This window comes from Phoca vitulina, unplaced genomic scaffold, assembly GCF_004348235.1.
Source record: "Phoca vitulina isolate PV1807 unplaced genomic scaffold, GSC_HSeal_1.0 scaffold2, whole genome shotgun sequence".
Taxonomy (NCBI): domain Eukaryota; kingdom Metazoa; phylum Chordata; class Mammalia; order Carnivora; family Phocidae; genus Phoca; species Phoca vitulina.
The window spans coordinates 88,867,902-88,938,743 of NW_022589705.1; the positions used below are offsets into that span (position 1 = coordinate 88,867,902).

The window sequence follows — 70,842 nt, forward strand, 5'->3', positions numbered from 1 at the left end:
GGTGGTTATGTTCCCTCTCTCCGAGCCTTGGTTTTCTCATCTGTAGAAAATGTGGCTAATCACCAGCCCAGCAGAGATAATGGCAGGGACACACCCTACCCAGCCAGCCCCTAAAGGTGCTGAATAGAAGCTTCCTCCCTTCTCTCTGGGGATGCTGCCTGTCTGAGGCAGGTGGGGGACTAGGACCTGTTCCCCAGAGTCCCCAGTGTGTGTACTCCCAGCAGTTCAAGGATCTCAGCAGGACTCTGAGACTGGTGCTCTTCTATCCCAGGGTCTGGGAAGGATGTTCTCAAGGAGAGCTGCTGGGCTGCTGGATTCAATGACGGTCTTTACTTTTTTGGCTAGAAAATGGCTTGATGGCCAGCTCAGCTCTGGGTAAGAGTCGGGACTCAGAAGGAAGCCCCAAATAGTCTCCCTACCTGCTTATGAGCACAGCTGGGGAATCGGTACAGAAAGTGGGGGCTTCCCCCTGGGCACTGGCCTCCTGTGCTGGGGGCAGGACCAGCTTCCAGCTTAGAGCCCTGCATCTCCCTTTGGAATTAGACCCAGGTCTTCACCTCTCCCTGGTTAATACCAGAAACACATCTGTGGTTCATTCAGACTAAAGTGTCAATGACTGATAGGCAGCAACTTTTTGCCTTTTAGTCCACAACAAAAGGTAAAATAAAGTGAATAAGTGAGTGAGTGTCAAAGGGCACAATCCAAGGCAGAACCAGTGTGTAGGATGAGAGGGGTGTTATTTTCAGGCTCCTGAAATCAGAACACTGAGGCTGGGTAACCTGGTAGCTTTAGAGGTAGGAATGAAAGGGAATCATCTGCTGGCCCTGGGCATGAGTCCCACTGGAGCATCTCCTACCTCTGCCAATGGGGCCCAGCCCACCTGCATCTGAGAGATGGAAGAGATAGATAGCCCAGGGAAGGAAGAGGTAGGACCTACCTATCCCCTGATATCCATCTCAGCGGGGCAGAGCTATGGGCCTATGCCAGCCATCCTGCTGAATCAGCCTGCCTGCCTGCCTGGCACTGGCCCTGGGGGCTCTCCCAGCCAGGTAGGAGCTGCCCATGGCCAGCAGAAGTTGAGCCAAGGAGCTGGGGCATGGTGGGTGGAACTGGAAGGAGGGCCCCCCTCACTCCTCCCCTCCTCCCTACAGCCCAACAAACAGAAGCTAAGGAGGCAGCCACTTGAAGAAATGCATGTTGACGTTTTTATTAATCAGCTAGGAGGTGATCAGTCATCCGGACATCCTCAGAGGGGACATCAGGGCCCTCTGACAACTCTAGCAACAATTCCAGAGCTTCCCACACTCAGGGCAGCTCCGGATGGCCTGCTCCCCACCCTCCTTATCCCTCTGCAACGCCCATTGCCCTCCCCGCATAGCCTTTCCCTGGGGAATCTCAACACTGGCTGCAGGCCCTTGGCCCCCGAAGAGCTTCCCTTCTCGCCTTGGCTCGGTCTAGGCTGGGTCGTGGTTATGAGCAGAAAGTGCAAAGTTTAGACCAGGGGCTTGCAAATGGGGTCCCCAGAGTCTTCTGGAAGGGGAGAACCCAGATACACAACCCCCGCCGTCTTAAACCAGAGCAGTTCTGTTTCGTCTGCTTCAGATGTCCAGTTTCCATGGAAGTTTCTGACTGCCAAGTGTTCCGTGGTTCACAGAGTTTAACAGTGGCTGGCTGGCCCAGTCGCAGTCTTACCAGGGGCCACTGAAAACCCCGCTGGTGGAGGCCCGGGGCTGAGAGCCACCGGGATGGCCCCAGAGGCAGTGGCGGGGAGGGGGCAGGCTGGCTCCCTCGTGCCCGTGCCGGCCTGAGGCAGAGACCACCTCTCACCGGGCACTGGCCAAGCCTGCCTGCCCGTGCCCGTCCCAGTGGCCTCACCCGGGGCCGGCCTTAACCAGCCCCCAGCCCCCCTGGCAGCTCTCTTCTCCCCTCTGGGGGGTGGGGGGCAGGAGGGGGACAGGCCTGCCATGGGGTTGACTCTACAGGGGAAAGCCAGGCTACGTGCAGGGTCTCCGGGCTGCCGAGAGGGACTGGGCGAGCCTTCCCTTCCACTGCCTGCAGGGCCAAGGGGAATAATTAAAGACAATTAAAGGAAATTAAACCCCACCTTCAGAGATAACCTAATGCCCCCCCCACCCTCTCCTAACATCTGGGCCCCTGCCCCCTGTGACATCTGGAATGGCCAGCCCCCCCCTTCGCATCCAGAGTCCAAAATCCGAAGTGGGGACACCTAGGACACGGAGGCCAGGCCCCACGGCTCGTCCTCAGGCCTCGGCTTCCTCCGCCACCCTGGCCTCCTGCCAGGCTGCCTCTGTGTGCCCCCCTGAGGCCTCTCTCTGGCCTCACAGCGTTTGGGGGCCGGAAGCAGCCAGCACTCATAATTAAAGGCTTTCTAACCAGGTAACAAGCACCCTTCTCAGGATGGAGTCAGGTATTACAGGGGTTTTGTTGCCTTTTCTTTTTAAAACAGGCCCTTGGATGCTGGGTTTTCCTGTCCTTATCTGCCTCTATAAATGTGGCTGAGGGGCACCAGGAAGTCACACTTGAGGGTCACCTGCAGGAGAGGACAGCTGGTAGAGAAAAGAGGCTGCCTCACCTCCCTGCTCCCGCTCTTCTGAGAACCACAGGTGCCCTAGGCCCAGGCCCCCACCCCAGAGCCCAGGCCCTTTGGGCCCCATTCCTGGTGCCAACACGAAAGGAGTATCAGAACAGAGGGGAAGCTACTCAAAGTGGGGCGCCTGCCGTGACCACGCATGGCCGGCCGTGAATAGGTTAAGACTGTTGCCCTTTTCCAGAACCTCTGGGAGTGTCGGGTCAGGAAGAGGGAGGGAGGAATGAAGACAGTCCTCCTCGGGCCGGGGAGGCCACTCCAGAGGTGAGGGTGTGTGATGCCCACCGCCGTATCCCCGGGCCTGCGGTGGCCAGCACGTTTGCAGGCCCTCGGGAAGAAGCGCCCGAGGCTCCCCTAAGAGGATGGAGGCCGGGTGGAGGTTCCTCGCCCTCACCCTGGCGGGGCTCCCTGGCAGGTGGGAAGAGGGGATGGCGGGTAGAGGCAGGCTCAGGGCACCATGTGCCACCACTTGAAGGAGAAGGGCTTCCGGCGCACATTGGTGCCGCAGTGGATCTCCCCGAGCAGCTTGTGGTAGGACAAATAGTCGTCGATGAAGATGCAGTGGAGGCCCAGCGGCTGCAGCAGGGACCGCACCTTCTCCTCCAGGCAGCAGTGGCCGTTGATGATGGGTCCGAAGGGCTTGGGGATGCCCAGGTACTTGCCTAAGACCACCATGTTGACCTGTAGAAGAGAGAAGGCAAGAGGGAAGACTTGCTGCCCCGGGGATGCTCTACACATTTCGGGGGCCCTGTCCGCAGGTCTGTCCCATCCTCGTCAGCATCCCTGGGCCGCTAGGACTGGCACTTGCTCAAAAACTAGGGTCTATGGTGAAAAGAAATGGATTCGTGGTTGGAAGAGAAGATTAATACCAAGTAGGGCTGCCAAGAACATACATGGCTCTTTTATATGAATGAAAGTATTCCTCCAATACTTTCTTCCATCTATCAGAATATTGTCATATTCTAACAATTTAGTTAGAGCAAGATTTTGCCATCAGCTGCCAGAAACTTTGTACAACAAATATCTACAAGGTCTATGGTGAGAATGTCCTTATAGGTGTGGTGCCCTTGTGCAGTGCACAGCTTGCTCAACTATCCCTGGAAGCCCTAATAAGTGTTACGGTTTATTGAACATCCCCTGTCTGCCAGATACATCATCACTAAACCTCACAGCCTCCCTCTGAGTCAGTGGCTGGGGAAGGTTAAATAACATAATCCAGGCCACACAATCAGAGAACAGAGAGACGAGGGTGCCTGGGTGGCTCAGTAGGTTAAGCGTCTGCCTTCGGCTCAGGTCGTGATCCTGGGTTCCTGGGATCAAGTCCCACATTGGGCTCCCTGCTCCTCGGGGAGCCTGCTTCTCCCTCTGCTTCTCTCTCTCTGTCTCTCATGAATAAAAAAATAAAAGCTTTAAAAAAAGAGAGCGAGAGAGAGAATGGAGAGACTAAAATCTGACGTGGATCTAACTCATGCCCAAAGTCATGCTCTTTATATTCTACTGGAGTTTGTAGCCCTGCCTCCCCAGTGGGGAGCTGGGGAGTTGGGGGAGGGGGCTAGGAGCCCTTGGGGGCATCTTACTCTCCAGAGGCACTTCTGCTCCCCTGGCTGAGGGCCCTAACCCTGGGGAAGGAAAGTCTCCCCAGGGCAGGGTATGGAAGGGTCTCAGAGAAAACCTCGGCCCCATACTGATGGCCAGAGGAGCTGTCCTTGGTGTTCAAAGGGGACTCTCTGGACGTGCTGTCCTGAGGGTGGTGCTGGGTTATCTCAACGTGCGGTGGACTGCCCCGGACTCCACGCTCTCACATTCTCCATGGTGTGGCCCCTCATCCTCAAGTCTGCCTGCAGGGCCATGCGCTGCTGGGACCAACATGAAGCTGGAGGGTCCTCTGGGGTCAGTCCCATGGCCTTGGCCCTGAGCTACCCCATTGCCCACTAATGGGCCAGAATGTGCTGGGTGGAAGTGGGGCAGGTGGAGGGACAGAGGGCCGAGAGAGGAGACGAGAACTCAGGAGACTGGAGGCTCTGCATTTGCTGGGTGACTTCAGGCAAGTCAACCACTCTGCTCGGAGGTCCTATTTCCCCAACTGACAAATGAGGGGGTTAAGTGAGTGTTCCCTATGGGGCTCTTCCAGTTAGGACATCCTGGGCTCCTTTAGCGGGGTCTGGACCGAAGCTTAGAGATTCTCCCAGAGGGGTGTGTGTTGGGGTGGGGCTTCCAAAGAGGGCTGGCCAAAGTCATGGGACTTCAGCCAGAACCAGAGCCTGGGTGCCCCTTAGTGCTTCCCTGACCAATATGGCAGCCACTGGCCACATGTGGCTGTTGAAAATTAAATTAAATTAGAGTATAAGGTTCATTCCTCAGCCACGCTAGCCACATTTTAAGTGCTCAGTAGCCCATGTGGCTTGGTGGCTCCCATGCTGTGCAGACACAGAACATTTCCACCATCCGAGAAAGTTCTAACAGACAGCACCGCCTCAGAACAGTGGTTCTCAGCCAGGGTGATTTTGCCCCCAGGACACTCTGGTTGGCGAGGTGAGAGGAGTGGTACTTACAGGGGCATCTCGTGGGCAGGAGACAGGGATGCTGCAGCCAGCCCACGAAGCACAGCATGGCCCCCACGACAAAGGATTCAGGCCCAAACATCGGTAGAGCCAAGGTCATGAAGCCCTGCCTTAGAGGTCTCTGCCAGGACCCCTCAGTGAGGCATCAGGTGTGAGTGCAAATCCTGGCAGGGAAGCCCTGCCCCACACACAGGCCCCCAGGCAGGCCCTCGGGATTCACTCCCACCCCTTGGCTTGTCCAGTGACAGGGATGCGAGTGAAAGGCCCCGGGCTGAAAAGGGAAGGTCCCCCATCCTGGGGAGTCCCTCCACAAGCCGCCAACACCCTGTCATCCTTTCCCAAGGTGTTAATGGTTCAGCCAGCGCTGTGCTCATAACATCACCCGGCCCCTCCCAGGGGCCACCCCGGTGAGATCACATCTGGGCATCTGCTTGTCAGCTGCCTGACTTAATGACAGCCGGGGAGGCAGCCACCGCGGGCCCGCCTGCTCGCCCGGGGAGCCACACTGGGGAGCAGCCAGTGGGGGGCCAGGGCGCAGGCCACAGCAGACAGCCGAGGCCCCAAAAAGGAAGCCTGAGACACTGAAACAAAAGACGCTTCCTTTTTCCACTTGGGAGAAAAAAAAAAAAAACGCCCTTAGTTGCAGGGCTGCCCCGTGCACGGAAGGAGGTTCAGCAGCACCCCAGCCCACACCCACGAGATGCCAGCAGGTCCCCCATCCTCGTAGCAGTAAGAAAATGCCCTCGGGGGGCAAAATCGCCCTGGTTGAGAACCACTGATGGGGATGCTCTATACCTGCACAAAAAGCAAACACGCGCTGAAGAGGTCCGCAAGCCCTCCCCGCCCCAGTCTCTGTGCCCGGCTGCCCTCGGACGACAGGAAGTGCTTCTCCTCTGGAACCCCAACTGACACCCCTCCGGACCCTGCCGGGCCCCAGGGACAGGAAATGACCTTCTTCTGCGCTCTCACCATGTCAGGGAAGAAGGCTTCTGCATAGGAGCCCTTCAGGGAGAAGAGCTGGGGGATGTCCACGATGTCCCGCTCGGTCAGGCCCAGCTCCCGCTTCAGCACCTCCCGGTTCCAGTCGATGCATTTCTGGGGGCAGGGGGAGAGGCAGCGGGCGCACCCGGGGAGCCAGGGGGCTCTACCGCTTGCTGAACGCCGACTGCGTGTCAGGCCCTGCGCACAGCCCCCTGCACTCTTGCGCTCCTTCGATCCTCCCAACAGCTGTGGGCCACCGCCACTCCCAGATAGGGAAACTGAGGCTCAAGGGACCTGCCCAAGGGCACAGAGCTAGGAAGCAGCGGAGCTGGGATTTGGACCCAGTTTCTGTTTCCAAAAGTGCCTGCCCCTACAACACACTGCCCCAGCCACGGGGTGACCTGCACCCCTACCCACCTCTGCAGGTCGAGAGAGTGCCAGGCTCCACTCAGGAGAAGGGAAGGGCCTCCTCCATTTACTGAGCACAGCTCTGCACGAGGCCCTGCGCCCTGCACGAGGCGGGCATTAGCCCTGCCCCTTCCAGAGACCTCTTCCCGCCCCTGCCCCCCCTGTCCTCCTTGTCCGATCCCCTTGACTCCCATCTGCCCTACCCCTCTCCGCCACGGGGCCCCATTTCTCCACCACATGTCTCTCCTCTCACTCTGCTTCCCCAGAAACTCGTCCTTTCCTCAGAGCTAGATCTCCCTCATCAGACTGGGAGCTCCCTTAGGGTACTGCTGTGTCTCCTCCATCAGACTGTGGGTTCCCACTGCAGAGGCCCTACCCTACCCACAGGTTTCGGCAGCCCCCAGGACAGTCAGAGGCCCGGGGCTGAGCCCCTGACCCCTGCCCCAGCAATTCCTGGGGCTCTTTCTCCTGGGAGCTGGGGGACCCCCCAAGAGCCCTCACCTGTACATAGAGACTGTCCCTCCTGAGACTACGGTCCGCCAGCATCTCATTAATGCTTCTATTCACCTGGTGACTTAACCCTGCGAGGGAACAAAGGCAGGACGGCGGCTCAGGGCGGACTGCCCAGGGCCATCTTGGGCCTGGAGCAGCAGAATCTGGGCCAGGATTTTTCTCCCACCTCAGTGCCAGGGGCTGAAGCTAGGCCCAGACAGAGAAAGCCAGAGACTGGAGACCCCGTGGGACCCAGGCTCTGGCTGCAAGGACATCCTGGGGATGGAGCACAGGCTCCTCGGGAAGGGACTCTTGGCTCAGTGCTGTATAATTACAGGGCAGCTACCATTACTGAACACCCACCATGCTCTGGCACCCTACTAAATTTATGATTAATCTTTAAAACAATGATGGATGGGTTAATTATCACCCCCAACTCAGAGAAGAGGAAACTGAGGCACTGAGCGGTTTGGAACGCAATCTTGATTGGAACCTAGGTCTTGAAGCTCTGTCACATCCCTTCCAGTGCTCCATTTCTCAGGTGAGAACACTGAGATCCATGGTGGAAAGGGAGAGGTGCTCAAGGCGGCCAGCCAGGCCCTTGGATGGTCTGTCAATTCCCAGAGGCAGGTCCACAGAGGGGCCCTGACCACCCATCTGGCTTCTCACCCACCGCCCCCCCCACTCTTGAGCCCCAAGCCCTGCCGCATCCTGGGGATAGCCCTGGGCCAGGCACTCCTCTCTGAGCTTCTGGGGAAAGGGATAAGGGGGAGGGTACAAGATCAGTAGGGTGCACATTGTTTCCGGTGGCTTTCCTCTCCTGGGATGTGGCCAGGAGCCGCCTACTCTTACTGCGGAGGTCACCCCCTGCGTGTGCCTGGGACAATCCACTGGCCTCTTGGCTTCCCTGCCTGGACCCAATAAAGGGACAGCCTGACAGCTCCCAGGAGAGTGTGTTGGGAGAATTAGTGATGTCCACCTCTGAGTGGAGGGATCTGAGCAAGGCAAAGGGCCTATAAATAGAGCATTAGCCACGAAAGGCATCCCTGGAGCCCAGGGCTGGCAGTGAGAGCGCAGGGTCCCCACAGGGGGACTGGGTCATTGGCACTCACCATCAAACTGGGCGGCCTCCCCATACCCCTCCTCTTTCTTCTCTTGGAATAGTCTGAGGCAAGCGCTGGGGCTCGCCAAGAGCAGCCGGAAGCCCTAGCAGAGGGAGGGAGAATATTTCAGTGGATGGGTTCCCCCTAGATGCAGCAGACCCCAAACTTCAGGAGGGGCCCGAGTTCAGAGGCCAGACCACACGTGGGTCCCACCTACCAGCCACAGAGAACTCTCCGCAATTCCCCTAATCCACCAAGCTGGTTCACACCCCCAGGCCTTTGTCCAAGACATTCTCCGCCTGGATGCCCTTGTCTACCGGGGAACTCAGCCACTGGTCACTGGTCGGCCTCCCTTCCCAGGCTGCTTGCTCTCTGAGCAAGAGGCCCTCTCTGCAAAGCGGTGGAGCTGAGTGGTTAAGATGTTGGTCCCAAGTCCTCTGTCTGGGTTTGAATCTTACCTGTAATTGCCCTTCTGGACCTCAGTTTTCCCATCCGTAAAATGGGGACAATGATAATCGTACCCACCTCATGGAATTGTTGGAAGATTAAATGAATTAAAACACGTGCACATCATAGGTGCTCGCTAAATGTTACCAATTATTATTATCAGTGTCATTCCTGGGTCTAGGCTGAGAGGTTTGGATCAAAGCAAACACCCAGCAAGTGTGAGAATGAGCATATGAGTAGTGGAGCCATTCAGTACCCTCCTGACCTGAGCTCTGACCTCCTCCAGGAAGCCCCCCCGCCGGTTAACACCATCTGGTTCCCAGAGTGCCCTGACTCCGAGCTCCCTACAGACACAGGCAGTGAGCTGGTTCCAGGCGGCTTTGCTCTAACCATTCCCATCAGGTTGGGGAGGGGCAGGGGTGGCTCAGGCAGGAGGAGAGGGGACACACCTTTTGGTCAGAGGTGGGCACAAAGCTCAGGAACTCATCCACGTGGCCCACAGAGAGCCAATCGGAGTAGAGCTCCACGGGCGCCTGCACCTGCTGGGCCTTCAGGAAGTCCCGTACGACCTTGGCCATTCGCCTCCCACCGGACCTGGCCCAGGAGGGAGAGAACAGGGTCACTTCATGCCTACTGTCAGCTGGCATCCCACCCCTGTCCAAGCCTCATGACATTCCTCTGAACAGGTCTCCTTTTGTCCCCACTTCCCGGCCCCAACCCCCAGTTACCTCCAGGAACTCACTGTCCATCCTGACTATCATCCCAAGGAGTCCATCCCCTCCTCACGCAAAGCATCCTCCCCCAGGCCGGGAAGGCCCTGCTTGCTCCTCCTCACTAAAAAGAGTCAAACAAGAGAGCTCCACTTGCCAAAGGGAACTAAAGACCCTCACCTCACATCCCGGGACTCAGAGAGGTTAAATCTCCACCGAAGACGCCCAGCCTCGGGTTCCAAATATGACCAGGAGCTGGCCAGCCCCTCCCTCAGCCCAGTGTTTCCCAAAGTGTGGGGCCTGGACCACCTGGGGTCAGACTCTGGTGGGGGCAGGTGCTTGTTTAAACACAGGGCTCCTGGGCCCTGACTTCCTCCACATCTCAGAGTCTTTGAGAACGTGGCACCTCTGAAGATGTGGGATCTGCATTTCAACAAGCGCCTCGGCTACTTCATGCGCCAGAGAACCACTGCCCCAGTCACCTCGTGCTCAACACGGACTGTCTAATCCTCAGCAGGTCCTGAAATGAGCGCTGGGCATTTTCAAACCACCCCATACTAGCAGAGGGAGGGGCTGAGGTAGCCCAAACTAGGGAGCAGGTCTCGGGAGCTGGAGTCCCAGAGCTGTGGGAGGAGACATTACCATAAGCTGCCTGTGCCTGTGGGGATTTCGACGCTGTCTCAGGCACAGCCATGGCCCCATTTCACAGATGGGGCAGCTGAGGCCTAGCAAGTTCAATGGGGGGGACTTGTCCAAAGTCAGAACGATGTCTTATATACTCTGGGCACTTTCCACCTTTCCCTAGCATGGGTAACCATGTGCAAACACACACACACAGAGAAAGAGACTTCTTTTTTCAATATGTTATACAAAAAAGGGATCACATTTCTTGACCTTGCTTGCCTGGCTTAAGGATGTATCATGGACAAGCTCCCCAGCCTGCATCGAATCTGGTGCTTCTACCTTAAGCAGAACACAATCCAGCCCTTCCCTCCTCCTCTTCTGCCACCATCTGGCCCACACACCTCCCTCATCTAAATAATTCTAGTGGCAGGAGCACCTGGGTGGCTTAGTCAGTTAAACCTCTGCCTTCACCTCAGGTCATGATCCCAGAGTCCTGGGATCAGTGGGCTCCCTGCTCAGCAGGAAGTCTGCTTTTCACTTTGCCCCTCCCCCCGCTCTCTCTCTCAAATAAATAAATAAAATCTTAAAAAAGAAAGAAAGAGAGAGAGAGAAAGAGGGAGGGAGAAAGAAAGAAAGAAAAAGAAGAAAGAAAGAAAGAAAAGAAAGAAAGAAGAAAGAAAGAAAGAAAGAAAGAAAGAAAGAAAGAAAGAAAGAAAGAAAGAAAAAAGAAAGAAAGAGAGAGAAAGAAAGAAAAGGAGGGAGGGAGGGAAGGAAGGAAGGAAGAAAGCAAGAAAGAAAGAAGAAAGAAAGGAAAAGAAAGAAAGAAAGAAAGAAAGAAAGAAAGAAAGAAAGAAAGAGAAAGAAAAGGAGGGAGGGAGGGAAGGAAGGTGGGAAGGAAGGAAGGAAGGAAGGAAGAAAGCAAGAAAGCAAGAAAGCAAAAGAAAGAAAGAAAGAAAGAAAGAAAAAGGAAGGAAGGAAGGAAGGAAGGAAGGAAGGAAGGAAGGAAGGAAGGAAGGAAGGAAGGAAGGAAGGAAGGAAGGAAGGAAGGAAGGAAGGAAGGAAGGAAGAAAGAAAGAAAGAAAGAAAGAAAGAAAGAAAGAAAGAAAGAAAGAAAGAAAGAAAGAAAGAAAGAAAAGGAATTCTAGTGGCTTGCCTCTTTCCCTGGTCTCTCTGCTTTCACCCTTGCTCCCCTGCAGTCTAACCAGATGGAGGTTTTTAAATATGTCAGATCACCTCCCTCCTCCAGACAAAACCCTCCCACCACCCGTCTCCCTCGCTGTACATGCAAAGTCCGCACAATGACCCGCATAGCCCCTACCAATCCTGACAACTCCCTCCTTCCACTCTCCTCTTCATCTGCTCAGTTCTGGCCATGCTGGCGTCCTGCTGCCCCTTGAACATACCAGGTACAGTCCTGCCTCAGGACCTTTGCACATGCTGTTCTCTGTACCAGGAATTATTGCCCACTCCCCATCTCCCCATGGCTCACTTCCATCTTCAGATTTAACTCAAATGTCATCTTCTTTCTCTATGAGGCCTTTGAACAATCCCTCAATCCTCTTCCCAGATTTATGTTTCTTTATAGCATTTGGTACTATTTGGCATACTTGCTATCTTGTGTATTGCCTGGCATCCCACCAGAATGTAAGCTCCAGGAGGGCTGGGATTTTGTCCACGTTCACTTCTGGGCTCCTAGCACCTCTTACATACCAGATGCTCAAAAACCGTTTGTGAGTGATATGCTTTTGAACAGCCGTGTAATAGTCCATGGTCTCTACCACTCAAATATGCCGTAGACTCAACAAGCAATGATAAATGACAACACTGATTTGATCTGGGGGATAGGACTGTGGAAAATATTTTTCTTGTATTTCTGTTATTTTATGATAGTGCTGGCAATTTAAAAAGACTTCCTAAAGTGAGATCCTAAAGTGGAGAGGAGCGAGACCCCAGAACATGTTCATGAGCAGAATCAGGAACACGTGAGGTTGAGGAAGGGGCCCCGCCAGCCCAAGCCAGCCTGGGAAGCATCAGACCTGTGCTGGGAGGCACATCAAAACCACCACCAGGGGGCAGAATTGCTTAAAGATGATTTTTAAATATGGGGCGCGAAGCGGGGAGAACCCAAGCAGAGAATGGACAGGACACTTACTGAGCACCTAGCATGTGCCTGCCTGAGGCTCCTAGTACTAAGTATCTTGCTTAATGTCCACGATTCCCCTATGATGTACGTACAAATAACAGGCGCTGGTCATGATCTGAACTCTGCCCTGCTAAGCTCTCTGACCATCCCCGACCGTGCCCCTCCTTGCTCACTCAGCTCCAGCTCATGGACCTCCTTGCTGCTCCTCTAATGTCTCCAACACACTCCTGCCTCAGGGCCTTTGCACTGACCATTTCCACTCCTTTGCACGTTTTCTTCCCAAATACCCACATCTTCAACTCCCTCATTTCCTTCAGGGCTTTGTTTAACTGTCAGCTTCTCCCCAGGGTTTCCTTTATCTAACACCCTATATTATCTACTTATGTATTAGTTTTGCTTATTGTCTGTTTCTCCCTGCTAGAATGAATATAGGTTGGCTGTTTGTTCACTGCTGAGGTCAGAAAGAAGCCAAGACAGGAACACAGGACCTCAGCCTGAGTGTTAAATTTTAGTTTGGGGTCCAAGGGGGTGATCTGGATTCTGACTCTACTGCTAACTTGCTGTGTGATCCTAGGCAGTAGCTGTACCTCTCTGAGCCTCAGGGACCCCTTCTGTTTACCAAGGACCTTGCTCCTGGTTATCTATACAATGGTCAGTGGACTGGGTCACAGCTGCACTGGAGGTCCCCACCTTCCTATCCCCAGTCCTTGCTCTGAACCTGGGAGCTTCCAGAACATTTCTTTTATCCAGGGCCGCAGACCTGGCATACGGGAAGTCTCAATAAATATTTACAGAATCAGGTAAATGAATGCATAAATGAGTGCACTCCCTTCCCCTTTCTGAGCCTCAGCTTCCTCATCTGTGAAATGGGGATAATAATTATCCCAACCTCATAGGGCTGTTTCTAAGAATTACATGAGGCTAATCCTTAAATTAAATGAGGGTAAATCCTTATGTTCGTGGCACATAGTAGGTGTTTAATAACTTTTGCCCAATGAGTTCCAACCTGCTTCATAGGAGACCCACTGCTGGGGGCCCAGCTAAACAATATTTAAATTCAGAAGACAGTTAACATGAATTCTTTATCCCCACTAGTGCTGATTATATAGCTAGCACAGAGATTTTTAATAGACCCATTTCACAGACAGGAAACTGAGGCATGGAGTATAAAATAATTTGCTCATTTCGTAATGTATCTGTTGCGCACTGATACATCCCTAGCATCTTCAACCGTGCCTGGCACATAATAGGCATAAAATAAATAGCTTCAAATGAGTTAATTGAGCGCCTACTATGTGCCAGGCACTATAGTAAGTGCTGCTTAGGTGGTATACCCCAAAACACATGACTAGTATATGGCAGAGGTAGGACTCGAACCTAAGCCCATCTGTGCTCCAAAGCCTGTGCTCCTTCCTCCTGGGTCCCTCCCTGAAGCCCAGGTGCACTACCCGGAGGCCCCCAGGTCCTTCCGCCTCCAGGGCTGTGGGCGAGATCAGGTCCCCGAGTAGTGTCTGAGCATGAGTCACCAGCAAGGTGAGCGCTCCTTTTGCTCTAGCCAACCTCAGCCCCGGGCATCCAGCTTGGGCACCCAGCTACGTGCCTGGGGTTGGTGCCAGGAAACCTCGCCTTGCCCGATCCACAACCCCGAGGCTGCCAGCGTCACCACTCGAGGCTGGGTGACCTTCCTATGACTGCCTGGCTGCTCTAGATGTCAGTCAGGCCTTGGGGTTTTCACCTGGTTTCCAGGCCACCCCCACACACAAAGGAGAAGGTGGCCTCTGGTGCCCTTGGCGGGCTTAATCTCCAGACAGGAAGCCAAGGACCCTGCCAGGATCCCTGGATGGCGCACCCCATTCTTCGGTTGCCTGCAGGCAGGGTGGGGACCCATTCAGCAGGATTTAGCAGATACTGTCACCTGTCTAAGCACTAACCCCTATATACCTTGTTTCCTGCCTGATGACAGCTGTCCAGGGTGGGACCCACCAAGTCACCTCTGCCACCCTGGTGTCCTGCCCAGCCACTCATTCACCAGTAGCCACCTGGTGACCCCTGGGCCCTTTAAGCTATTGCTAGAACAGCAGCTATTTTGACCTACTGGGAGAGGTCACCAGGTCCATCTCCTGCCTCTGCGCCACATCGTGCATCACCTCCCCGAATATTCTCATGTTTCAAAAGAAGCTGGAAATCTGGCTTTTTATGTCAGGCCTCCCCCTATATATGTAGTTGGTGACTAATGAAGCTCATGAGATACTAGGCAGGCCCAAAGACCGTGGGTTTCTAGTTCATGAGTTTTCTCCAAAGAGAAATGAGACTAAATCTAAGTTTCTAGGGGCGCCTGGGTGGCTCAGTCGTGAAGCGTCTGCCTTCGGCTCAGGTCATGATCCCAGGGTCCTGGGATCGAGCCCCACATCGGGCTCCCTGCTCCGCGGGGAGCCTGCTTCTCCCTCTCCCACTCCCCCGCTTGTGTTCCCTCTCTCGCTATCTCTCTCTCTGTCAAATAAATAAATAAAATCTTTAAAAATAATAATAATAAATCTAAGTTTCTAGGACTCGAAGTCTTTGACTCCAGGACCACGAGCAGGAATGAAGACCGCTTCTCAGACTGGGGACCTGTGTTTGGGGTGAGGGAGGGTGCATGCTGCAGGGATCCCCACGCCCTCCCGCCTCCCGCCAGGCCTCTCACTTGGGGAAGCTGCTGCCGATGAGGATCCGGCCCAGGGGATACTCCTTGCCGCCCACTGTGACGGGCGGGCTGACATCCAGGTTGCCGAAAGAGTCAAGGCTGGAGGCACCAGCAGACAGGATCTCCCGGGTTACATATCCAAAGTCGGGACCCTAGGGGAGGACCAGCAAGCCCCCCCACCCCAGAAGGAGGGGTCAGTTAGGACAGGAAGTGACACCTCTTCGGCGGGGAGGTGGGGGGATGCAATTAAAGTCCAAGTCTGCAACAGGACGATAACAAGAAAATCCCCAAATGGTGGGAAATCAGGCAATACACTTCTGAAGAATCCTTAGGTCAAAGAAGAAATCCAAGTGGAAACTAGACAATATTTTGAAGTGTAAGGTGATAAGCATGCAGCCCACCAGAACTTGTGGGGTGCTCTCGAGGCTCCGGCTAGGAACGGCTGTAGCTCTGAACACACGTGTTAGGAAGAGAGAGGGTTGAAAAATCTTGCTTCCATTCCCAGCTAGGAAAAGAACAGCAAATTAGACGCAGGGCAAGTGGAAGGGAGGACAGAGTAAAGATGAGAGCAGAGATGAACAGGGAACGCCCCGGCCAGGTAAGGCCCAGGCTTGGGGTCAGGCCCTTGGCTGGTGCAGACTCACCCTGCAGGGCTCACTGTCACCTGCGCTGGGACCCGGCCCCGGCCCCTCCAGGCTGAGGTAAATGCCTTGCTCCGCGTTCCCGTGAGCTCCCGGACTTCCCCCTCCCAGCCCCGACCTGGACGCGAGCACTGTCCCTGCGCCAGGGCTGTGGGAGCTGGGAACCAGGCAGAGATGGCGAGCTGTAGGCCTCAGGCCCACCTCCAGAGGCAGTTCAGTGCAGTGGGAGGGCTGTGGGGACAGTCCCTCTGGTTTTACCTCTTGGTGCCCCTAGCTGCTTGGCCTAGGGTAAGTTACTTCACCTCTCTGAGCCTGCTGAACACAGCAGCTATCCACAGGACTGTGGATTCGAGAAGTGACTGTGCAAAGCTAGGGCCGGGTGCCTGGAACACGGCGCATGCGTGCTGGGACTGCTCTTGTCCCCATCCTGTGCGTGAGAGGCAGCATGGGGCCTGGCCCGCAGCAGGTGTTCAGAAAACATCTGTTACTTGAAAACAGGCCCCACCTCATAAAGGCAAGAGTCATGAGGGCTCACTAACGGCGCGTTCCCCCACGATGCAGTTTGGTCTCCCCAGGGCTGACCCCTCTGTTGACTTCCACCCACATGGGGGAGAAGGGCTCCCCAGGAGGACTTTACTGGCCTGCCCTTCCCAGAACAGGGGGGATTTGCGTGTTGTTGGCATGTCATTTGCATGTTCTATCCCAACTCCCCATTTCCCCACCATTTGTGTCCTTTAGCCCCCCTAAAGGATAAGGACCAGGACCAGCGAAATCCTATAGGAGGAGCCCCCCAAGGGACCTCCACTCCACCCTTTGCCACATACCAGGATCCGCTTATAGGGGAAATGCTTCAGACCTCTGTTTCGGGGAGAGTCAAAGACCACTGGGAAAGACTTGTGAGGGGCCTCAGTGTAGCCAAACTCCATCTCATCCTAGGAGGGGAAAAGAAGAGATCACGGTGGTGTCCCCAAGTGTGATTTTCCAAACGGGGTGATCCCCTCATACCTGGACCAGGGTGGGGCCACAGATGCTCCCTAAGACCTGGGTGTGCATGGGTCAGGGTTATAGGTGAGGCCTCTTGGGACCCCAACTGGGAGAGGACTCTGTCTGGGACCCAAGCATGTGGGGGAAACGGGAGAGACTGGGATGATAGGGGCAGTGGGAACGTGTTTCCCTAAGCTGCCTGTGCCTCGCCCCCCCCCACCCCGACCGAGTCCTGGCTTTTCTTGGGAGACCAGGCTGCTTAGGAACCTGTGCAGGCCCCATTTCCCAAAGTCAGGGTAAAGGATGGGGACCCAGGCGTCCCAGGCCACCCTCCTTGCTCCTGCGCCCACCTGGATCCAGCGGTCATTTCGATTTTCAATCTGAGGGCAGATGATCAGCTTGCAGTTGGTTTTCAATGCTAGGTCAGACATGTCTTCCAGAAATTTCTTATTTGGGCCGTGAGAGTCTGCCACACTGCAAAACACAGGGACAGGGGAACATAATAGTGACCTCTGACTACCTTGGTCCCGTCCACCAGCGACCCCACTCCTGCGACCACCAGCTGCCTCACCAGAGCCTAGCCTCGCTGCCCGGACTCGATCCGAGCTGTCCCACAGGCAGGACACGGTAGAGGCAGGGACACCGACGCTGGAGCCCGTGATCTCAGCCGGGGCCTTAGCTGCTCAGCACAGGATGGGGCCGACCAGCCCAAGCCAGCCTGCTGCTCTCCCCTGTCCAGCCTGCACCCATGGGTGACCTCAACGCATCCGTTCAGGGAGTGAGGGCCCAACGGCGGACACAGCGTTCTGCTCCTATCTCTACCAGTCCAGAGATGGTGGGGTTCCTGCAGGAGGGCTGAGGCCTCACCTGCATGCATACAGCTCCAGGGGGGGCTGGGTGTTGGGGGTCATGATCCAGGGGGCCATGCGGAAGGCCACGGTGTCTGTGAAGAGGGGCACCTCAGGCAGGGTCTGGGGGGGAAACGAGGACTAAGTGGGCCCTGCAGGGAGCCCCATCAGGCCTCAAGTTCCCCCAGTTCCCCCACCTGTCCAGCCCCAGAGACTCCAAACTGGTCCCCCAAACCCTCAGCTGCCACCCCAGCCCCCAACACTGTACATACCTCCGTGTCCACCAGGCTGACACTGAAGGAGACCAGCCCCAAGAAATCAGCGTCAGGGAAGGTGAGTCCCTCCACAAAGAAGCTGATCTGCCGCTCCCCCTGCTGCCGCTTAACTTCGTAGGACAGGTGCTGAGGCCCCAGCACCTGCTTGTAGTCTTTCAGGGAATTCCCGCCTAAGGGAAACCAGAGTCAAGGGCCAGCGCTGGGATGAGGGATGGCAGGGAGGAAACCAGAGGCCAGGGATCTGGGGCAGAGCCACCCTCATTTTAGATCTGCTGGGGCTCCCCTCGAGCCCCACTGCGTGCAAGCTGTGTGACCCTGGCTCAGTGACTCAGCCTCTCTGAGCCTCCCTTCCCCAGCTGTAAAATGGGCCAACAGTATCTCATGAGGTCAGCGTAAGCTTTAAATCAGATAAAGAGATAAAAGCAGCCCACACAAAAGTCGGAAAATACCCAAACGTCCATCAACGGATGAATGGATAAACAAACTGTGGTTTGTCCATATAATAGAACATTTTCCACCCGTCAAAAGGAATGAGGTGCTGACGCATGCTACAATGTGGACGAACCTTGAAAATCATTCGCGAACTGACACAGAAGGCTACATGTTGCATGATTCCATTTACAGGGAAGTATCCAACACAGGCAAATCCATAGGGACAGAAAGATTACGGGATACCTAGGATTGGGGGGTGGGGGGAGAGGGTATGGGGAGTGGCCGGTGACGGGTACAAGGTTTTACGTGGGGGTGAGGAAACGGTCTTGCAACTAGACAGAGGTGGTGGTCGCAGAGCATCAAGGAGGAACTAAGTGCCATGGAGCTGTCCACTTTCAAATGGTTAATTTCCTATTATGTGAATTTCACCTCAATTTCCTTTTAAAAGCGCCTGGCCTGTAGCATTTCTGCGCTGCCCCCTTCCGTTCTGCCCTGAGGCTTGTCTGGGAAAGGTCACCCTGGCACGCTCTCATTCCGTGGGAAAGGTTATCCGTTCACTGACTGAGACTTTGCTTACGTTCTGGCGTCCCAGTAAGTGTTTCCAAGCGGGGCTCTGTGCCTAAACTTACACCAGTGGTGCACGAGGAGGAACATTCTGGCTCCTGCCAGGTTTAAGTGGCCAGAACAAGTTCTGGGTCAGTTTGAACAGAAGAAGGTAAGGGGGGAAGAAACAAAGGGGCAGGAAAAGCCCCTTTCTATTTATAAAAACGAGTAAAGGCAGCTCAGGGTTAAGGATGGGTATATTTTCTTTAAGCCACAGATTTTGATATATAAAATCTGAACATACGGGTTCTAAGGGCTGGCCTGGGCCTCAGCTTTGCTAGTTCTCGCTCCCACCTCACCCAGTCTGGACAGAGCCGGGGGTGCATCCAGAGCTCACCCATGCTGCCTGATCGGGGTGGGGGTGGGGCAGGCAGTGGAAAGAGGAGGGGTTTGGTGCTTAAGAGATCTGGGCTCGAATGCCTGTTCCACTCCCCGTTGGTTGTGTGACTTAGAGACAGTGGATTCCTGCATCTGAACTTCAGTGGCCTCCTCTATAAAATGGGACTCGTTTTCGAACCTCCTTCTTAGGTAGTATGCTGTGAGCGGCTGGGGTGGCTGTTCATCAGAGGTAGAGGGATGTATAGAAGATGCTGGAGGGGAGGGGGGGGATATGTATAAGAGAAAAAAGAGTTTGGGAAGCAGAGAATGAGCAGAGCAGGGAGGAAAGCGGCCCCAGCAGGCCACTCACCCCTAGCACAGAAGACCCCCACTCGTTTGGAATCCGAGAAGGGCACGTTCAGGACCAGCTTGTGGCTGTCGAAGAGCCTGTCTGGGCCGTCACAGCTCAGTACCATGGGGGACATGTCCTGTAGGTCTGCAGAGAATGGCACCCTTGAGACAGCCCTCCCTGCACCCCGCCGACAGTCTACCCCCGCCACTTCCCCCAGCCTCTACTGCCCCAGGCCACTGCCCTGGACGTCCCCACATACCCCTCTGTCACATACCATCCAGTGATGCCAGCTGGCTGTTGGTGAGGTCAGGCCCTCTGGATGTGACACTGTCCCGGTCACAGTTCACCAGCAGGACGGCCCCATAGCCCTTGGGGCCCCAGCGCCAGGTTTTCTGTGGCAAAACAAGAGGCTTTGGGGTCAGTGGGACCCAGAGGGCTGGGAAGGGGCTCTGGAGCTGGCTAGGGCTGGCTGCTTTGTTAACATGGAGACTTCTGTTTTCTGGGTTTGCTTCAAGATCTAAAGAGGGATCATAGATTTGGGGACTGGAGTTCCAGGTCTCTAGACCCAGAATCCACCCCGCACTTGTGCAGTGAACAACCTATGCAACCATACATGGTGGCCCCACCCAGGCATGGCACTGGAGGAGGAAGGGTGGTATCACTCCTTCAAGAGGAAGGGTGTTCCAGAAACAACCTTCACCAACCCACTGAGCTTTGGCCCTGCTTGGGGGACAGAGGTTTTGCCTGTCAACCCTGCCAGCCTGGGGTGGCCAGGAGAGTGTCACCTTGTCACCGTGGCTCCTCTTCACCTTGCCCGTGCGATGCGTGTCAACATCGAGGGAGAGGTCTGTAAAGGAGTGGAGAGGGGCACCAGAGGCTCACCCAGTCCCACCTCCACGCCCATGATGTCCAGGCCGAGGCGAGCTTCGCCCACGAGACCCAGGAAGACCCGTCCTGGGGACCACACCCAATGCCCGGGAGGCCGTGCGGCTGTCCCCTGTGGTTCTGGATGTTGGAGGGACCCGGTCTCCGGCTCGTGAATTTATTGCCCATCTATGCGTGCTGAATTGCTAGCTCTTGGTGGCCCTCCCCTTGGCCCTTGGGAACGAGCTGAGGCTCTAGGTGCTGGTTCCACTGTTGTCGGAGCCAGCGGCCAGGGCTCTGGCTGAAGGCGGCTCGCGGATCTCTGAGGTTTAGCGAGGAATCTTGGAGTTCCAGTGGTGTGACAGGTGGGCCTCCGGAGGAAGGAGGCCTAAGGTGGGTCTAGCTGTCGGCCATGGGCCGTGCAGTTTCTAGATTCTGGTGGCCCTAAGTATTGCTGGGTCTCCATCCCTGACTGAACTAAAGGCCTCTGAAGAAGTTCCTCGAGGTGGAAGAAGATGGCCATGGGCCTTGCACTCAGGGGTTCCCCTAAGACCTTCAAGCAGGCAATATGGAGGGGCGGGGGGGTATACGGGGAGCCAGGGGGGTGGTACTTACCAACGCCAGTGAGGTAGAGCATGCTGTGGCCCAGGGCACCGCCCTCATGCCCCCCGAAGTAGGACACCTTCACCTGTGGGGACATCATTAGCCCTAAGCCAGCACGACCACCCTCCAGACATGGCAGTGGCAGGGGGCATGGGGGCACACCCCGACAGTCCTGCTTCGAAGCAGGGGAGGCCTGGCCATCCCGAGGTGCTCCCCGCTGCAGAAGGTCCAAGATTCCCGGGCTCCTGGCTTGGACTCAGAGCTGCCTTCCCCAGCTAGAGAGGCTGTGGATGCCTCCCAGGCTCCAGGGCCGGGCTGAGGAGCAAGGAGGGCTGAGTAGGGTGGGACGGGTCCCAGAGGGAGCAGCTGGACCCTCAGGAATCCATGGAGATGTCAGAGAGGAGGAATGAGGGGAGGGACAGCTGACGCCATTGACATCAGCCAGTTACTCAGCCTGTGTAGGCTTCTGTTTCTTCATCTGTAAAATGGGAATAATGACCACACGCCCCCACCCCCACTCCCAATAAAAGCCAATGGTCACAGAGCTCTTCCCGTGGTCCCGAACCCATGCCGAGGGCTCTACCCAGGCCATCTCAGTGAGCTCCCAAGATGGCCCCAGGAGACCAGGCCTATTCCCAATGAGGCCACTCCCGGCCCTCCCTGCAGGCATGCAGCTAGTGAGCCGGGGAGGTGGGGTTTGAACCCATGGCAGGCTCCAGGACCCCTGCTCTCTCTCAATAGCTAAACAGTCTCTGCTTTTTCCCTGTCGGGGGAGAAAGGGCCATGTCAGTGAACCAGTGGGTCACTGTGTGTGTGGTGGGCGTCTGGGGGCGAGTGATGAGGGGGCTGTCCAGGAAAGAGAAGTCTTTCTCCTTCCTTAGATACGAGGACAGGTGCACATCCCGGTGGGCACCTGCATCTCTGTGCATGCGCGCATGCGTGAGCACGGCCGCCGCTACGGAGTCCTGCCCGCTACGGGGCTTGTTTTGGGGTCTGCGTGGAGGTTGAACACAGGCATTCATGTGAGGGTGCCTATGAATTTGAGGGGGTGAGTAGGCAGGCTGTTTTTATGGGAGGATTCATTCGTGTGCGTATGGGTGACGTCGCAGCCTTGGGGTGGACGTGCGTGTCCGGGGTGTCTGCGGCCTCAAGATGTGTTGTGTGGACGCCGGTGTCAGAGCCTCATGGGGTTTGGCGGCGCAGGGGTGATGTGATGGGGTTATGCTTGGGTGCGGGGGGGTGGGAGACGCGGCCCCTGACTGTGGAGACGTGGCCTCTTACCTTGAGATCATGTAAGTCCTTACTGGCTGCATCCACGGATACGGTCACCTCCACGTTGGTGTCCAGGGGCCAGCGGGACTTGCCTGTGGGCACCCACACCCGAGCCGGGTCGTAGACCATGAAAATCTCCACTCCAGAGCTCCCAGAGACTCCGAAGGTCTCGGCCCCCTTGGGCACATCACTGACAGAAAGGAGAGAGGCAAGTCTCCAGGGGGCTCAGGAGAGAGACCACAGCGGGGTAGCGGGTGGGGGCTGCCACTGGCCAGGAGACCAGCCCGACTGGGCGCCAGGCAGCCGGGGCTCCATCCCAGCTCTCCACTGATTCCCACGTGACCCACACTTCGCACCTCGTCTTGTCCTCTGGCTTCAGCCTCCCCATCTGTAACATGGGGCTTTGCTCTAGTGGCAGGGCCCTTTCGGCGGACCCCATGCGGAACCTAGGACCTAAGACAGACACAGGGGAGCAGGGTATGGGGCCAAACCAAAGCATTTAGCACCCCTCCTCTAACAGCGGTCCCCGAGGCTCCAGAGAGCAGAGACAGCAAACCCCTGGACAACCTCCAACCCCCACGCCAAGGCTCCCCATTCTGATACCTCCAAATTCTCCACAATCCAATAGGAAACCCACTTGGTCATCCACCTCTCACCACCTCCACCATCACCACATGATTGCTGGGCAGCCTCCTCACTGGTCTCTGCAGACCCACCTGTGCACCCCCCCCCCCCCGCCCGTCTGTTCTGCACACAACACACTAAAGCAGATTGTGTCGTTCCTTTGCCCAAAAGCAGTGGTACCCGTTACACTCAGTAAAAGGCAGTCCTCACAGTGGCTTACAAGGCCCCCTGTGATCTGCCCCCTGCCACCTCCCTGACCTCTCCTCCCCACAATGCTCCCCCTCGCCCACTCTGCTCCAGCCACACTGACCTTCCTGCTGTTCCATGAAGCTGCCCATCTGTCCTGCCTCAGGGCCTTTGCACTGGCTGTTCCCTCTGCATAGAATGCTCTTCCCTCAGGTGTCCACAAGGCTCATTCACTTACCCTCTTCAAGCCTCTGCTTAAATGTCACCTTCTCAGTGAGCCCCCATCACCCCATTTAATGCTGCACCATGCCCCGACTGTCTCCCCCTCCTCCCTATCCCTCTCACTCTGCTCTGATAGCTAGGCCCCCCATGTGGAGCCCATACCCTAGAGGGGAAGTTGTGTCGGTGTTTCTCCCTCCCCTGCGTGTCAGGGCTCTCCCCTGCTGTTCCCCAGGACAGAGCCATCAGCCTCAAGGTCACCACTTAAGGTCAAGTCCACTTACTAGACATCCACCTGACTGCAAAGATGCTAGGCCAGAGGGGTCCTTTGATGTATCCTCCGGCCTCTATCCTTTCCTGGACCCCTGAGAACCCACCCAGATACTAAACCCTCTGGAGAAATCAAACACCCCTCCACAGGCCCCACCACGGTCACCTGTGCCCATCAAACTGCCCCCAGTGACAATGGGTGACGGTGGTCATAGTTACAACCCCAAGTCCTACTCAGCGCTTGGCTCTCTGATGCTCGGCAAGGCAGTTTTCACTCTCCTCACTTTACAGATGCGGCTGGGGTGGAGAAGGGCCCTGGGGCCCTGCAGGCTGCCGACAAGACCCACCCGTGCCACCCCACCCTCGTGGCCCCACATCCCCGTGAGCCGTGGTACCTTCAGGAAGCCCCATCCTGCATGCCCTTCATCCTTGTTTAATCAGTTACCATAGGAACCCAGGGACCCCAGACACTCATCCTCTAATCTGACCCCATCTCCCATCCGCCCCCGCTCCCAGATAATCCCACGCACCATCACCCGCACGGTGGCCTCAACCACATCTCAGAGTGTGTCCCTGACCTTCATACTACCACAGAAACCTGTTCCCCGCAGTGGGCAGGGACCCCCCCGCTGCAGCCCTCTCAATGGTGGCCACTCCCCCCCCCACTCCCCCTACCCCCGGGCCCAGAGGTGGGCAGGGGTCCTGCGTGCTCCTCCCCTGTCGTTGCCACATCATTGTCACTCTGCCCCCATTCCTGGAGGGGGTCAGCTCCTGCCACTCCCCTTCCTTGCTGCCCCCACTTACTATTTCAGCAGCCCCGTGGGTGATGGGCCAGCACCCTGGCGCCTCAGCGCCTGACCTCCTCTTCCAGCGAGCCTGGCCCCCGCCCTCCGCCACCCGCGCCCCGGGCAGACCCCGGACTTTGTCATTACCAAGAACTGCGCCCACCACACACTCCCCTGTCAGCAGCCCACCGATACCACCAGCTAACCAGCCAGCTCACTTCTCTAACGCGCCAACCCCATCAAGCCCCCAGCCCCACCGGGACCCGCAACCACTGCGGGTGGAGACCTCTCTAGCCCCTCTGGGCAGCCCTGGCCCCTCCTGGTCACAGGCTCAGAGTCCCCAGCCCGCCTCACAGTCACTCCCTGGCACCGCTCAACATTTCTGCACACCTTCCCCTCCCTCAGACTGCCTAAGCACCGCCCCAGCCCCCAGAAAGCCCCCTCCCTCCTCCCCACTCTGCCCCTGCACACCCTGAGGCTGACCGCGTCCCACTCAGATTCCTGACCGCCGACCTTAGATGGCCCTTGCCACTGCCCGCAGCCTGACAACATTTCTGGGGGCTGGAGAGCCTGGGAGGGAGGGGCTAGGGTATCAGGCCCGTCTTAGGGCTCCGTCTCCTGGGCCCTGGGGTCAGGTCTTTGGTCTCAAGCCTGCCCATAAGGGCTCCAGCTCTGAGCCCCAAGGCTTTGGGGTCTGGGCTCTGGGATCAGGGCTGTGCGTTCTGACATCGAGAGGACCTGGTGTGCAGCATCAGAATGAACTGGGGCCCAAGACGGGGACGGGACTGGGCTGCCCCAAATTTCTCCCTCCGTTTCTTGCCTACAACCCATCTGCCTGAGGTGGAGAGGTGGTGGGAGGTGACAGCTCAGACACCCACACCTTCATCTCTTTGGCTCCTTTCCTCCACCGGGAAACGGAGTTGTGCGAGTTTTGCGTGCTAGCTGCCCAATCCTGTGTCCCCGTTGTCCCTGTAACCTGCCGCTAGTCAGGCCCTCCTCCCCGCTGTGCCGTTGAAACTGCTGTGGTGCCAAATCCAGAGGTCCCTTCTCTTCTTCCTCTTGAGACCCACCAGGGGCATCTGACCCAGATGATCAGCTGTCCTCCTTGAAACACTTCCCACTTGGCCTCTGGGACACACGGCGCTCCTCTCCTCCCCAGGCTTCTCCTTGCTGCCCTGCCCTCCTAACTGCAGAGTGCCCCAGGCGGCGGGCTGGCCCCCATTAACCACCAGCAGTTGTGGGGGGAGGGCATAGTTAAGTTGATTATTAGTTTTACTGATACAAATGATGTGTAGCACACAATCTACTAACAATAGTACAATATATGTTACTCTTCATCATAAAATTACTATAAATCCCCCCAATTCTTACAGAATGCCTCTCGAAACCACAGCCAAACCCTGCTGGCCATTCAACCACAACTCCACAAATGGAGTTGTATCCCAATCTGCTCATTCTTTCCCCCAAAAATTTGTCGTCATGAAATTTGATGCGTGACGTAAACGCGGACTGATACTTTCATTTGTGTTCAAGAATAAAATGAAAGCGAAGCCATGGAGATAAACCTCACTCCATCGGTGATATGAGCAACTTCTTTGCTGAGCCAGCTAATGCTGGACGAACACTTCCCTCACTTTTTGTGCTAATCACAACGTAACATACTTCTAAATTTAAGCTGCGTTCATCTCCTTTTTCTTCATCAATAAAACAATAAATGGGAGTCCTGATTTGTAGACTTTGCCAATTTCCATGGTCTAGAGACTTCCACCAATGGCTAATTTCAAGTTACCAGTGCAACATCATTGAACTCAGAGTTGCAAAGAAATACAATAGCACCCCGTATATAACTATTTCTACCATACAGAGGTGAATGATCACGGAGCATAGATCTTGGTAGAGTGAAATAAAATAGTAAGGAAGCGGTGCATTCTGATTATTATCTTTTTTTTCAATATAATTTATTTACTTGTAAGCATATAGAGTTTAATTTTAAATACTGTCATGGCGGGATACCTGGGTGGCACAGTCAGTTGAGTGACCGACTCTTGATTTTGGCTCAGGTTGTGATCTCGGGATCATGAGATTGAGCCCTGCATAGGGCTCTGCATTCAGTACAGAGTCTGCTTGAGACTCTCTCCCCCTCTGCCCCTTCCCCTTACATGCACATGCATGCGCATGTTCTCTTTCTCTCTCTTAAAAATAAATGAATAATTTTTTAAATAAAAAATTTAATAAATACTATCATGGCTGTGTTTGGCAATAGGCTCATAAACTTCCTAAAAAATGGACAATCAGGTCCTCCTGCAGAAGGACCCTACTATACTGCTAAAAATGTGTCCTATTCACCTCTCTCCCAGACTTCTCCAAAGGAATTCACAGCCTTTAACCAGGTGAATGTACAGTGGGGAAAAGGAAATAATCAGACTTTTCCAGCTTTATTGGACACTGGCTCTGAACTGAGGCTAATTTCAGGAGATCCACATGTCATGTCCACCTGTGAGTCAGAGTAGAGGATTTTAGTGGTCAGGTAACCAATGGGTTTAGCTCAGGTCCGGCTCCCAGTGGGTTCAGTGGATCTCCGAACCCATTCTGTGGCTTCCCCCACCCCCTCAGTTCCAGAATGCATAATTGGAATAGCACTCAGCAATAGGCAGGCATTCCTATGAGTGTGTCCCTGCCGGCTCCTACCCACCTGGCCCCAGGGCTTGGTGCTCAGTCCTCTTGTCTGGTGACACTCACCCCCTTGATGAGCTCCACCTGCCACATTGATATGCTTAGAACCCCTACTTTCCATCTCCAGACCCTGATAGCTAATTGCTTTTTGAACATCTCCCTTGGGTGTCTAACAGGCACTTTAAATTTAATGTGTCCATATATACTCATAAAGTGAACAATTCAACAAGAAGATATAACAATTGTAAATATTTATGCACCCAACATGGGAGCACCCAAATACATAAAGCAGCTAATAACAAACATAAATGATGTAATTGGTAGTAATACAATAATTGTATGGAATTTTAACACCCCACTTACACCACTGGATAGATCATCCAAGCAGAAAATCAACAAGGAAACAGTGGCTTTGAATGACACATTGGGCCAGATGGATATAAAAGATATATTCAGAACATTCCATCCTAAGACAGCAGAATATACGTTCTTTTCAAGTGCACACAGAACATTCTCCAGAACAGATCACATATTAGGCCACAAAACAAGTTTCGACAAATTCAAAAATATTGAAGTCATGCATGTGCATGCTTCTTTTCTGACTACAACACTAGGGAACTGGAAGTCAACCACAAGAAAAAATCTGGAAAGAACACAGATACATGGAGGTTAAATAACGTGCTACTAAACAATGAATGTTTCAATTAATGAAACAAGAAATCAAAGAGGAAGTAAAAAGGAAATGGAGACAAAAGAAAATGACAATGGTCCAAAATCTTTGGGATGCAGCAAAAGCTGTTCTAAGAGGGAAGTTTATGTCAATACAGGCCTAGCTCAAAAAGCAAGAAAATCTCAAACAACCTAACCTTACACCTAAAGGAGCTAGAAAAAGAACAACAAACAAAACTCAAAACCAGTAGAAGGAAGGAAATGATAAAGATCAGAGCAGAAATAAATGAAATAGAAACTAAAAAAAAAAAAAAAAAAAAACAGAACAGATCAATGAAACCAGGAGCTGGTTCTTTAAAAAGATCAACAAAATTGATAAACCTCTAGCCAGACCCCGAGAGAGAGAGAGAGAGAGAGAGAGAGGACTCAAATAAACAAAATCAGAAACGAAAGAGGAGAAATAACAACAGACTCAACAGAAATACAAAGAAGTGTAAGAGAATAATATGAAAAATCACATGCCAACAAATTGGACAACCTAGAAGAAATGGATAAATTCCTAGAAACATATAACCTACCAAAACTGAATCAGAAAGAAATAGAAAACTTGAACAGACTGATTACCAGCAATAAAATTGTATCAGTAATAAAAAAAACTCCCAAAAAACAAAAGTCCAGGACCAGATGACGCCACAGATGAATTCTACCAAATATTTAAAGAAGAGTTAATACCTATTCTTCTCAAACTATTCCAAAAAGAAGAAGAGGAAAGCTTCCAAATTAATTCTATGAGGCCAGCATGACCCTGATACCAAAACCAGATAAAGACACTACAAAGAAAAGAGAACTACAGGCCAATAGCTCTCATGAACACAGGTACAAAAATCCTCAACAAAATATTAGCAAACTGAGTCTGACAATCCATTAAAAAGAATCATTCACCACAATCAAATGGGATTTATTCCTGGAATACAAGGGTGGTTCAATATTCGCAAATCAATCCTCATGATACATCACATCAACAAGAGAAAGGATAAAACCATATGATCATTTCAGTAGATGCAGAAAAAGCATTCAACAAAGTACAACATCACTTTATGATAAAAATCCTTAACAAAGTAGGTTCAGAGGGAACACACCTCAACATAATAAAGGCCTTAAATAAAAACCCACAGCACATCTTACTCAATGATAAAAAACTGAGAGCTTTTCCCTTAAGATCAGGAACAAGACAAGGATGTCCACTCTCACCACTTTTATTCAACATAGTACTGGAAGTCCTAGCCATAGCAATCAGACAAGAAAAATAAACAAAAGGCATCCAAATTGGTAAGAAGAAATAAAACATGATACTAATAAAAACTAAATAAAAAATAAAAACATGATACTGTATATAAAAAACCCTAAAGACTCCACCAAAAAAACTATTAGAACTGATAAATGAATTCAGTAAGGCCACAGGATACAAAATCAATGTACAGAAATCTGTTGCATTTCTATACACAAAAATGAAGTAGCAGAAAGAGAAATTAAGAAAATGATCCCATTTACAATTACACCATAAATAATAAAACATCTAGGAATAAACTTAACCAAGGAGGTGAAAGACCTGTATGCTGAAAACTATAAAACATGAAAGAAATTGAAAATGACACAAACAAATGGAAAGATATTCCATGCTCATGGATTAGAAGAAGAAATATTGTTAAAACGTACTACCCATACTACCCAAAACAACCTACAGATTTAATGCAATCTCTATCAAAATACCAACAGCATTTTTCACAGAACTATAACAAATAATCCTAAAATTTGTATGGACTACAAAAGACCCTGAATAGCCAAAGCAATCTTGAAAAAGAAGAACAAAACTGGAGATATCACAATTCCAGATAGCAAGATATACTACCAAGCTATAGTAATCAAAACAGTATGGTACCGGCACAAAAATAGATACATAGATCAATGGAATAGAAGAGAAAACCCAGGAATAAACCCACAATTATATGGTCAATTAATCTTCAACAAAGGAGGCAAAAATATGCACTGGGTAGACAGTCTTTTCATCAAATGGCATTGGGAAAACTGGACAACTACCTGCAAAAGAATGAAACTGGACCACTTTCTTACACCATACACAAAAATAAACTCAAAATGAATTAAGGACCTAAATGTGAGACCTGAAACCATAAAAACCCTAGAAGAGACCATAGGCATCAATCTCTCTGACATCAGCCGTAGCAACATTTTTCTAGATATGTCTCCTGAGGCAAGGGAAACAAATGCAAAAATAAACTATTGGGACTACATCAAAATAGAAAGCTTCTGCACAGTGAAGGAAACAATCCACAAAACTAAAAGGCAGCCTACTGGATGGGAGAAGATATTTGCAAATGACATATCCAATAAAGGGTTATATCCAAAGTATATAAAAAACTGATACAACTCAACACTGCCCCCACCAAAAAAACCAAGTAATTCAATTAAAAATGGGAAGGAGACATGAACAGACATTTCTCCAGAGAAGACATACAGATGGCCAACAAACACATGAAAAGATGCTCAACATTGCTCGTCATCAGGGAAATGCAAATCAAAACCACAATGAGATATCACCTCACACCTGTCAGAACAGCTAAAATCAAAAACCCAAGAAAAAACAAGTGTTGGTGAGGATGTGGAGAAAAACGAACCCTCATGCACTGTTGCTGGGAATGCAAACTGGTGCAGCCACTCTGGAAAACAGTACAAAGGTTCCTCAAAAAATTAAAAATAGAACTACCCTATGATCCAGTAATTCCACTACTGAATACTTACCCAAGCTACACAAAAACACTAATTTGAAAAGATACATGCACCCCTAAGTTTATTGCAGCTTATCAGCAATAGCCAAATTATGGAAGCAGCCCAAGTGTCCATCAATAGATAAATGGGTAAAAAAGATGTGGTATATATATGCATATAATATTCCATTCCATATGCCATGGAATATTATACAGCCATTAAAAAAGAATAAATCTTGCCATGGATGGATCTAGAAGGTATAACGGTAAGTGAAATAAGTCAGAGAAAGACAAATACCGTATGATTTCAGTCATACGTGGAATTCAAGAAACAAAACAAATGAACAAGAAAAAAAGAGACAAACTAAAAAACAGATTTTTTACTGTAGAGAACAAACTGGTGGTTAACAGAGGGAAGGTAGGCAGGCGGGATGAGGGAAATAGGTGATGGGGATTAATGAGTACACTTACCATGATGAGCACTGAATAATGTATAGAATTGTTGAGTCACTATATTATATACCTGAAACTAGTATAACACTGTATGTTAACTATACTGGAATAATTTTTTATAAGAAGTTCTATGCTAAAAAACAACAATATAAATTAATTACTTAACTAATTAATTTACAGTGTCCAAAACCAAACTCCTACCTCTCCACCCCTGCCCCATCCAGGCCTGCCCAAGACCTTCCCCGGCCGCCCCATCCTCGGGTTCACTCTGGGGTCCCCTCTCTCCCTCGCACTCACACCCAGCGCCCCAGCAAACCCTAACGACTCCACCTTCATGTCATGTCCAGAGTGGATACTCTCACCTCCCCAACGGCTAACATCCGGTGGCAGACCACCAATTGCTTTCACGTGGATTTTTGCAACAGGTTGGACTCCTGCCTCCTCTCCTGCCGCCCTCAGTCTGTTCTGGACATAACAGCAAAAGGGTCCTCTTTAAAAAAAAAAAAAAAAAAAAAAAGCCCTCTGGTGTCCCTCCTGCTTGTAACCCTTCCACATGGTCAAACTGGCTTCCTGACCACATGGCTCCCCTTTCCCCCTCCCCACAGGCCCAGCTCCTTGCTCTCCTTCTAGCACGCCCAGCTCACTTCCACCTCAGACCCTTTGCATCTGCAGTTCTTGCTTAGAATGTTCAGCTCGCAGGTATCTGCTGGGTCCTCACCCCTCATTTCCTTCTCAGCGAGGTCTTCTCTGCCCAAGTCAGGACAGTGTTATAGGAAGACACCATGGACCCCACACCCCCTGACCCCGTGAGCCAGCTTCATTGCCCCTGACATATTCTGCTTATTTTGACATATTTGCTATTGCCTGTCCCTCTTGTTTCTCCCTCTAGAATGCAGGGATTTTTTTTCCACTTTGCTCTCTCTAACGCTACTGTCACCTGAGCGCCCAGGTCAGTGCCTGGCACCGAGCAGGAGCTCAACAAACCCTTGTATTAGGGATGAGGACAGGGAAACCCAGAAACCCAGGACTGCCCAGCTGGGAGGTGGCTGCACTAGACTTGAATCCAGCCTGCCTGGCCTCAGAACCTTTGCCCACAGAGCAAGTGGGCACGAGTCCCAGGCACCCAGCTGGTGGCAGGAAGGTTCCCAGCTCCTGGGAGATGCCTGCCCCACCCCGGCCAGGGACTGCCAACTCCAGACGCAGCCCTTTCAAGGGGAGCAGGGCTCCATGGAGCCAATCCCCTGCATTGGGCAAAAGTTGACGGCCCTAGCACACAACTCCCTATTTAGGGTAAGTCCAAGTCACGTCCCTGGCACACAACTCCCTATTTGGGGTAAGAAATAATAGTAACAGTAATAACAACAATGATGGTAAAAGAAGAGGGAGAAAGAGAGGGGACAAATGCTTGGGGCTGTCCGGCCCTTCCAAGCCCAGCCTGCTTCTCGCCCCCCACCTTGCTCTGTCACTGCTGCCTCTGGATGCTGGGAGTACGGTCTCGGCTGCTTTCTCCCCGGCAGGTGCCAGATGAGTCCCTCCAAGGCCGGGCCTCAGGGAGAGGTGGCGATGTGCAGGAGGCACGCGATGGGCAGGGCTGCCACCCAGGGCCGCTGCCTCCACCTCTGCAGGTCCCACCTGCCCTCTGGCCCCCACTGCCTTCCCCGTTCCATCACCCCCATCCAGGCGGTTTCCCTTGGGCTGCCTCTCAGGGTGGAAACGGTGCAGAAGAGCTGAGGCTATCCCAGCAGGAGCTTTGCAGACTGGGAGGAAGAGGGAGAGGGAGGGGGCCGCGGGAGGGGACCGGGGCTTGCCACAGGTGCCCACGCTTGGCAGGTTATGCCCGACAGGTACTTGCCGCCTCAGATTCTCATTCCCTTGGGGTCCTCCCCCTGACCCATGCCCAGGCCTCGAAGAGGGGGTTCGCACTGCCTTTCCTCATCTCTCAGGCTCCCAGATTTGTGGGTGGGGCCGTGGATGAAGAGTTGCTCTTGGGGGGTGTAACAGGCAGGGGTGGGAGGCTGAGGGCTGCTCGGTAGGAGTCTCCATCTGACACCTGCGGGCCGGCTGCCCTTCGGTGGGGTCTCACGGAGCAGCCCCCAGACCCAACCCAAACTCACAGTCAGATGAAATAATGGATTTGAAAGCACCCTTCAGATGAGAGGGTCTAAGTCATTACCATACACGTAACCACTGTGTCTTTATCATCACGTCCACGTTGATGTTGATGAGCTGGTGCCCTCTCCTTGCCCTCTGCTTCCCAGTGCCCTTCTCCTACCTCTGCAGGGGTGCGGGGTGCGGATGGGGATGGGGGAGGCGGAATCTTCTGTATTCTTGAAGACCCACTTCAAATGCCACCTCTCTACAGAGGGAAGTGTGGGTTCTATGTGGAGTGTGGGCTCAAAGCCGGTCACTCAACTGCTCTGAGCCTCTGTTTCCCTCCTCTGTGAAATGGGTATAATCCAAAGAGCTACTTCCTAGGGCTGTTGGGGGGATTCCATGAGATGATGCATTTAAAGTAGGTCCTTAATAGGCATTCGGTGCCACTGCCCCCGTTACTATCACTCACCCCAGAGCCCCCCAACAGCCCAGCCCACTCGGGCCAGCTCCCTGTGTCCTTTCCTCTGTGTTCCCACAGCACTGGCTCAGACCTTCCTCGGGGCCCCATCGCAGTCCGTCTGTGTCACCCAGAGCAGCATCCTGCCTGACTCGTGCACATCCCCACACCCCATGCCCAAACCTGGGCCTGTGTACCAGGTTCATAAAGAGACTGCAAAGAGAACAGAGTCAATTCTTAGAGAATCTCATAGAAGGAGGTGCAGAGCGTGAGGTGGGGAATTTCAAGTCATCAGGTAGTTCCCAGCCACCTGATAAGGCATGAGGACAGTGTGTTCTGCGGGTAATAGTGGGGAGGGGTACGCTGGGGTGGCTCTTTCCAGCACCTACCATGCGCCAGGCACCTGCTCAGGTTTTGACAGCCACGATCTCATCTACACTCACAACTACCCTCCTGGGTATGCATTGCTGTCCTCATTTAGCCCATGAAGAAATCTCAGAGAGGTTAAGTAACTTTCGTAGGGTCACACTACTGACAAAGGGAGGAGGGAGCAGCAGGTTTGTCTCCTATCTTATGCTGTCCTGGCTGACATTAAAATGAACGTGTGTTCCCGGAGCATGCCACCAGCGGACACCGGAAGGATGAGTTAGTTGGGGAAAACGTAGGAAGGGAAAAGGAAAATGTTGAAACTTTGCAACACAGTCTCCTCAACACGATTCCTTGGGAATGGAGGAGGGGGGTGTGGAGCGCAAGACAGCATGTGGGGCACTGAGTCAGGAAATCCATGTCCCCTCTTCCCCACACGAGCTCCTGAACTTTGCAGGGGTGAGGTTGGTGCAGGCCAAGAGGGCAGCACCCATGACCTCCTGGCTCCCGCTTGCCCTAAAACAATGAGTCTGTGGAGTATCTGCACAGGCCCTGGGTCAGAAAAGGGTCTCAAAGATCATCTTGGCCTGCCTCCTGCCCATCGCAGGACTCTGTGCTTGAACACTTCCTGGACCAGACAACTCACTACCCCACATCCCTTTGTGCTTTGACAGCTCAGGTAATTAGAAAGCTTTTCCTTTTGCTTAGCTGCACCCTGGCTCCGGGAAGCTTCCTCCCACTGGGGTTCAGAAGGCCACACCTCACCTCCACTACTCAGAAACTTACCACCTGGTCTCTAAGGAGAAACACAACAGCCCTGGAGAAGTCCCTTCCGTGTCCTCCATCATACCTGCTGCTTGGGGATAGAGTTCACCAGCCCCCCAGGGATAGAGTTCGGGGGTTTGGGGCCCCTCTTCCCAGCCTAGGGCCTGGGCAGGGAGGGCAGAATGGTGCTGACCCAGCCTCCAGCTAGTGGGTGGGGATGGGGGTATGGTGGCAAAGGATCAGTGTGCCCTGGAGGATGGCCCAGGGCACTGTGCAGGGAAGAGGCAAAGGCAGGAGGGGAGAATAATGCAGAATTGGATGGAAAGGCTGAGGAGAGAGCCAGTGGGCAGCTCTCGAGCAGACGGGGCTGGCCAAGCCTACAGCTGCCCTCACACCTGGCCAGACACCTGCCCACTGGGTGCCCCCAAGGTTCCACCTTCCAGATGTCCTCGACTTGACGTTTTCTGGACCGAAGCCACAAGAAATGCCATAGGGCCAGCCAGCGGGATCCAGCAAGTCCTCTCTGGTGCGGCCAGCCCTGTGGGTGCTTCTGCTGGATGCCGAGGCCCGCCATGGCTGACGGTCCCACAGAGCCGGCCAGCCCCCTCCAGGCCCCCGTCCTAAAGAAAGCCGCTCCCCAGGGGCCCATGGAGCTTCCAGTTAGGGCTGCGGGTTGCTATGCCTCAACACGCACTCCCTGAGCACCTGCTGTGCATCAGGCACCACGCTGGGCTTGGGGCAGGCAGAGGTGAATCACCCCGGCCCTGCCGTCGAGGGGTCCACACGGGGCAGGTGTACCATGGTGTGCACCTCACTTTTATTCCATTCTAATTCCATCCCCTTGGCCCCTGCCTGCTGAGCAGGGAAGTTAGGATTCCTCTCCCCATTTTACAGAAGACGGATTGAAATTCAAAGGGGGGGTCACACACGGGGACACAGTGGCTGAGCTGGGATGTGACCCCACTTGGGACTGACTCCAAAGCTCAACCTCTGCCTTGACCCCACTCCACCCCTCGAGCTGACCCAGCAACATAGAAGATTCCCAGACAGTGAGGTCTTTGGGGGTTGAACTCACAGAATTTGGGATCAGGGTTCAAATCCCAGCTCTAGCATTTTGTGGGCTGTGTGACTTGGGGCAAGTCTCTCAACCTCTCTGTGTCTCCGTGTCTTTGTCTGCAAAGTGGAGATCATAGTTGTCCGTATCTCACGGGGTTGTTGTGACACTGCGTTGAGATAGGGCCATGAGCCCTTGCTACGGTACCACCCACTGTCATTATGGTCAGAAAGGACATGGGGAGCGAGCAGGTCCTGGAGAGAGGGCTGGTGGATAAGAGGATCCTTGTACCTCCCTTCACTCTCCCACTTGACCAAAAATGTGGATGGTTCACATCCACCTCCTGAAGTTCTTTTTGCTCCCAGATGAAGATAGGAGTCCCTCACGGGCTGCTATGGGCTATATCACCTCCAAGTGCCAAGCCCAGCATGGACCTGGACAAGGGCAGGTGTTCAATAGCATTGGTTAAATGGCTGCCGTGGGGCAAAGGCCCCAGAGGTTCCCCAGCTTCCCCACCCCAGTGTGGCTTTCTCCTTAGACCTTCCCCAGGTGCTGAATGTGGTCGGGGGAGGGCGATGGCTGGCCCCTTGCAGACCCCACATCACGGGCAGACATTTCCTCCTAAATCTAAAAGGGTGCAGGGTGCGGCTGTATTCTCTTTCTTTCCTTCCTTCCCAGAGATAACAATCATGGGTAACTTACGCCCTGTCATTGCTCAGGGAGGGGCACACCCAGGGCCTGGAAGGAGGGCCCAGGCTAGGCAGACCTTCTTTCAAGTGGACCCCTGCTCTTTCTGGGAGTGGGACCTGGAGAGCAGGGGCGGCAGCTCTCAGCCACAGACCTCCCGAGCAGAGGCACACGGGGGCCGGGGACCAGAACCTCCCTGCACGAGGAGCCAAGAGCTGTGGATGGGAAGTCACCTGTGAGTCACTTCTTCCCTCTCACCCACAGGCTCCCCATCCGTAGAAAGAAAAGCATGCCTGTGCATATGCATTTCGTGGGTGATGAAACTCCTCATCTGTAAAATGGGGGCCAAGGCCACAGGTAGAAACAACAAACAATGCTATCCCCAACTTGCAGGGGCGGAACAGGCACAGAGAGGCTAAGCGATTGGCCCAAGGTCACACAGCCTGCAGGGACAAGCCTGACCCCCAGCGAGAGGTCATGATTACCAGCCACCCTGTTCTCAGCAGTCACGGCGTTGACTCTCAGGTGGCCCCAACCCCACAGGGCTTCCTCCTCAGGGGCCCAGTGAGGATGGTGCCCAGCCTTCCATCCCAGGTGAGCAACCTGGGCCCTGCAGCCTTGGCTCAGCCCGGCTTAGGCCGCACCAGCTGCACCCTTTGCAGGGTACGACTGTGGAGTTTTCAACCCTGCCTCAGCCCACCTCTGCCAGCACGGTGCCCATGACCCAGCTGGGGGTAGGCGGGGTCATCAATGGGGCTGGAGCACTTTTAGGGCTTCAAGTGGCCTTGGACTCCAATGCAGGGTGACTGGCTTCTCCGGGGCACTTGGAGGGCCGAACACAGCTCCGAGGGCCGGGCGCCCACACACTGTCTGGATGGCACCTGTCCAGGCCCACAGCTGAGGCCCCCCTCCTGGGCTCCCCCGGCAGCTGACGTCCTCGGCTGGGTGGGGATTTGCCAGTTCCTTCTAGCCCCACAGCCCACCCACAACATCTTCGAGCCTCAGGACCACTTGGCAGAGCTAAACAACTGCTTAGCAGCCACCGAGAAGAGAGTAGAAGCTTCTCTGGACGGAGCAAAGCTGAGGACAACATGTCACGCGGAGAGCATCTTGGGGTCGGGAGGAATCTACCTCACCTGTGAGCAACCCTCCCATTCCCGGCGCCTCAAGTGCTCTCCTGGGGTCCCCAGCTGGTGGGCCCACCGAGCGAGGAAGGGCAGGGACTGGGAAAAGAAGGGACAGCTGGAGGTTGGCAGTGATGGAAGCTGGAAGGGAAACCAAAGGTGAAGAATGAGGATCAGTTCCAAGACCGGAAATGATGGGAGGGGCAGGGAGGGGAGGATGGAGCAACTGGCTGGGAGGGGCCCATGGTCTCAAATGGCAGGGGGCCAGGGGGACCAGGGAGGCAGGGACACCTGTAGGATTAAAGAGTGGCTGACCTCAGAGGTCTGCCCTGATGCCAACATTTTCTGTCCCAAGAACACACGCTGCACCGTTCCATGTCCAGACCCCACTGCGCGTGGGGAGGACCCTGGCCCCATAATCTCCAAGCACCTCACATTTACACTGTAACATTACTTCTAATGAAGGAATGCGGTGCGGCCCAGGATGGAGCCAGGAAGAGAGATGGTCCTCACCCGGCTTTTAAACCCAGGTCCAGCCCGGCTCTCGGAGTCTGTCAGTCATTACGAATTAGTGTCTGCAGCAACCCTGTAATTATTCCGTGAGCAGCACAATTATGCTTCATTGTACTTCTGCACACGTTAAAAGCATCAATTTACCCAATGTAAACATTAAGAATATATATACCACAGGTTTTATAACTCTGTTTTGGCATTTTCCTTGTTTGAAATACACAGAACCCCAGGAAAAAGAAGCAGTCTGGGGCCTCTCTCTGGCTCCTCAGAGAAGCCCCCCCAGTCCCTCTTCCCTGGACACCCCAAATGCTACCCATCTGATCAAAAGAGTCTGTTTTGCTCTGATGCTTTTGCAGAGCTCGGGGAGGCTTGGGAGAGATCCAGGAGGATGTCTCTGTCCCCCACCCAGCCAGCCTTCTCCTCCGTGCCAGAGAATAAACATTCATTATGGCCTCTATCCTGGGGCTCTGATTCGGGCCTCTGGGCAAAGGGGACCAGGCTGCACCACGAGTGGATTCCCCACACTGCCCACACCCCCCTTTTTTGGCATGCATCCTCTGGGGGCCACCTGCAAGCAAGGACAGGGAAAACCAGGGCGGTGTGACCAGACCCGGAGGGTCAGGATGGAGAGCAAGTCTGCTAGGGTGACGGGTCAGGGTGGGGAGCTAGTCCATCGGAGTCAGGGGAGCAGGGAATCTATAGCACATCCTGGGTTAAGGGTTCCCTGGGCTGGGGCACACAATTACCCCACACACAAATATTTCTCTACACAGTCCACACAGCACCTGGGGGAAATTCATCACCCCGCATGCCCACCCCCACTGGCTCTCCTGGGGGGACTTAACCTCCTGGCAGCTCTGACACTGGCAAACCTCCTCTTTGGGGGGGTGCTTTGCCCTTCTATCAGCAAGGTTAAGTAGAAACCCGCTGCTTGGCCTCAGCTGGAGCCGGACACCTGGCAATGGGGGTAGAGGAGCCCCAAGTTCATCATCCTAGCCATCCCAGGCCCTGGGTGACCTTCAGGCCCCTCTTCAAACCTTCCCAGGCTGATAATTCCATGCCCCCTTCTCTACCTATCACAGACTGGACGGACGGGAAGTTCTTCCTTACGTCTACTTCTAAACCAACTTGCTGCAGAATAAACTTCTGTTTTCTAGTTTAGAGACCCTCAGTAGTTACGTCCCTAGTCAAGACCAATGCCCAGGATGAAGGCTCCCAAAGGGCTGTTGAGTAGGGGTCTCTCAAAATGCTCACTCAGGGAGCGCCTGGGTGGCTCAGTTGGTTAAGTGTGTGGCTCTTCATCTCTGCTCAGGTCTTGATCTCATGGTCATGGGTCCAAGCCCCACATTTAAAATAAAATAATTAAAAACGCTCACTCAGGACCCCAAAGTGGCACCCCCTCCCAGAGTCAACCAGAGCACCCCAGCTGTGGCCAACCCAGGCAGCTTCCTCGTGCTCCCCAGCTGGGCCAGGGCCAGAATCGGAGGATGCTGAGGTGCTTGGTGACCCCAAAGGGGATTCCCAGACAGCACTGCCCTCCGCTCCCACCACACACACAGCCTCATCTGTCCTCTGTTCATCTCACCCACTGAGACGTGACGGGAGGAACAGGTACTGGAGAAAAGGGGGCCCGCAAAGCTGTCGGAGCTGTGAGCACCTACCTCCTCCACCTTCCAGGGCCCTACACACACAGGGTCTCGTTTATCCCCCCCACCCCATTAAGCTGGGTGCTATTGTCAGATGAGGATGCCAGGGCCCAGAGAAGGACAGTGGCTTGCCCAGGGTCACACAAACGTCCAGTTCCAGAATCTGGACACTTGACCCCCACGCTGAACTCAAGACGGGACTCAGCTCACCCTGTCGAGGCTCAGGTAAGGAATGAGGCCCCACGAGGGCCAGTGACTCGGCCGAGGCCAGACAGCAAGTCAGCTGCAGAGCTGGGATCAGAACCTATGTCTCGTGGCTCCCAGGAAAATGCTTCTGGCCTTAGTCAGCAGCACCGTGTAGGGCCTAAGTTTCTGAAATGACCTTCCAGAAACAACCACCCCACGGGATAAGAGCAGAGGTCTGGAATCAGGACAGTGGGAGCCCACCAGTGACCCCTGCCCTGCCCTTGGTGTTAAAGCTGGGTGGCCAGATATAGTAAAAAGTCCAGCTAAATTTGAATTTCAGCTAAGCAGTGGTTTTTAAAAACTAAGTATGTCCCATACAATATACTAAAAATCATTATTTGCTATTTACCTGAAATGCATACTTAACTGGGTATCCTGTTTTCCCATTTGCTAAGCCTGGGAAACACTATGTTAAAAGGGCAGGAGAAAATGGGATCTCGGCTGGCCACCCAGATCCGAGAGAACCAGCCCCACGCCGGGGCTCCCGATAGGACTCAGAGCCAAGGTCTGGCCTCTAAGCGTCCTGGTTCCCCCTCCTCAGCCCTGTCACTGGGGCCCCAGGCCACTCAACCAGACTGGAACAGCACAGGAACTGAGACCCAAGAGGCAGTGGGAGCTCAGATCCCACCTTGTGACAGACTCCCCAGCCCCCACCTCCTCTGAGAGGGGGACTCCCACCCTGAGCCCCTCATCTGCTGGAGCTCCAGCACCCTCTGATCCAGCAGGAATGGAGTCCCTAGACAGTTCCAGACAGGATGGAGTCCAGAGACAGTATCAGAGCTGTAAAAGCCCCCCGAGATCCCCAAGTCCAGCTCCCTCCGTGGCCAGGTGGGGAAAATGAGACCAGGCCAGGTCCCTGGGCCCCCGTCTGGGCAGAGCCAGGACAGGTCAGAGACTTGGGCCAACAGGGGAAGCTGATTCTTCTGGGGCCCCTCAGATGTCACCATGGCTCCCCGCACCGCTGAGACCATCATCATCGTGGCAAAAACAAGCCCGGGTCTTGTTCTAGGTTCCTGTCCTTTATTAACTCCTTGAATCATCCCTCTGAGACTCCCTCCTGATCCCAATCACCCTGGCCTGCCTCCAAGGATCGAGCTGTCATACACCCCACACCTCTACCTCAGACAGAAGGGTTGTTGGCAAGAAACAGAGGGAGAAATTCAGGGAGGCCCGGTCCTGCTCCCCGTCCTGAGCACCAGTTCATTCTGATGTCACACACCAGTTCCTCTCTACGTCAGAACGCAGAGCCCGGGGCTCAGAGATAGAACCCTTACCAGGGACTTGAGGTCAAAGACCTGACCCCAGGTACCCAGGAGAGACGGAACCCCAAGACGGGCCTGATACCCCAGCTCCTCCCTGATACCCGGGCTCTCCATCCCACTGCACCTGCTCTGCTCTCAGACACCTGCCTACCAGCACCCTCCGTGTTCGATTTGTCCACCGGGCACCCCCCCATGGCCTCGGGGTCCTCCGGTGTGGCCCAGCCCTCGGCAGCCAGGTGGGTACCTCTCAATTCTCACCTGTGAACGTCCACAGACGTCTCAACCCCCACCACACACACGGCATAAGTGGGCTTCTTCAGGGACAGCCGCACAGCTCTCTGCGGGGCCATCCCGTGCCCCTGGCTCCCGGGCTCTGCACTTCCTATCTCCCCGGCTCCTCTCCTGGGCACCAGGTCTCCAGGAAGGAGTGTGCGTTCTAATGGCTCAGTGCTTTCCTCCTCCCTTTTAATTTCACCCTGTGACCTGATTAGCTGCCTAAGCGGAGTCCCCACCTCCTGGCTGCACGCCCAGCCCTCTCACTCAGGCCTGCCAATCCAGGAGGCCAGGGGAGGAGGCACCCAGGTCTCTCAGAGAGTTGGGAAGTGGGGGTTTCAGTCGGGGGCCCCAGTGGAGCAGGGCTCAGCTGCCACCAGAAGCTCCCCGTGGGCCCTATCTCTCCTTCCCTAGCTTTGACTCCATCCTCAGACTCTTGGTGCATGAACCCTCACTGTCATGATGTCAGCACTTTCTGAGGGCTGATAAAGTGCCTGGTGCAGATCTGATCTCATGCACCCAAAGCACAGGGCAGTCAGACCTCCGGGGTTCAAATCCTGGCTCGGCCTCTCACAACCTATGACCTTGGGCTTCCTGTGGCTCCCCTTCCCCGCCGTGAGATGGCAGTTGTACCTGTTCCATTGGACTGATGTGGGGATGCGTGAGCTACGCGTAAGAGGTTTAGCACAGTGCCCGACACCTAGCATTGGCTAAAAGAAATGCTCACCACTCTTCCTAGTATCCTCATTTTACAGGGAACAGGATCCACTGTCAGTAAGTGGGACAGCCATGGCGGACACCCAGGTCCTCCTGACTCACTAAACCACCCCCAGAAGGTGAGGGTACAGCCTTGCACCCCAACTCCAGAGATGGCAGCAGAAGCCCCTCCAGGGAAACACCCCTAGCCAGCCAGGGGGCAGGGCAGCTCCGAAGGAGCTCAGAGCAAGGGGCTGGGGGAGGGCTGATTCCTTCCTCAAAATCCCTTCTTTGCAGCCCTGCCTGTTCTCAGGGTGTCGTGGAATCCCGGTCGCTCACTTGACAAGCAGTAGGCACTCCTTTAGGCGATGGGGACGCAGCCAAGCAGCAAACAGACCACAGTCCCTGCTCTGACGGCCCTGACATTCTGGGAGCCACCATAAGAGTTGAGACGACGGTGGCTTGGTCCTGGGGGCAACCGTGAGCATGGCGAGGAGCGCCTGGATTCGGAACATCTCCAGAGGTCCAGGCTGGGAAGGGTGGTGGGCAGGCTGGGTGTGGGGGCTCAAGAGAAAGAGGGGAGTCGGAGATGATGGGAGTGCTTGGGCCTGCGACAGCTGGAAAGATAGAGCTGTCATCAGAGAGACGGGGAAGGCTGGGGGTGGGCAGGGTGGGCAGGGGCCTCCCAGCTAGACAGAAAGTGTCTAGTAAGCCTGCAAGGACAACAACCCTTTACAGGTGCCTGGCTCCCTTCACAGTGGGCGTCGAGGATGAGGAGGACGGGAGTTCCCTCAATGTCCCCTGGGCCACAGGGCCCTCTCGTTCGCAAGCAGCCATTGCACGGGGCAGAATCGGGATGCGCAACCAGGCCTGCCACCGTCCACGGGTCTGGGGTGGGAAGGACGGCAAAGAGAGAGGGGGAAAGGAGCAGCACCCTTGCCTGGGGAACTGCCAGTCTGACGGGGCAGGCGGGGGACACCATCCCTGCTCCGGAAACCTCCCACCCGAGGAGGAAGACAGGAAACATAAAAATGGTATAAGCATTTATGTGGTTACTTTTCACTTGGAAGATCTTCCTGAAACGTCTTCCTTATGGCCAACACATCCGATGGCGAATGTTCTCCATCTGCAAAGCTCTTTACACCCAATGGCACCGATGCAAAGTCTAGGTTTACCCCCCCGTGGACACAGGGCCTAGCAACACAACGCTCCGGGGGTGCACGGCGGTTTCCACCCCCAGTAACCAGAACCTGAGCCATTTGGTTCATATGTAATTAATGCGGAGTGTAAGAAGCAGGCTCGCAGAGAGCACGTGGGAATATTCCCATTAGAGAAGGATGGGTGGATGGACGGATGGATGGATGCAAGGGAAAGGGAGGAAGGGAAGAGGGCAGGTTGGTGATGAACAGCTTTCTGCAAAAATGACAGTGATGATGGTGACAATGGTGAGGAGACGCTAGCAGATACCTGTCTCGCGCTGACCATGTGCCAGGCACTGTTCTCAGCCCCTTCCGTGTCATCACCCACCTAATCCTCACCACAATATTAGGTGGCAGGTACCAACTAAGCCGGGAACCCAAGTTCAAATAGGATGTGCCTTTTGCGGGTTGTGGGTGGGGCGGGGGCCCGGGTAGGTCATGGTGGCTTAAAGGAAGTGTTCTCAGGGCCGGAGGAAAGAGGGAGGGTATCGCAGAGAGTGGGCAGAGAACCTGGGAGGAACCTCGTGCATCCCCATTTTACAGACAAAGAGAGGCACAGAGAAGCTAAGGGACCCCCTCAAAATCTGACCCCGGAAAGTGAGTGAGCCAGGATTTGAACCCAGGCCATCTGACCCTGGATTGGCTCTTAATTGTTGACTGGATCCCTGAGAGACAGAATATCAGGGTTTTTGTTGTTGCTGTTTTGTTTTGTTTTGTTTTTACCTTCTTCCTTATGCTTTTGTGTATTGTTTGAAAGTTCTGGTAAGCAAATGTTTTTACTATTGGAGAAAATATGAAGTCTCTCTTTAAGAAAAAATGAGGAGACTGGGCGCCTGGGTGGCTCAGTTGGTTAAACATCTGCCTTCAACTCAGGTCATGATCCCAGGGTCTTGGGATCAAGTCCCCCATCAGGCTCCCTGCTCAAGTGGGAAGTCTGCTTCTCCCTTTCCCTCTCCTTCTGTGTGCACCCGCGTGCTCTCTCTCTCTCTCTCTCTCAAATAAATAAATCTTAAAAAAAAAAAAAGAAGATTTTCCTGCTCTGGGCTTCCCTGCCCCCGTCCCTCTTTCCTCCGGCTCTGAGAACATGTCCCTTCAGACACCATGACTTGCCCGGGTCCCTGCCCCGGGCACAACCCACAAAAAGGCACATCCAGTACACCCATGCTGTCGTCTATTTGAACTTGGAATCTCAGGCTTGATTGGTCAAATTTGGGAGGAGCAGGGGTGGGGGACCTGAATGACATCATTACCCCCTCCCCTCTGGCAGGTAGAAACTTCAGCTGGGAGGACCTGCCCGGGGTAGCCTCAAACACGGCCCCTCGCAAGGGGAGAGGCCTGTCAGCTACTGGGTGACCGTGGGACCCTAGCACGACTCCAGGATGCCCCCGGAACAGCCCGGGGTACTGCAGCAGGGAGGATGTCCAGTGCTGTTGCCACCAGGTCCGGGGACTCATTTTCCCCATTCTCCAACAATCATTTTGAGCGCCTGCCACGCGCCAGACATTATTCTTGGCCCTGGTGATACAACGGTGAGTAAGACCAAGTCCCTGCCCTCATGGGACATACAGAGTAGCAAGAGAGACAGGAAAGACACTGCAGGACAGAGACTGGGACGTCAGGAGTAATGAGACCCAGTGAAGCAGGGTAGAGGGGCAGAGGGAGTGGGGTGCTGTTTGCGTCGGCGGACCGGGGAAGGCCTCGCTGGGGAAATGATATTGGAGCAGAGATCAGAAGGGCAGACCTCAGGGACCTCAGGACTCTTCCAACCTCAGGTAACCTAGCATCCCGTTAACCCAGGAGCCCCCACCTCCCGTCTTCCCCATTCACAAGACGGGACCGTGGGGCTAGCGCAGAGCTTGCAGACTGAGATGCCTCCAGGGCTTGGGCAAATGATAAATGTGCGAAGCTGCCGGGTGCAGCACAGTGGGAGGGGTACCAACTGTGGTAAAGGGAGTAAAACCTGCTTTGCCTGATGCATTAAAATTGGGTATTTCTTAAAAACAACATGATAGGTCAAGCCTATAGTGTAAGCAGATCTGGCCCTCGGGCCATTGTTTGAGACCCCAACATAGACTATTTAAAAACTAGTGGATGGGGTGGCGGGGGGGGTGGAAGGAATAACTCAGGTTGGGGAAGTCATGTGATAGATGTTTGGTAGAGTCATGGGAAGCCGAGTGTGGGTCCAAGGTTCTCAGTCATTCGTTGAAGAAAACGTGTCCCGGGTGCTTTTGCATACAGGTGCTGTTCTGGGCATCGGAGTGCTCACCGCCCATCGAGCCCTCTCAGCTCCTTACATTGACTCATCCCTCTGGGATCTCCCGGGGCGCCCCGGGCACCCAGGGCAGAATCCTGGACCCCCTGTGGGCCTCAGGGGCTCTGACTCAACTATCTCGAGCAGGCAGGGGACCCACCGATTCCCGCAGGGCCAGAGGGCCTAGGGCCAGTGGTTCTAATAGCAGGAAGTGGCGAGCGCCATGAGTCACCCAACTCAATGGGCACATCCCGAGAGCCGGAAAGCCAGACCCAGGTCTCTGATGGGCACCACGGACCTTCAGGGATCACTGACTCCCTCCTCGGCTCTGGGACGTCCCAGGCTCCACGTGGCAGTTAATGGCATCCGGTGCAGGGCTGGGCTGGGCACGGAGGGGCCCAGGGGGGCTTGTGGTCAGGTGCGGCCAGCCCCACCCCCACAAGTGGCCGATTCAGCAGCCCCCCAGGCACACCACCTCCTTCCCTGCCCCCCACTGGCTGTCTCAGCAAATGGCACAGCCTCCACCCCAGGTACCAAGCCAGAGACCCAGGCAACCTCTTCCATCTTCCCCCTCCCTCATCCCCAGCATTCAGTCACCCCCCCTGACTCATCAGCTCCACCTCCCAATCCTCTCTGGCCCCGTCCCTTCCCCTCCAACTTCACCCCCCACCCCACCCCCACCCTAGTCCCAGCCAGGACCTGAGCCACCTCCTTCTCTCCCAGCCCCCAGGCTCACTTCATTCCCCACTGCAGGCAGTAGCGATCTGTCTGAAACATGCATCCAATCTGCCATCCCCATAAGACGGCTCCAGCATCCTGCGGCCCCCGGATAAAGGAGGGCAGCTGGATGGAAAAGTCTAGACCTGGAGCCCTACTATCTGTGGTTCCAGTCTGGGCTCAGTCATTTCTCAGATTTCAGAGCACTGGGCAAATGATTTAACTTTTTTGAGACTTAGTCTCCTAATCTGTAAGGTCTGGAATAACGTAGAAGTTTAAAATGACGTCTGTAAAGTGTCTGGGATATAGGCGATCCTCAAAAAATAGAAACTTCGCCTGACATTCAAGGCCCCCCAGACCAGGCCCCTGACAACCACTTCTTCACTCTGTGCTTGACCCCTGTTCTTGTCTTATTTCTCTAGACGCTCCGCCGCACTTCTCCCCCGGGGATTTGTCCCCTGACCTGGGGGTCTCCATAAAGCTCTGCCCATCACCAACCTTCCTGCCTTCCCCTACACCCTTTTCCACCTCCCTTCCTCCAGTGCCCACTCCAGGCAAGACTCAACATTTCTGCTTCTTTCATGGATTTTTATCCCACATCCTAATAGAAAGAATTTGAGACAGCTTACAAAATACACCCTGGGTAAAATTATTTTTCAAATGAGAAAATTAGGTCAAAGAGTGGGAAAAGGAAGTAAAAGATAAGGATGAACTTCTGTCTGGTTGGTAGATCTAGCAGTGAGTTCCCTGGTGGCCCACAAGAAAAGGGAAATATAATCAATTTCATGAATCATGGTGCCCACAGGATACAACTAAACCAGTTGAAAAAGAGAAGCCCAACTCTTCTGGGCCCTGAAAACTAAGGGACATTCCCCCTTCCCATTCCCAAGTGGAGTTTACTAAATAGGGCAAGTGTGGGATTTTGAACGAAATGATCCACATCATCCTTATGGTTGGGTCTGGCTTGATCCACGGGTGTATTTTGGGGTGGGGTGTCATAGAAAAATGTGCTTGGTATCCTTCAGACCCTCCTCAATGAATATTCTTCATTTTATCTAAACCTTTGATTAAATGGGGAGTGGCAGGGAATTTGGGGTTTCCCTCCCTAATGATGGTTCTTCCTCATAGCTGCTAGAGTAGAGATCCAGTATAGTCCAGTGTCAGCCAACCTGGCTGCAGTTGAGGTCCCACCATGAGAATCAGAGTCTAGCACCTTCTACTGGCTCACTCAGAGCTGGGGAATCATTCCCGGAAAGGGGGTGAGGGACGGTACCTCTGCCGGGCATCGCCCAACGCTTCACGTCTTGGCAGACACTCCCAGATAACTTGGTCCACCTGCCTCATCAAACACATGGAGACAGAGAGGCCCAGAGAGGGAGAGCAACTTGGCTCAAAATACACAGCCTCCTAGGGGCAATGTGAAGTAGAAGACAGGGAATCAACCTCAGAGTGAGAAACTTGGGTTCTCAGGCCTCCTGAGAGAGGTCCTTGAAAAACTCTTCTTCCCTGTAGGGCAGCCCTGGCCACCAGGGACACTGCATCTAGATCTGGCCTGCCCAGCCGCTGTAGGATACCATCTCCCAGACCCCCGGTGGACAAACCATTGTAGAGAAGAGCCCAGCATCTTTCCCCCACATCGCTCACTCGTATTTATGCGACCAAGATTTCTTGGGCAGCTCCACCACGGGCCAGGCCGTGAGTAGAGAACAAGACCTAGCCGCAGACTGCCTTCTCGGGGAGCACGGCTAATGGGGAATGCGGGTGTGTGAAGGTGTTGCTCTGAGGACAAGAGCCACAACAGGGAAACGTGCTGAGGCCTGGGGACGCCGGGTAATGGTGGGAGCCAGAGTTTATTGAGCACCTACAGGGCGCCGGCTCGGGGCGTAGGACCTCTCAGGCACCGTCTTGGATTCTTGGAGCGGACTGAGGAGGCAGAAGAGGAAATGTAGTCTGAGGTCTCCCGTGAACGAAGATGGAAACAGAGCTGCGGCCCCATCCGTGGGACTCCGAGCTTGTGTGCTCATTGCCACATTCTACCGTCCTTGGTGCTTACAGGCTGCAGGGGCCCCTGGCCTCGCCCCTCCCGCAGCATCACACACACACCCCCCACCTTCTGCCCTGGGGAGGCGAGACCATCCTGTGTCTGGCACAGAGGCCAGATGGCAGGACTCAAGAGACCCCCAGTCCTCGATGCCTCACACCATTAAGACCATTTGGGTCCCAGCCGCCCAACTCTGTGTGTCTGGCGCCTTCAAACCCTGGAGTCTTCCACAACATGAGCTCCGGCCATCTGGCCCCTGCTGGCCTTGGCCTGGCCTGAGCCCTGGGCTTGGGGGCGAGCCCAGGGGCAGACACTCACCTCAGAGAGAGCCCTGATGGCTGGGGCCGGCGGGGGGGGGGCACGCACATACTCTCCTAAAATGCAGGGAAAGAGGAGGTTTTCGAGATAAGCCGGACGTTCAGAGGTTTACACTGAAAACAGCAGAGTGGACACTCAGGACCAAGCACCGTAGGGGCGCAAAGCCCACCTGCTCACCCTCCCCCCTCCGGCAGTACCTGCAGCCCTTGATCAGGAGCCTGGGGCTCTGCAGATCTTCTCAGAAAGCCACTGGCCTGATTTGTCACCACTAATAAGCCCAGAGAGGGCCAGCAATTTGTCCAAGGACACACAGCCCATTCTGTTTCCCCCAGACAGGGAAGGAAGAAGGAGCATTAGGGGTGTGGGGAGGGGGGTCAACAGCTGGACAAGTTGTATGAACAGTGGACAGAGCAGGTCCAGGTGGCAGGTCCAGCCCTGGCCCATCATTCATTGGCTGGGTGACCATGGGCAGCAATTTGACTCCTCCAGGACCCCTGTTCCTCACTTCTGTCCGTTTGTTCTCTGAGTTGGACTTTCTTTGTCTCCGTCTCTCTCCATTTCTTCCTGTCTCTGTGCATCTCTCTGTCCCCTCTCCCCCCACTTCTCTCTGGAAGAGCATTAGGGGTGTCGGGGAGTCAGCTTTGGCCTCACCTGCAAAATTATTATGTGCACGTTTGGTCCAAGTGCTGGGCTTTGCAACACGTCACCGGTGACACCTCCCAGGTGGTGGTTGTGCTTATCCCCACTCTGCAGATGAAGACACTGAGGCCATGTTTACAAAGCCCTCGGCATGGACCAGGCCCCTGGTGGCCCCCCGCAGTCCACTTCCTCCAGGAAGCTGTCCCACACGCCTGCCTCTGGCCTCTGGCTCCCACGGAATGTTCTGTTCTCTAAGTAGCCCCCCCCCCAAGGCTCTGTCCTGGGGAAACCACCTGTTTTAACACCATTTCCCCCATCACTCTGGCAAGACTGCCTATTTCAGAGGATCAGGAACAGGGAGTGGCCAGGTCTTCAGCTCTGGGAGATCAGGAAGCTGGCTTTTGAATGAAAAACAATCGAGACATGGTGGTACAGGCATTCTCGGCCACCAACCCACAGCCGGGCAGCAACCCCAAGTTGTCCAGGCAGGGATTCCAGCCACCCCTTGACGGAGCCCCTGGGGCTCCATCGCCCCGACCGTGGGGCTGGGTCGGGCAGCCTCGGGGAGCACAGTGTGGTCTGGGAGCCGAGCTCCAGCTTTTTCCCCACCCCGGCCTGGCCCTGTGGCTCAGTGAAGCCAGAGGGGCCTCCAGAGAGAAGTGGGGGGAGAGGGGACAGAGAGATGCACAGAGACAGGAAGAAATGGAGAGAAATGGAGACAAAGAGAGTCCAACCCTGAGAACAAAGGGACAGAAGTGAGGAAGAGAGGCACAGAGAGCGGCAGGAACAGAGAAAGACAAACTGAAAGACAGAGGAAGGGACAGAAATCAGAGAGAATAAGAGAGACTGAGATGGGGGAACAGGAAAGAGGCCCCGGGGCAATGCAGATGAGAACCCAGGAGCTCCATTGAGTGCTAGAGCCCAGGCGGTCCCCTCTTGAGCCCCCGCTTCCCCCGGGGCCTCCCTTTCCTCAAGCCCCCTGCTCCCGCCCTCGGACATGGAGGGATCACCTACTTTGCACCTGCCCTGGGTCCTGGGGACACTCCCCCCTACACCTCCCACGTCATGGCTGTGTGTATCCCCACTGTGCAGATGAGGAAACTGAGGCTAGGAGCCATCAGGTTAGTCAGACAATCAAACTGGATGCACCACTTCGAGGGTACAGGAGGAAGGGCAAGGGACAGAGAGACTGAGGCCCAGAGAGGGGAAGTGACTGGCTCTGGGTCACACAGCAGCCAGCCACTAGAGCCAAAGCTAGAAGCCAGGTCCTCTGGCACTTGGCCCAGCTGCGAAGAAAACAAAGTCAATCATATTGTCTTTAGCAAGCAGGTTCCAGGTCTTCCCAGATGGCCTCCCAACACCCTAAAAGCTGTCGACACCCCTGCACATCCTTCTTGCTTGCCTCTTGCTATCTTTTCTGGGAAGGGCAGCTCAGGAACCTCCCAAACTTGTCCTCTCTCCTAGGAACCAGGCCTCAGTCGGGGCATCTCCACCTCCCCAGTCCCTGCCTTCCAGCCTGCACTCCCATGCAGAACTAAGTGACAAGAGAAAGGGTGGCTGGCCGACACCCCTAACTTTCACTGACATCAGCTAAGCGTGAGCTCAGGCTCGCCACTGTGTCCTGATGGGTCCGGCCACAACACGCAAAACCAGGGCGGAAACCAGGGGAGAGGTCAGCAGGTGAGCACATGTTTACCCACTGGGACTTGTGGAGTCAAGGAAATTTCTAGAAGCAGTGTTCACTGCAAAGAATGCAAAGACCCAGCCCAGAAAACAAACACAGGGAAACCTTTCTTTTCACCCCACCTGAGTTCTGAAGAAATTCTGAAGAAGAAATTCTCCTTGGTAAAACGTTTCCAAAGAAAATCACGTTAGCGTGGTGAAAGGAACGGGCTTCTCGCCAACTGCGTTCTCTCTCATTCTGAACGCCTGGCTCCTCCACCAGAGGGAAGCTCTCCTGAGGGCAGGGCACGTCACAGCCCCGGCACCGCAGGGCCTGGCCGGTCATCCCTGAGGCTCCTGGAACGAGCAGTGCCTACGCGAACCACATTTCCATGGAGAGGAGACAGTACTCATAATCTGCGTATCTGACAAAGGACTCACGTCCGGAATGTATGAAAAATGCCTGTAAATCAACACGAGAAAGAGAGACCACCAGCCCTGTGTAGTAAGGAGAGTGGGACACAAAATTCACATGCCACCGATGTTAAGCAGGGGACTTCACGGAGAGTCTGTGCTCACCGCTGGCTTCCCCGGCTGGGCCCCCTGGGCCCCTCCGAGGCAGGCATCCCCCTGCGCCTTTACTCAGGGCTCAGTCTTGGAAAGCCTCACGTAAAGAGGGGCAGGGCTGCAGAGCCAGGGAACGGGGGAAAGAGGAGGAGTATGGATGAGGCCAGGAGCAAAGGTAAGAGGCGCGGGCAGTCTTCCCAGGCCGGCCCCACTCTCGCCCCTGAGTTATCCAGGCTCAGTGCTAACCGTGCGGGGTGTGGGGAGGGGGGTTCTGTTCACCCTCGGATTGGAGGGGAGGCTCCCTAAGACCACGGCTGCAAGAAGCAGGCAGGCAGGGTGGAAGGGGCACTGGGCCAGGAGTCAGGAGCCCCGAGATCTGGTGCTAACACACCGTATGCCGAGCGGTATTGGGCACCAACTCCATGACCTTGGTCTTTACATCTGGAGGAGAGGATTGGGTAGCTGATCCTCAGAGCACTGCCAGTGCCCACTCTGGGAGCAGATGAGGCACACCCCTCTTGCTACCCCTCCCCCACCCGCTCCCCAATAGCATCCCAGGGCCCCCAGCCCCAGTGACGCCCCCAGGCAAACCACAGTGAGGCCAGTCAGGGTTTGGCCGAGTTGGAGAGCCAACCAGCCCCAACGCGGGCCCGAAGGACCCAGCCCGACCCTGGACCTCTGCCCTGGGAGCGCCCAGCAACAGCGTGGCCTGGCAGGGTGGGCACCTCGTCCTGGGCCGCTGCACATCCCCACGGGCCAGCCACACACACAGCGGCCGACCACAACACGGTCCTCCTGGGACAGTGGGACCCCCAGTCTGAAGGGGTAGGCACAGACCATGCTCTGCGGGATCCCCAGACTGAGCCTGCCTGTTCCTCAGGAGTTTTCTCTCTGATGGGGGAGGCACAGCCCCTACCCCCAAGAAGCTTCCAATCTGATGGGGGGGCACAGCCCCTACCCCCACGAAGCTTCCAATCTAATGGGGGAGGCACAGCCTCTGACCACGCGGATCAGCTAGTCTGATGGGGGAAACACAGCTCCTACCTTATAGGAGCTAAGGGTTAAGCAAAGCCCCTCTCTCCCTCTTTATCAAACCTTCTGATCTAATGGGGGAAGCACAGCTCTGTCCTGGAGGAATCTATAGTTTGATGGAGGAGCCCAGGGAAACTCTGTTCCTGTCTGTGGAAGGGACCCACTCTACCGTGAGGGTCGTTCTTAAATCCCACATCCGCTCACTACTGGCAAAAAGCTGTCATGTACTATCTTCCTTGAGCATCATCACCATCCAGAAGCAAGGCCAGCCAAGGATTGGCCTCCCTGTTGGACAGATGAAGAAACTGAGGCCCAGAAGGAAAAGTGGCAGGGCCAAGGCCACACAGGGAGGCAGGACTAGAGCCCAAGTTTATCTCCCAAGGGAAGGAGGGGAGGAAGGAGGCAGGAAAGAGTGATGGGTGACTGAAGGAGCTGGTTTCCCATACACTTGGCCTAGAAAGCCAGACAGCCAAACAGCCCAGAACCAGTGCCCCTGTGATGGCCCAGAGCCTGCCTTTCGCAATCCTGTTTAGGATACAGTATTTATTTGAGAGAGGCCTGCTGCCGCGCCAGGCATTTATGAACCTGGTTTATTGGTCTGGCCCAGGGAGCCTGGGACGCAGCTTCTGTGTGAGCCAAGGCTGGGCAGGAGTTGGAAACCTCCAATGGTCAGAGCCAGAGGGAGCCCGGGGCTGAGTCAGCCCAACCCCTGCCTTGTACAGAAAGGAACAGTGAGGACCCGAGGAAGGGCAATGACTTGTCCAAAGTCACACAGGACCTCGGCAGCACAGCTTGGCCCCCTGCCCCTTGTCTGGGACTCTCCCGGCACTGGGGCCAAGTAGAACAGCTCTGTACCTCAACCTGTCCTTGTGGGAACAACCCAGGTGTCAGAAAGATCTGTATTGGGGATATTCAGGGATTTGCCTTGGGGCTGAACCCCCTTCCCCACTCCTGGCTCTGTACTCTCCCAAAGCATCCCCGGAGGAGGCCACCCAGCTTCTGGCCATGGTAGGGATTTGCCAAGACTGGGGTGGCGGTGGGGGGGGAGGGGAGGGCATAGAGGCTCATATCACCCCTCCCTCCAGCCCCTCACCATCAGCCAGCAGGATCCCCTAAGGGGGGAAGAGAAAACTAGGGGAAGGAGAGGAACATACTATTTATTGAGCACTTCCTGTGTGCCAGCCCAGCGAGAGCCCTAGGACATGAGCTCATCACAACTGCGGTGGGACCAGGCACCTTTACGAGAGGAAACGGAGGTTCAAAGATGTTGAGACACTTCACCCAAGGTCACGCGGCCCCTATGTGGGGAGCTGGAATGCCAGCCTGACTGTCTGCCTCCAAAGCCCACGCTTTATTTCTCCTTCGTACCCGCAGCCTCCAGAAGTGTCCCAGGGGTTTCCTGCCTCCTTTGGGGAGTGCTCAGAGCATGCGGCCTTCGCAGGAGAGAGGTCCTGTCTCCACAGGGCTCTGGCCGTGGCTCAGAGCTGGCCTTGCTGCCTCCTGCCCCCACTGTAGCCTTGGCGTGGGGCTTCTGGGGCTCCCTGCAGGAAACAATGGGGCACGTATAGCCACACCTGACCTCAGGGTATGCTCAACCCCATGGGGATCCCCAGGCCAGCGCAAGGCAGCACGGGGGCCCAGCCGAAGAGGGTTTGTGGGCCACACCCAAGTTTGTATAGTTCCAAGGCTGGGATGGGAGTCCGGAGGCTAAGGTCCCAGATGAACTCTACCATGTCCTGCTGTGTGACCTTGGGCATGTTGCTGGCCCTCTCTGAGCCTCAGTTTCCAGAAGCTGGTCACTGACATTCTGTGATGTGTGAGTCTACACATGCCTGGTGAGGTTCGAAGGTTCAGGCCGGACCATTGCTCGGCAACGGTTCTCAGAAAGGGAGCTGGGCCACCAATGGGGGTGAGCTCCCTGGCGGGACTCTGCCGATGTCATCCCTCACTAGCCGCAGCATCAGTGACTCTACCAGGGTGGAGGGTGGCTTGGTGAGACCTCACGTGCAGGAAGACACAGCAGGTGTCTATTTCTTGTCATAGCTCAGCAGAGTGGACAGTGTGCATCTCTTCCCACCTCTGCACTCAGCGATGTCACACTGGTAGCTTGAAACTGGTCACGGTGGGAATAGTCACACCACGGAAACGGGCAAACGCTACCAACAGAGGGGGTTTTGTGTGTGTGCATGTGTGTTTTATTGGTTTGGGAAGCCAATCGTAAAGCATTTACCAGCACACCACGGGTTGTATGGTTAAGTTATATTTTTCTAGAAATTTGTCCATTACATCTGAGTTTTCACACTTGTTGGGCATATATTTTTCGTTTCATTTAAATTTAATTTTAGCATCTAAAGAAAGATACATTGGGCTTCGTCAAAATTTAAAAATTTGTGCTTCAAAGGACAATATCCAGAAAGTGAAAGACATTTGAGAGAACGGGGTCGGGGGAGGAATATTTGCAAGCTGCACTCTGACAAGGGTCTAATCTTCAGACTATATCAAGAATTCTTACAACTTAACAGCAAAAAGACAACCCGGTTACAAAATGGACAAAGGCTTTTGTTTGTTTGTTTGTATGTTTTTGAGAGAGAGAAAGAGTGTGTGGATGGGGCAGAGGGAGAGGGAGAGAGAGAATCTTAAGCAGCCTCCACACCCAGCACAAAGCCCCACTCAGGGCTCCATCTCATGACCTGCGATCGTGACCTGAGCCAAAATCAAAAGCTGGATGCTTAACCGACTACACTACCAGGTACCCCTGGATTTAAATAGACATTTCTCCAAAGAAGACATCTAGACAGCCAAAAGACACATGAAAAGATGCTCAGTATTGGGAGTCAGTAGGGAAATGCAAATCAAAACCATAATGAGAGACCACCTCACATCCACTAGGATGGCTACTATCAAAAAAACAGATAATGACAAGTGTTGGTGAACATGTGGAGAAACTGGAACGCTCATCCAGTTAGTGGGGATGGTGTAGCTGCTTTGGGAATCAGTGGGCAGCTGTATGGTAATCTGACAGTTTGCTAACATTCAAGGAAGGGGCTCCTGCCCTGGGGACTTCCATCAGACAGGAAGCAGGCTCCTGCATGTTTGCAAGTGGGACTGTAAAGCTCCCAGAGGGGCAAGATTGAGTCCTCCAAAAGACGGCAGGATGTGGGTGACCCCCGCCCCGCTCTAGGGGTCCTTCCAAGACCAGTAGATCTGAGGTGGTGCCTGTCCCCTCCAGGCACTGAGGTGGCTTCCTTGGGTCACTTACTCTACATCATCAGACTCTCCGGTGCCTCTTTCATTAAGTTCCTTTATTTATGCATTTATCTTTTTATCCCGGTGATTCTTGCCAAAAGTTTATCAATTTAGTTAATCTTTTCCAAGAACCAAATTTTTTTTTAATCCTAATTTTTTCACCAATTCTCACATTTCTACTCATCATTCCTTTCTTTGGGTTAATCTTGTTGTTTTCCTGACTTCTCAATTCGGGTGCCTAATTCATTAATTTTCTGCCTTTCTTATTTTCCGCCATAAACATTTCAGACTGCATATTGTTCTTTTTTTTTTTTTTTAAGATTTTATTTATTTATTTGACAAAGAGATAGAGAGAGCCAGAGGGGACGGGGGCGGGGGGGGGGGGGGGGGGGGGTGGAAATGATAGAAGGAGAGGGAGAAGCAGGCTCCCTACTGAGCAGGGAACCCGATGCGGGGTTGATCCCAGGACCCTGGGATCATGATCTGAGCCAAAGGCAGACACTTAACCGACTGAGCCACCCAGGCGCCCCTCTGCATCTTGTTCTAAAAATCATTGTAGCTGAACCCACTGGTTTCCAAATGTTTTTTTCACTATTGTTCTATTCATAATTTCCATTTGACTAACAAGTTAGTTAAAAGGGCCATTTTTTTTTAAAGATTTTATTTATTTATTTGAGAGAGAGAATGAGAGAGAGAGAGCATGAGAGGGGGGAGGGTCAGAGGGATAAGCAGACTCCCTGCCAAGCAGGGAGCCCGATGCGGGACTCGATCCCGGGACTCCAGGATCATGACCTGAGCTGAAGGCAGTCGCTTAACCAACTGAGCCACCCAGGCGCCCCTAAAAGGGCCATTTTAGTTAAAATTTCCAAACAAGGGGCACCTGGGTGGCTCAGTCAGTTAAGTGTCTGATTCTTGGCTTCAGCTCAGGTCATGATCTCATGGGTCATGGGACTGAGCCCCAAGTCGGGCTCAGCGCTCAGTGGGAGGTCTGCTTGAAGATTCTCTCCCTCTGTCCCTCCCCCTCCCCAACCCTAAAATAAATAAATAAATCTTTTTTTTTTTTTAATTTCCAAACAAACAGGTTTTTCTTACTATCCGTACTGAGTTCTAAGTTAATTACATGAGAGTCAGATGTGGTCTGAAGGATGCAATTTATTTCCATTTTGTTGAGACTTGCTTTCTGGACAGGATTCACATGGTCAGTTTTCACTTACGTTTCCCGTGCTCAAGAAGAATGTGTATCTGTCCGTGATCAATGCACAGGGCTACATGTCTGTTGAGTGGATGGCCTGCTATTTGTGCTTCTCAAACCTTCTATTAACTACTGATTTTCTTGTCTGCCTCATCAATTAGTGAGATGTGTCAAAATCCCCCCCATCCAGTGCTCAGAGTTCAATCCATTTTACCTTTGTATATTTTTGTGATTTTTTTTTGTATTTTTATATGTGTAATATTTTTATTGTTTTCCATTTTTATGTGTGATTCAGGCTTCATAAAATGAATCGAGAAATGACCACTCCTGTTTTCTGGAAGAGATTGTGCAGAATTGGTGTTAATTCTCTCAACGCATGGTAGAATTCTCCAGCAAAAGCATCTGGACCAGATTTTTTATTTTAGGAGTTTTTATTTATGTATGTATTTTAAGTTTTACTTATTTAAGTAATCTGTACACCAATGTGGGGCTCAAACCCACGACCCTGAGATCAAGAGTTGCACGGTCTTGAGGAGTTTTTAAATTATGAATTCAATTCCTTTAATAGGTACAGGGCCAAATTACCTATTTCATACTGGCTGAATTTTGGTTGTTTGTGTTTTCTGAGAAAGTGGTCCATTTCAACTAAGTTGTCAAACTTACATGTGTAGAGTTGTCTGTAGTATTCCCTTCTTAATCTTTTGATATCCTCAGGGTCCGTATGGATATCCTTGGCTTCATTCCTGATATTGACAATCCGTGCCTTCTCTCTTTTTTCTTTGTCAGTCTCACTAGACACTTGTCAATTTTATGACCTTCTCAAAGAACCAGCTTTTTGTTTCATTGATTTTCTCTATTGTTCTTCTGTTTTTGACTGCATTGATTTTTGCTCTTAGCTTGATTATTTTCTTTCCTCTGCTTGCTTTGTGTCTCTCTCACTCTTGTAGCTTCTTATGGCAGGAGCTTGGAATATTGATTTGAGACTTCTACATTACCTTTCTATGTGAGCATTTAGTGTAGATTTCTCTCTTGGCACAGCTTCCTCTGTGTCCCATACATTTTGATATGATGTATTCCGATTTTCATTCAGTTGGATGTATTTTTTTACTTCTCTTGGAGGCTTCCTCTTTGACCCATGGATCATTGACAAGTGTATTTTTTAGTTGTCAGGAGTTTGAAATTATTCATATTTATTTTAATTCCATTATGGCCAGAAAACACCCTGTATATGATCTCAATTTTTTAAAATTTTGTTGGTGGGGTGATACTGGAGACAGTTCTTTCTGGGGTGTGTGGCTGGGGCAGAGCAGTTTATTGTCTAAGAGCGTCCTTTGTTGTTCAACTGCCTCTTTTCTCATTCTTTGGCTCGAGAAACCAGACTTTTGTGGGGCTTTTTTTTGGTCAGCTCTGCCTGTTGATGTTTCTGGGTTGCTACTTTCTCTGGTACCCAGTCCGGGATATACAAAAGAAAGGCAAAAAGAAAAGCCAGGAAACTAACTTTATATATTTTGAACTCATGTCATTAGATCATACAAGTTCAGAACTGTTCTGGCTTTCCAATGTACTGACCCTTTTAACATTATGTGGTGAACCCCTTAATTATACATTTATTTATTTATAATTATTCTATGTTATTAGAAACAATAACATTATTGTTATTAAAAATTAAAAACATTAAAAATCATATAGCCATGATTTTTTTTCTTTTTTTTTTTAAGTAGGCTCCTTGCCCAGTGTGGAGCCCAGTGCAGGGCTTGAACTCACAACCCTGAGATCAAGACCTAAGCTGAGATCAAGAGTCAGGTGCGTAACCAAATGAGCCGCCTAGTCGCCCCTCTGATAATGTTTTACCCGTGATTATTAAAGCCATACCAGTTTCCTTTTGGTTGGAATTTCTTTTCCTCTATCTTTTTTCCATTCTACGCTTCAAACTTCCTGTGATTTAATATTTGGGGAGTTTCTTTAGTACGAAGTTGTACTTCTTCATCTACGCGGACTTTGTCTTTAAAGTAGATAATATAGTCCATTTCCAATTATTGTCATTGCTGATTCATCGCTTTTGGACATTCGAATATTCAGGTCCCTACTCTGTGCCAGGCACTGTTCTCGAGGCTGAGATATGGCAGTGAACCAAAGAGTCAAAATCCAAGCCCTAGGAGTTAAGTCTGGTTGGGGGACACAGACAACAAACACGTGACTCACACAGATACTGTCCATGGATGAGAATTCAAACAGCTTACGTAGCTACTCTCCCCTCAAGGAGGTGGAGCTTAATGATGGGCTGCACATGACTTTCTTCCAATGCACAGAGCGTGGAAAGGGGGAAGAAAGATCGACTTCACGGTGGTGTACATATTTGCAAGGGCTGCAGTAGCAAAGTACCACAAACTGAGTGGCTCAAATGACAGAAATCGACCGTCTTAAGTTCTGGAGACTGGAAGTCCAAGATGGACATATCCGCGGACATTTCCTGGCCACTTTCTTGGCCTGTAAATGGCCGCCTCCTCACTCACATGGTGTTCTCCCTGCGTGTCTGTCTCCAGATCGCCCCTTTTATTATGAGGACACCAGTCATATTGGGTTCGGGCCCACCTAACCACCTCATTTTTGAGTTGCTTCCTTCTGTAAAGACCCTATCTCCAGATAAGGTCGCATTCTGAGGTGCTGGGGATTAGGACTTCAGCATATGGATTTAGGGAATGGGCTGGTCTACAATCCAACCCATAACAAGTGGAGGAAACTGACCAACACACCCTCAGCCAGGTGATCAAGGTTCACGCCAACAGTGGTAAGACGAGGTGCTCAATGCCACAGAGCAGGGCAAGGTGGCTGGGTTTTTTTGTTTTTGTTTTTAGAGAGGGACAGAGAGGGGGAGGGGCAGAGGGAGAGAAAGAGAGAATCTTAAGCAGGCTCCACCCCCAGTGCAGAGCCCGATGGGGGACTCAATCTCACGACCCTGAGATCATGACCTGAGCTGAAATCAAGAGTCAAAAGCTTAACTGACTGAGCCACCCAGGCACCCCAAGGCCGCTGTTTTGTACAGGGGCCAGGAAGCCTCTCTGGCAGAGTGACACTTGAGTAGGGACCTGAGGAAGCAAGGGAACAAGCAGTGGATATGGGGGGGAGGGGATCTGAGTGCTGGGAAGGGGAACAAATGTACAAAGCCCTGAGACCCATCCAAGGAGGCCAGTGTGGCCAGGGGGTGGAGGGAAAGGAATAGGGTGCTAGGAGATGAGGTCAGAAAAGTGAAGGTGGATTCATGTTGACCTTGAAGACAGAAGGAAAGGTCTCACGCATCTGCATGAGGTGAGGAACCATGGGAAGGGTTTAAGCAGAAGAGACATGAACTTGACCCAGGTTCTAACAGAATCCCTTTGGCCACCTTGCTGACCGCAGCTCATAGGAGTCCAGGGTGAAGCAGAGAGACCCGAGACAGCGATAATAACCCCGACAAGAAACCAGCAGTGGAACAGGTAAACAGTCGTCAGATGTGGGGTGTGAGAGAAGAGGAGCCAAAGGTGATTCCACGGTTGGGCATGGGCCACCAGAAGCCTGGGGCTGCCACTGACTGAAATGGGGACCCTGGGCGAGGGGCAGACTCGTGGGGCTGGAAATAAGGAGGTTGGTTTTGCGGGTGTTGAGACTGAGGTGCCAGCTAGCCTTCCACGAGGTGAGGCGTTGGGGGTGCTCAGCCATAGGGAGGTTCTGGTCACCTGGACCAGAGCTGGGACAGGGGGCCACGGGGACAAGTGCCTCGCTGGGGAGTGTTGGGGAGAGAGGAGAGGCGAGAGGTGGACACGGTGCATACGGCCACCTCTGCAGGCGCCTCTCGTTGACATGGCAGCAGAGAATCAGGCAGGGGCTAGAAGGATCCGCACTTACTTCCACCATCCTGCTTTGTACTATCTATTACCTTGATTTTTTTAAATCTTTCTTTTTTCTTCTTTTTTTCTTTTGATTTGAATTTTCTCCTCATTCTATTTCCCCCCTCGGTTTAAATGCAGTAGCTACCCTGAAGTAGGCATCAGCAAACGTGTCCTACCAAGTGCCCAGTGGTAAATATTTTAGGTTTTGCGGACCATACTGTCTGGGTAGCAACCACTCAACTCTGCTGCGGTAGGCAGCATGAAAACAGCCATAAATGATACCTAAAGGAATGGGCATGGCTGTGTTCCAGTAAAGCTTTATGCATAAGAACAGGCACTGGGCCTAATTTGGCCCAAGGGCCATAGTCTGCCGACGTCTGTCCGAAAGCACTCGTCCATAAATCACTATAGGTACTTTCCTCCGAAACAGGACAGCAGCCTTAGAAAACTTCAAAGCCCATCACCCCCTCGTGACTTAACATGTTACTGTTGTCTGGTATTTTCACTCTATTTTTTTAAGCCCTCAAAAAAGACATTATTATGGCTAATTATAGATTTGGTGTTTAATTAGATTTAGCCACATGTCTGGCATGTTTATTACTCACAATTCCATCTGTGGCTCAGACTTCCTTCTGAGATCATGTTCCTTCTTTCTGAAGCACATCCTTGACGATCTCCTCTAAATGTGTCTCATCTGGAACTACACTCTCAGCTTTTCCGGATCTGAAACTGCCTTAAACTTCCTCTGACTCCACAAAGATAGCTTCGCGAAGCATCAGTTCTGGTTGAGGGCTGTTTTTCCCTCTGCGCTTTCCTCCTGGCGTGGCCTCTGGCTTCCGCTGCCTCTGACCAAAGGTCGCCTATCAGCCTTGTCGCTGTCCCTTTGCCGGCAATGTGACTGCCCATACTGCTCTTAGGGTCTTCCCTTTATCCTTGGTATTCCGAAATTTCAATCTAATTGTCAAATTGTGTATTTCTTTTTATTTTTCCTGCTGGGGTTTCTGAATTTGAGGATTCATCTGTCCTTAGTTCTAGAATATTATCAGCCTTTATCCCTTTGAAAAACGTTGCCCCATTATTGCCCCAATGTCCCCTTCTAGAAAGCTGAGTCCATTTGTTTCAGAGGCTTTCAGGCCATCCTTCACATCTCTTCACCATTTCCACCTCATTGTCCTTCTACGCTGGGATCTGGGTGTTTATTTACCAACCTCCTGGTTCATCGATTCTCTTCTCAGCTTTTTTTCAGTCTTTAATCTACTACTCAACCTATCTGTCATATTTTCTATTTCAATTTTATATATCTCATTTCTAGAAGCTCAGATTAAGTCTTTTTCAAACTGCTTATTCCTTTTTTTTTTTTTTTTTTGAGAGAGTGTGTGCATGTGAGCAGTGGGGGAGGAGCGGAGGGAGAGGGAGAGAGAGAATCTCAAGCAGGTTCCACACCCAGCGCAGAGCCCAACTCAGGGCTCAATCTCACGACCCTGAGATCATGACCTGAGCGGAAATCAAGAGTCGGATGCTTCCCCGACTAAGCCACCCACGCGCCCCAATTTATTGCTTTTTTTAAATTAACTTTACTGAAGTATAATTTCCCCAGGTGTAGTTATGTTGTATAATTTGCACCCAGTAAAAGCATCTATTTGAAGTGTACAGTTTGATGAGTTTTGACACTCACGGAACCACCTCCACAATCAGGATGTAGAATATTTCCATTATCCAAAGAAAGGTGCCTCGTGTCCTTTTGCCCCTTTACTCTCTGCACCAAGCAACCGCTAATCTGCATTCTGTCACTAGAGATTAGCTTTTGCCTCTGAAAAGTTCATAAAAATGAAATCATACCATGTGTCGTATCTAGCTTCTCTCTCTCTCCACATGGTGTTTTTGAGATGAATTTAGGGAATCAAAATTATCTGTAGTTTATTCCCTTTTATTGCTAGGTAACATTCCACTATATACTGCCATTTGTTTCTCCATCCGCCTGTTGATGGACATTTGTGTTGTTCAGTTTGGGGCTATCAGAAAGTGTTATGAGCATTCACGCAAACATCTTTTCCAGGACATATATGTTTTCATTTCTCTTTGGCAAATACCTAGGTGTGGAATTGCTGGCTTATACAGTAAGTATATGTTTAATTTTATAAGAAACCTTGCCTGGTCATTCTTGATAGTCTCTTGTTCCTTGTTCATACTTTCAATACTTTCTTTTATTTGTTTAAATGATCGAGCACCTTTATTTCCTAAGATGAATGCTCTAATTACCATACCTGAGGTGTTTGCAGATCTGATTCTGCTGCTTCTTGTTTCTATTAAAACTTGTTCATGGAATCTTGGTTTTTGTATGTTTTTAAAATTTTTCATTGTGGGCTCATGATCATTAGGACTCTATCTGTGGGAATTTTATAAGGCTTTGATTGATGTTTTCCTCCAGAAAGGATTTTAGTTTGCGGGGGAGAGTTGTTTTTGTTTTTGTTTTTTGCTGGAGACCTGGGAGTATTATTCACCAGGAACAACTTGAAATTCTCAGCTGAAGTTTTCTGGACCAAGCGAGAAGTAGGAATTTGGACTCTGGTCTCACCTGATGGCTGGCTCAGGGAAGAGTTTATTTCTCCCTCCATCCTGAGTCAAAGCCAGGACCAACATTTTTCTTACATGTCCTTTTGGAAGACAAATACTTTTCAAGTTTACTCTTTCACTGAAGATGTTGTCTGCAGAGGTTCTGACCATACGGGGAATCTCAGATCCCCCTTTCTACCTGGTCAGGTCTTAGGCTATGTGTCCTGTCTCATGTGCATCTATTAAAAGCAAAACTCCAGGGGCACCTGGGTGGCTCAGTTGGTTAAGCATCCAACTTTTGATTTCAGCTCAGGTCATGATCTCGGGGTCGTGGGATCGAGCCCCGCATCGTGCTCCGTGCTCAGTTCAGAGTCTGCTTGTCCCTCTCCCTCTGCTCCTCCCCCGACTCACGCATGCTCGCTCTCTTGCTCTCTGTCTCTCAAATAAATAAAAACCTTAAAATATAAATAAATAAATAAAAGCAAAGCTGCACATTGTTGGTCACGGAGGGGGAACAAAGTAGCACAGCCACTTTGGAAAACAATTAGGGCAGTCCCTTATAAAGTCTAGCCTGTACGTGCCATCCAACCCCGTGATCTCACTCCTAGCTATTTACCCGAATGAAATGAAAACCTACATTCACACCGTACCCTGTACATGAAGGTATGTAATAGCTTTATTCGTAACCACTAAAAACTGCAAACATCCCAGATGTCCCTCAACAAGCAAATGGATAAGCAAAATGTGGTACGTCCATACAATGACATAAACTACCGGGCACCCAACTACATGATCAATCTCGAATGCTTTATGCTAAAAAGGAGCCAGCCACAAAAGGTGGCATACTAGAGGATTCCATTTCTATGACATCCCTCAAAAGGCAAAACATAGGGACAGAATCAGATCAGTGTTTGCCAAGGGCCAGAGATGAGAAAATAGGTTGACTACAGAGGGACACAGGGAGATTTGAGAGGAGAGGAAATGTGTGGATCTTGACCCTGGTGATGGGGTCGCAACTACAGCTGACCCTTGAAGGACACGGTTTGAACTGCGTGGGTACACTTATACTTGGATTTCTTTTTGATGAATACAGAACAGTACTGCAAATGTATTTTCTCTTCCATACACTTTTCATAGCATTTTCGTTTCTCTAGCTTACTTTACTGTAGGAATGCAGTATTCAGGACATAGAACATACAAGATGCGTGTTAATTGACTGTTATGTTACCAATAAGGCTTTTGGTCAACAGTAGGCCGTTAGTAGTTAAGTTTGGGGGGTCAAAAGTTATATGGGGATTTTCGACTGCACGATGGGGTGACACCCAAGGGTCAACTGTCTTTGCATTTGTCAAAATTCAAAAACCTTTACACTAAAGGGGGCAAATTGTACTCTGTAAATTTGGCTTCCATTGAAAAACTAGCAAAGTTCTAGTTTACAGGCATCTCTTAGGGGAGGCCGCCAGTGGGGGGCTCACTTTCCGCTCTTGATTTGTGTACACATCCTTTCTTTCTTCATCTTTAATTTTTTTAAACTTATTTTTGGCTCTTGAATAGCTTCTTTTACTTTCTTGCCAGCTCAGTCGTGCATTTTAAAACATTCTATCACATCTTTTGTCCGGAGCTCCAGCCTCATGAGGGAGATACTCTCTTCATCCTCAAAGGGCTCCTTGTCCGATGGAGGAAGACAGAACTGGCTGGAAGGAGGAGCCTCCTCCTGAGCAGCCCCGGAGAGGAGCTCCCCCGGGGGGCATTTTGGGGCTTCCTGGATCAGCACCATCACGTAACTTTTTCATAATGGTAGTAATGGCTGTAATTAACTGACATCAAAACGTGATACACAGTAGGTAGCTGGCCAGGCTCACAGCCAGGGAGGCGGCACTGCGTGACTCATGCCGCTGCTGGGGGGACAGCAAGGCAGACCAGAGAGGCCGGTGGCCCGACCAGGCTCCAGAGACAGATTTGGCATGCGCCGACGTCCCCTCGTGCCAGCGGGTGGCAAGGTCCAGAACTCGGAGGATGGGCCTGACTCAGTCCTAGTCAGCATCCGGAGGGTCCTAGGGCCTGTGCTCTCTCTGCAAGGGAAATAAATTTCCTTCGATGTCACCAGCAACTCTTCTTTCTTTTTTATGCAGATTTAACCTTTTTTTTTTTTAAGTAAGCTCTAGGCCCAACGTGGGGTTTGAAGTTACCACCCTGAGATCAAGAGTTGCACGCTCTACCAACTGAGCCAGCCAGGCGCCCCTCAGTGGCAGCTCTTAGAGCAGAGTGCTCCCCAGGGCCAGATGTGGAGCCAAACCCTTCACCAGTGTTACTACGCGGACTCCTTCTGTGTCTCCATTTCAATGGCACCTGTCCCGTGGGGTGGCTCTGAGGATTCAATTAGCCACCATATGTAAAGCGTTTATGACGGGGGCTGCCACTCACTGAATGCTGGTCATAACCATGACCACCACCCCCATTAAACAGAGCAGGCAACTGAGGCCCCACGCTGGTAAGGGACTTGCCCAAGGCCACACAGCTACTAGTTTGCAGAGCTGGTTATGCCTGGGTCTAAAGCCTCACAGGACAGGCCTCCTGGAGCAAGGTCACAGCTTAGACAGAAGTTTCCAAGCCTCGAGGGGGGCTATCTTTAAAATATTCCAAGGAGGGGGTGCCTGGGTGGCACAGTCAGACTCTTGGTTTCAGCTCAGGTCGTGGGATCGAGCCCCACGTCGGACTCTGTACTCCGCGTGGAGTCCGCTTGTCCCTCTCCCTCTGCCTCTCCTGCTCGCGCTCGCTCTCTCTCTCAATCTAAAATAATTAGATAAATCTTAAAAATATATATATTCCAAGGAGGGCAGAATGGCTCCCCTGAGCCCTCTCCACCCAGCTCTGAGTGTCTCCTACCCTGTCCTCACTGCCACTTAACACACTTCCTGAGCACCTACTATGTGACGGGTTCAGAACTGGCCACTGGGATCAAAGACGGCCAGGTCCTGGCAGTGCCTAGGGGGCTCTGTGTGGGGGAGGCAGATGCCGAATGATGATGGCGATGGTGGGGATGGCAGTGACAATGGGGAGGACAGGTCCAATCTGTTAAGGGCTCTCTAGGTGCCCAGGACCGTGCTGAGCACTTGACATGCATTAACTCACTAATCCTTGTAACAGCCCTATGAGGCAACAGTAATTATTTTAATCATGGGTAACATTTACTACTTACTAGATGCCAGGCACTGTTCTACATGCTTTACAAGTGTTAACCCATTCGAGGCGGGTATTATTATTATTTCACTGGGGAGGACACTGAGGCACTGAGACATTGAATGACTTGCCCAGGGTCACGCGGCCACTAATTGGCAGAGGGCCACTAATTGGCAAAATGCATTTGCTATGGTGAATGAAGGCAGGGGGTGCTGTGGGGCACAGAGGAGAAAGGAGTCCCTTCCTCCTGGGCAAATCCAGGAAGACTTCACAGAGGAGGTGACTTTGAAGCCAGGTCTTAAAGGCATTAGCAGGGGTTTGCCAGGTGGGCATGGGGGAAAGGGAATTCCGGGCCAAGGACAGTAGAGCAAAGGCCTCGAAAGCAGGGCGTGGTTTAGGGATGGGCATGGTTCAGAAGGGCCAGAGGGTTGGGTGGGGCTGCTCAGGTGGGAGAGATGGGGAGAGGCCAGGTCACCAAGGAACCCAGTTGGGCAGCCAGGCTGAGGGGCTTGGACTGATCGTGAAGATGTCGGAGGCTGCGGCCCCCATGTCTCTCCCCCGAACTGCTAAAACTAACTCTTAACCCTGTGAGGTGTGAAAGAGAAAAACTTTCTTTAAAGAGGCACACTCAGCAACCTCCTCCTGCTCTCAGGAGACTGTGGGCCCTGCCTCCCACCTCATTCCTGTTACACCCTACAAGTGTCCTTGGCAGCCCTCAGGCCACACCCCTGCCACCCCACCAGCATGACCCCTACACCTTGTTCCCCTGCCCAAATGCCCTCGATTCTCCCAGCCACCTGCCCACAGCCTGTTTCTTCTCCCTGGGGCTTTGCTCAGGGACCCCTTCTCCAGAAAGCCCTCCCGGATCACTCTAACCCAGGTGAGTCTCCACCTTTGAGGCCAAGATGCTTATCCCTTGGGACTCACATCATAGTTGAAATTATGGACTCCCAGCTTGCTTCTTACCCGTCCTGTCTCCTCAGCTGGAATACAAGATCCTTGAGAGCCAAGACCATAAGCTATAATTAAACGTACAAGGTAGGTGCTGTTTTTGGAATGCTCCGTGCTGCACCTGGCAGCGTGACATCTGAGTCTGTGCTCTGTGCTCACTCCGTCCTCAGTGCGAGCTTGCAGCTTGAGGATGGAGGCTCAGACAGGTGATCGTGGGGCTCGATCCCATCTCAGACATGGGATTTCTCCATGGCCGCTCCATTCTGATTTGACCCCAAGTATACCTGACTCCAAGCTCCCTCTTAGCAGCGGCCTCCCACATCTCACCCAGATCACACCTCCCCAGGTGGAGGCACACGGCAGGTGCACAGTAGAGAGAGACTGATCTAAAGGCTGGTCCAACCTCAAGAGTCACCCTCTGTGCGGGGTCCTGCCTCACCTCTGTTCTCTCAGATGGGGTCCTCCTAAAGGGTCTCTGGCTGCCCTCCCAGTCACTGCTATGGGCACTGGCCCATAATGACACTGAGGTCTGAGTGGCCCACAAGTCCCCAGGAGTTGGAGGCTGAGACTCAGCACTTCTGAGCTCCTCTATCAGATATTGGCCTAGACTCGCTCTAAAGAACCATGGGCAGGAATCTAAATTGAGGCCTAAAAGAAACTCACAGAGTGGCAAGTGCAAGTTCCTATCACTTCGTCCTGCCAAATTACAGCAAGATAATTGTCACAGTCAACATGCACTGGGCACTTCCTATGAGCCAGGTGCTTGGCGGAGCCCCCCACAGCGTTTCTCATTTCTCCTCCCAGATACCTAAAGAAGCCAGTCCTGTAACCATTCCCACCATACAGATGATGAAACCTTCATGCATTTACTCCACCATCCAGTCACTACATTTATTTGAAAAAAAAAAAAAAACAACAACAACAACCATTTATTGAACACCTACTACATGCCAGGGCTCGAGTCCAGAACCAGGGTAGGAAAACACACAGCATATACACAATCCCAGCTCTATAACGCACACCGTCTGAGGGGTACCCGGCTTTGGGTACCGGGCACAAACCCTCTTGGGGGGGTGGGGTGTGAAGGCCTCACTGACTGTGAGTGTGGGGAAGGGAAAGAGAGCAGCCCATCGAGAACAGAGCCTGGGGAATGGCTGTGAGCCTCGCGATCATTTCTCCTGTCAGGTGGCACTGGGGACACCCCCCCGGGAGCCCCTGGGGCAGCTGGACACGCACCCCGGGAGTCGCTCCCACAGAGAGAGCGCTGAGCGTTGCTGAGTCTCCTCCATCCCCTGCACCCTGCCAAGGGTGGGGGGGGGGCGGTGGAGAAAGGAGGTGACAGAGCTGCAGGAGAGGAATATGGGGAACCTGCCCCATCACCCAACCAGGGGAGGGAGCAGGTTATATGCAGCTAAGGGCTCCCTCAGAAGGGGCTCTGTGGAGGGCTTCGAGAGCTGTGGAGGTGTGCGAAATGGAGCTGGCCGGGAGGGGAACCCAGCGGTGGAGGCGTCTTCAGCACCACGGTCCCCAGACAGAGGTGGCTGAGAATTGAAGGCCTCCCCCCACCCCTGGCAGATAGGGAAACTGAGGCCCCAAGAGGAGAGAAGTGGCCCAGGGCCCCTGAGCCCGTGGGGGCAGGGAGCAGCCCAGGGAGATGGTGGAGCCGGCCTGAGCACAACCCGACACAGGGCAGCTCCGAGTCAGCAGATTCCACCCCAGGTCATGTGGCTTCTTCCTGAGGCCCCATCATGCCCTCATGACTGGTGCCCAGGTGCTGGGCAGTTACTCACGGGCTTGCTACTGAGGCCCGAGCAGACGGGGGATGGGCAAGACAGGAGAAACTGGCCTGGGCCTTGGCCTCGAGCCAGCTTCCTGCTTCAGCTTCTCCTCTTCCTTGGCCCCTTTCCACCACTGCTCTCCTTCCCCGTGGAGAGCAAGGGCTGGGCCTGAGCCTCCCTCGCTAGACTGGGGTCTCCTCTAAGGCAGGGCCTGTGTCTCCTCTGCCTCACCAGCAGCTCCCCCAGGACCTCCCCTCTCAGACTAGCGGTTCTGCCCAGAGAGAAGCCGACCCTGCCCATCTAAGTAGGGGCTTCTCGGGGGTGGCCCTGGGAACTCCTTGGACCTCCTGCTCTGGGACACTGGCCAGCCCTGGTAGACTTATCCTCTCTGTTTGGGGTCTGTTTGAGGGCAGTCACTTCAGAGCTTCATCCTGACGAAGGTCTCATGGTGAGGGACAACCTTCCAGACTCACACTGACCCAGGTTGGTGACCCACGTTGCCACCTCCCAGCCCTGGGACCGAGGCAATTTACTTAACCTCCCCGAACCTCTGTTGTCTCATTTAGAAAACAGACAGGAACAGCCGCCTGCCTTGTGGGGTGGGTGAGAAGTACATGACATAATGCTTGTCAAGTGCTTAACGCGGGCCGGGCACATGGTGAGTGCTGCACAAATGGGCGCCGTCATCATCGTAATAAGAATCACGGGAGATGAGCACAGCTCCACAGTGCCCGGCGCACTCCCGTTCACAAAGCACCTCCGTCCTTGGTGGCATGGGAGGGAGCCTTGAAGGAACCCCTGAGGTGACACGCAGAGGCTCCTTGTGTGGAGTCACTGAGGCTGTCCTCCTGGCTCTGGCTTTGTAATCCTGACCCATCACTTAACAGACGTCAGCGCCGTGTCTGAGTATTCACAAGCTGGGTGCCTGGAGCAGGTTACTTGACCTCTCTGAGCCTGTTTGCTCATCTGTAAAATGGGAAACATCATGGTACCTCTCTCACAGGCTCATCGTGAAGAATAAATGATATCACATGTGCATAGGATAGAAAGCACGGTCTGGCAGAGTCAGTCCTATCCATTTAGGTGTTCGCTAAGGTTATCATTTACTGAGCAACTACTATGTGCTGGGCGGTTTCACTTAAAACATCATAGCAATATTGTTTCAAGTTTACAGATCCAGGGAACTGACTTAGAGTCACTCCCGGGGAAGCAGACTCTGGGATGGGGATTTGCACACAGGGAGTTAACTGAGGGGTGCTCTCAGGATCGATTCCTGTGGGGTGGTAGTGGGGGGAAGAGAGCCAGATTGGGTGGAGGAAGAAGCCGGGCTGGAGTGCATCCCCAAGAGACCTCAGCTAACCCCACCAGAGGCTCTGCAGCTGGAATGTCCTTCAGAAATGTCCTCCACTGAGGCGAGGGGTGGGCTCTGTACCCCCACACTGGCGAGTCGCTGTATGTGGGCTGCCCCAGGAAAGGGGCATGGCCTTGGGCAAGGTAGCTCCCTCTGGCTAAGGGCAATTCCTGGAGAGGGACTCACCGGAGAGCTCTGGGCCGCCCAATAGTCCTCACAGCTGGGGCACGTGTGTTTCAGGATTTTGTTTTGTTTTGCGGGGAGGGGGAGCATCTGGGCAACACACAACAGCATCCCCCACAGGGAGTTTAAATGACTTGTCCTAAGTTTCCCAGCCAGAAAGTGGCAAAGTTAAACCCAGGATTTAAACCCTCATTCCTCCTTCTGCATCACGCTGCCTCCCATCAGACAGGGAAGGAAGAAACAGGTAAAAATGGAATCAGAAGTATGGGGCAGGATGATTTCACTAACTATGGAAGATAAAAAGGAACACGGAAAGCCA

General features: G+C 53.0%; 1 protein-coding gene across 1 annotated transcript; it reads right to left on the reverse strand.

Moving 5' to 3' along the window:
- Positions 1–3,055: 3,055 nt before the first annotated feature.
- On the reverse strand, positions 3,056–41,178 carry PADI1 (peptidyl arginine deiminase 1). Its single transcript, XM_032418319.1, has 16 exons — positions 41,087–41,178; positions 21,962–22,142; positions 20,693–20,765; positions 19,999–20,060; positions 19,488–19,605; positions 19,232–19,357; positions 17,506–17,678; positions 17,253–17,356; positions 16,736–16,859; positions 16,226–16,333; positions 14,761–14,912; positions 9,050–9,194; positions 8,163–8,256; positions 7,060–7,139; positions 6,139–6,264; positions 3,056–3,289 (listed from the first exon to the last, which is right to left on the reverse strand). Exons 1-16 carry the CDS (start codon positions 41,176–41,178, stop codon positions 3,056–3,058), a joined length of 1,992 nt encoding a protein of 663 aa, XP_032274210.1.
- Positions 41,179–70,842: the final 29,664 nt, after the last annotated feature.

Coding starts and splice junctions, on each gene's coding strand:
- PADI1 (XM_032418319.1), bottom strand. CDS start 41,178: ATGGCCCCGCAGAGAGCTGTGCGGCTGTCCCTGAAGAAGCCCACTTAT. Junction 20,061..20,692: donor GCTCTACCTCACTGGCGTTG/GTAAGTACCACC, acceptor ACTCCTTTACAG/ACCTCTCCCTCGATGTTGAC. Junction 8,257..9,049: donor TGCCCACCTCTGACCAAAAG/GTGTGTCCCCTC, acceptor TCCCTCTGCTAG/GGCTTCCGGCTGCTCTTGGC.